The sequence below is a fragment of the Triticum urartu genome, chromosome 6A (genome assembly GCF_056163025.1).
Source record: "Triticum urartu cultivar PI428250 chromosome 6A, HENAU_Tu73, whole genome shotgun sequence".
Lineage (NCBI taxonomy): Eukaryota > Viridiplantae > Streptophyta > Magnoliopsida > Poales > Poaceae > Triticum > Triticum urartu.
Genome location: NC_141878.1, coordinates 481,412,291 through 481,484,379, shown reverse-complemented (window position 1 = coordinate 481,484,379; position 72,089 = coordinate 481,412,291). Strand labels below are relative to the sequence as shown.

The following is a 72,089-nucleotide window of genomic DNA, read 5'->3' as shown; positions in this document are numbered from 1 at the left end:
GGAATCCTACTAGGACTAGGGAGTCCTAGTAGGACTCCACACCTTGGCGCAACCTCCTATGGCCGGCTGCCTCTCCCTCTCCCCCCTTTATATACGGAGGCAGGGGGCACCCATGGACACACAAGTTGATCTTTAGCCATGTGCGGTGCCCCCCTCCATAGTTTTACACCTCAGTCATATTGTCATAGTGCTTAGGCGAAGCCTTGCGTCAGTAACTTCATCATCACCGTCACCAGCCGTCGTGCTGACGGAACTCTCCCTCGGCCTCAACTGGATCAAGAGTGCGAGGGACGTCACCAAGCTGAACGTGTGCAGATCGCGGAGGTGCCGTACGTTTGGTACTTGAATAGGTTGGATCGCGAAGACGTTCAACTACATCAACCACGTTACTCAACGCTTCCGCTTTCGGTCTATGAGGGTACGTAGACACACTCTCCCTTCTCGTTGCTATGCATATCCTAGATAGATCTTGCGTGATCGTATGATTTTTTTTTGAAATACTGTATTCCCCAACAGCACGATCTCATCGGGGTCCTGCTTGAGCGACGACCTCGACCTCCTCCGACCACCCCCTCTGCACGGGGAGAAGGCTCGCGCCGGAAGAGGAAGAGCTCGCGGCGAAAGAGGGCCCCATGGTGGAGGATGAGCCCTCGGCGGAGGAGGGCGTACGCCCGTGCCGACGGTCGTATTCCTCCATCTCGCGGACGCGGAAGCTCGGCGGCGGCGAGAGGCCCCTGCTCGTCCACTTCCTCGCCCCGCGCTTCCTTGCGCCGTCTGACCGGACACGCCGCTCGCGCTCGGGGTCGCCGCCGCCGCCGGAGTTCCACATGCGGCCCCACATGGCGGCTGGAGGCGGAAGGGGCTCACTGGGGGCGAGAAATATGAGAAGGGGAGTAGGGAATTGCGGAGAGACGCGGTGGCAGGGGATAGGGTTTCGACCTAGAAATGCACCGCGAACCCGTAGATATACTGCTGGGGGAGGGCGGTTTACGGGCCGCGGTAAAAAAAATTACGGGCCGGGCGAGTATACGAGCTCGGTTCTGGCCAGAAAATTGGGCCGAGCCCGTATACTCGCTGGAATTTTGCGGGTTTGACGATTTTGCGGGGTCTGCTACAGTTGCTCTAAGTCAAGTCACATAGCATGCAAAAGAGAAAAAAAACTGAAAAGAAAATTGCATGAATCTCAATGTAAATCTTATGGATATAGTATCGATTGAGACTTAATGAAGTCTTAGTCGACTGACACTTAGCGAGCCTGAAAACAAAATTCTATATCTTACATTTTCTTCCTAGTGTTTCTTGTGTATATATGTACCTGGCTACAAGTTTCTAAAAAAAAGGTACCTGGCTACTCCTAATTACTCTTTCCTGTGTAATGTGTGTAGAATGTAATGGAATCTTGAATCCTTGCGCGAGCGATCACGAGATGACCGTCTTGAGCCTGTAGTTCTTGACGATGCCGCTGTACACGACGAAGTTGAGCGTGCACATTGCAGCCATGGCCCAGAAGAAGTAGTCGAGGTGGCCCTTGTTGAGGTCGTCGGAGATCCACCCGGGGCTGTCTCCCGTCGCCGTGAAGGCCTCCACGATCGCATAGATGAAGGAGCTCATGTAGCTCCCCAGCGCGATGGTGAGCAGAGCGAGCGACGTGCACATGCTTTTCATGGTGTCCGGCGCCTCGCCGAAGAAGAACTCCAGCTGCGCGATGTAGCAGAACACCTCTCCGCCAGCCAGGAAGAAGTACTGCGGCAGCTGCCACGCGATGCTGATCTCCTCCCCACGCGCCGCGCTGTCGAGCCGCTTCATTTCCACGAGCGCCGCCACCGCCATGGTGAGAGCCATGAGGAGCCTCCCCGCGCCCATCCGCTGCAGCTGTGACGGCTCGCCGTCGCCGCTCGAGGAGAAGCTCCTCAACGCTGGCACGATCACCTTGTTGTAGAGGAGCACCCATGTCAGGACGCATATCACCTCGAACGAGACCAGCGACGCCGCGGGCACCGGCACCGACAGGATGGTCATTTCCATGGCACTGCCCTGCTGCACGAACGTGGTGTTCATCTGCGAGTAGGCCGATGACACGATGACGCTGGTGATCCAGACGGGCAGCAGCCGCAGAAGGATCTTGAGCTCCTCCACCTGAGTCACTGTGCAGAGCTTCCACGAGGTCGCCGCCTCCGGCCTCTCCTCCATGTCCGACTCCGTGACGATTGCCGCCTTGTCGAGGAACTTGAAGTCGCTAGTGTGCGCGATCCTTGGCTGGGGCGAATCGATCTTGTCGCTGACCTCGTAGAGGTGTCCGGCTTCGGCGGGCACCTTGATGCTGATTTTCTTGCACGCGGCGGCGACGACCTGGCAGAGGCTCTTGAGCGGCGTGCCTGCGGGCATGCGGCGCTTGTACATGGGCGTGGCGAGCACGAAGGCGGCGAAGGCGAGCGCGATGCAGGTGGTGGCTATGCCGAAGCCGAGGCCCCAGCTGATGTTCTGCTGGATCCAAACGAGGAACACACCGGAGATGATGGGGCCGAAGCTCACGCAGAGGTAGAACCAGCTGAAGAAGGACGCCTTGCCCTCCCGGTCCACCGCGCTGTCGTCGTCGAACTGCTCCGCACCGAACGGCAGCAGCGACGAGCGCACCCCGCCGCACCCGATCGCCACGAGGTACAGCCCCACGAAAGCCACGGTCTGTGAGCTCAGCGGCCACGCGCCGGCGGTGGCGCACGAGGCACCCGCAGCGCACAGCGCCGCCGTGGTCGTGGGCACGAATGCGGAGAAGGTGACGAGCATCATGCCGAGAAGGTAGACGGCGAGGGAGACGAGGATGGTGTTGTAGTTGCCCCAGAAGGAGTCGGCGATGATGGCGCCGAAGACGGGGGTGAGGTAGCTGGTGCCGAACCATGTGGCGACGTTGGAGGCGCTGGCGAGGTTGGTGCCGTGGAGGACGGTCTCCAGGTACACCACCAGGTTGGTGGAGATGCCGTTGAACGCCGTGCTCTCCAGGCATTCGAATACTGCACCAACAATGGCGAAACTTCAGTTAAACCACTAGCTCCTCTCCATTTAATCCACATTTTTGTTGGCTGGAAAAGCAATCAGAAGAAGATGGAGCTTTGCTTACATAGAATCACTGCCGGTGCCTTGCTGCCGCCCCGCTTCTTATGCTTCAGGAGTGGCACCTGCAGCTGCAGGCTGTCATCGTCTTGAACCTTTGGGCCATGACTCTGTAACAGAGATAGATTGCAGGAATTGTTAGGAACGAGAACAAAATCTGTAGAAGTTCTGGATAAGATGCAGCACGACCGTGATGTATGTGGATGTGCGCATGTGCTTGTCTGGTTAGGAAAGGAAGGGGCCTGGATATTGGCATGTATATTAATCACGTGTTAAAAACCTTCAGTGCTGACTGCTGACGTACGCAAGAATTAACCATGTTCTTTAACTTAGATTCTGTCTATATGGAGGCAAACAAATGTTCTTCTTGGTTTGACCGATGCAGAAGCATGGTTCTTGACTTGGCATTTCAACCTCCATTGTGACAATCATGCATGGGGCAGCAGAGGAGGAGGGAGATCGGAGGAGATAATTACCTCCGGCAGGAGCGGCGCGTGCTCGCCTCTCTCCATGGCGTCCATGTCGCCGACGAGCTGTCTTGACTCCGAGGAGGTGATAGATTTCTCGGAGGCGGGGGTAATCACTTTGCTAACCCTTGTCAGCTCACTTCCTTCGTGAACTCTTAGCTCGCCTCAGGCTTAGGCTGCTACTCTGTCTGCTGCTGCTGCTGTGCTGCCACGGAGCTTTATATAGCAGGGTCAGCTTGGACGGGATCCATCCATTGGCTAATATTCAAGTATCGGACTAGAAATGCTATCATGCGTGCGCTGCTTCTCGGCCGGAAGTTTCCACGTAGTAGGTGGTGGCTAGCTAAGCTAGGTGCATGCAGCCTGCAGGCTCAGTGCAGGGCGTTTTTCTTACTCATCGCCGGTCTCCGGTCTCCTCGGTGCGATGCCATGTCGGATCCTTTCGTCTAGTAGTTTATCCATAAGTAGAACAGAAACGTGGTGGTTTGCTTGGCGCTGGCCGGAAAGGAGACTGAACTCGGGGTGGTGCCAACTTGGGGTCATAGGGTCAGCCGGGTCGATGTCTCATCCTGCATTCCTGCGGTAGGTGCGGCTGAGAACGACGATGGGCTGATTCTGTCAAACGGAGAGCGGTGACAGGTCAAATTTCTCGTGGTATACGGCCAAGGCTGCGTGATCCTCTAGGTTTCCAGGTTCTATTCCGGCGAGCTTCAGAACTGTTCCTTCCTCTGATTAAGGTCATATGCAGTCAGGCTGGGCACCTACAGGCTCAGCTATTTCTTCCTTCATTAAGATTCAGACGTTCCTTCTTGCATTTTCCCTCCACTTTTGGTGAGGATATTCTCCACAAAAGATGAGAAACTCAGTCCTGCAATGGAGTTCTTACTCTTCTCTTAAAGAAACAAAGGCTGCTGCTTTTTGTCAATAAGATTTCTTATTCTCGCCTTTTATCATATCGCGCCCAGTGCAATGTTTCATCCATATAGTGATAAAAACTTTGTGATATATTTTCGTTCTGAATCTACTGGCTCTGATGGTGTGCCTGATCATCGAAGTTGGACATACATGGCAAACCTCCTTGCACTTTGCACTACGCTGTACGCTTCTACTGCAAAGGTAAACCACCTCGCTGGTCAACCTCATTAACAAACTGTTTATTCTTCTTACCTCTTCTTGGTGATATTGACTCCACCTGTGTCTCCCATTCTTTTAAACTACAAAAAACCCTGTCGTTTCAGGTTAACATGCATAGTTAGGCTTACGTGCTAAACGCAACACGTTATCCCTGAAGATATCCACTGAATTTGTAATGCATCCAACTGTTTCAACGGCCTTACATAAGGCACGTATATGTCACAGTTTGCATCAAGTTGCTTGTTATGACGATCAATAAAGTAGGTAAGAACAACATAGTCAATAGTATTAAATTCATTCTTCAGTCAATTGCTTCAAAAGTTCAAACTGATGAAGAGAGCTAGGCAATATATTTCAACACCCTCCTCCCCCCTCACATCAAGGCTTTTTTACTCCTTAGACGTGGGATCAATGCATGCCGCAGATTTAAAAAAAATACTGCATTGGCAGGTCTTAAACTCGAGACCTTGGACGCGTTTGGTTGCTCGCGTCATTTTTTGCCACTTTGCATACTTGTCTCAAGTGAGCCTGTTGAGCTAATGCAGGCAAAAAAACATCTGCATATTGATTGGTTGTCTGCATCTCTCCCTACATCGTAGCAACGACTCTACGCACTGTGTTTGGTTGCTCGCATTGTCTGTGCTCATACTAGTGTAGGTTGTTTGGTTGTATACAAGCATAGAGGTGTAGTTACCTTGTACACTGCGTGGTGAGCTTACCCGCTACACCTTACACACAATCACACCGATCACACCAACAAAACAACAGTACAATCATGATGAACTGGGCGAAGATGATGAAGTTCTTCAGCCCAAAGTGTCGATCCGCCTTGACAAGTTCAACATCGCATGCCTGCTTGAGCACGACTTTGGAGCAAGCATCCTCTGTCGCCTGCCTACTCTTAAACCTCTGTGACAGTTGTTCTTGTAACTTGACACTTGTTCATTGCATGATTCCCATGAACTGTAAACCCCTGGAACCCTACCATGGAACACAACATACCACTTGTCCTAGCATTGTAGAAGAGCAACAGTTCAAGTATCAAACAATGGAGCACACTAGAAATGAAACATAAGTAAGCACACATGATCATACGGCATAGCAAGTTCATCCCACCACTACTATGGTGTCATCCTACCACCACATCCAAAAGGGGGTGTTATTCTACCACCGCAAGTTCGCCATCGGTTTAAGGGGTTACTATACCACCTCATCAATAATATACAGGCCAAGAGTTTATCAAGCCCTACCTACCACAAAATTTACATCATCATCGTCATCTTCATTGCATCGCCATCGCCGTCGAGGATCATGTATGCTGTCACCATGACCAGAAGCAGCACTAGTAGTAGTGCTTTCCCAGCCAGGTCTTGAGCGAGAGCACCCTATGGGTGTCTCCCATGGCAACAAACCCAACACCCTGGGCTTTGTTGTCCAACAGGTGGCTCAGAGTCGCCATGAGAGCCTTTGGGCTGAAGCCACCTTTGATTCATGACGGCGTTGTGGAGGTTAGGGTGGACGTCGATCAACTTGCTCTCCCTAATGGTGTTTGCGACCTCCTTGACTACCCGAGTCATGCTGGTGAAGACAGTCAACTCATCCTCCATCAAGGCTCCCCTCTTCCTCTTCCTATCAAGCACATGAATTTGATCACCATCCTTGTCAGGACCATCAAGGACGATGGTCTCTGACTCCTTTGTGTCTGGATACTCGGATATAGGTGAACCCAGCGGCTGACTGGAGCCCAGGGCATGCTTGCCGGTTGCTAGCCCGAAGGAGAAGATCTGCTACATTTGGTGGTAGTTCTGGATGGGTGTGTTGAGAAACTCTGCATGCTTGGGGTGTGCCTAAGAAAGAAACACAACTGAGTGGTTAGTTAGAATCACATGGTACATAGGCTTAAACAGGTGGTTAGTTAGAATGGTATAGTTCGTGAGCTAACCGCGGTGTGGCCTTGGTAGTGCTCTACCTCCAAAAGGATTGAGCGGGTCTCCTGATCCCATGGAGTGCCGCTCAGGTCTTTGAGCTTGGACACTATGATCCACCTCGATCTCCACTTTCTAAGGTGGTTGTAGACCTGGGTCGAGGTGACCTCCTGTCCACAAAACTCAAATGCCTGCTTTGCAATAGCGTTCAAGTGCACCTCCTTGAAGCCCTTTTCAGTCATCGCCCCACTAGTTATGATTTCACACATCTTGTTAAGCACGAACATCAATAGAAACGAATGTCATTTCATGGAGTTCCCCTGCCCTCCTTATACTTTGCGGTTGCCTTTTGAGCAGCAGCATGAGCTGCATCATTGGGCTGAGCCAGTGCAAATGCTGAAGCCACAAATGGTGGAACTGTAGCCAACATCTTGAAAACATCTAAATTAGGAGACATCTGGTCGATGGGAGGTTGGGAGTCCTCGACATAGGATGTTGCGAACTTGGCTGTCGAACACGACAAGGCCTGACTAAACCCTTGCATGCTCATGTCCTACAAGCATAAGCATCAGCAAGAGTAGAGCACACTAGACATCGACAATAGAAACTCGCAATAAACATGGACATTATAAATGAACACTGCATATGAACAACATGATCTAGTTTCCGAAAAAGGCTTTCGCCCCGCTTTATAAATAAAGCAACCACCAAGCAAAGAGTAACGGACAACAACAGGATACACAACACACCCACACAATGCCACTGCAGACAGGGTCTAGCACTCACACACAGACACACAGAGACCAAGTTCCGCTGTGGGCACAGCATAACAAACCCAACATAACACCAACATACACAAAACACCCCTAGACGGCGGAGGCGGCGGCGAGAAGACGAAAAACTAATCTGGTTCTGGTGGTGGCGGGGGAAGCGGTGGAGTCAACTGGAGAGCCATCGCGCGAAGCTGGGTGATGATGGAGGTGATGGCGTCTCTCTCCCTGGGACGGCTAAGCGGCCGCCAGAGCTGCAAGTAACCAGACCATTTGAACAAAGCGTCAGTAGCACGACGAAGAGGGATACACTGAATCACAAGTTTATTCCTAACAGTCCACAGCGTCCAGGCAAGGACCCCAATGGTCAGCCACCTAATGTGGCATAACGCGGGGGGGGGGGGGGGGGGGGGGTCGCCTGGAGTTCGGCAAAGAGAGCGGGGAAGTTGGTATGGTCCCAGCTTCCACCCACAATCTCGCGGAAACAGCTCCATAGGAACTGCGCAGACACACATGTGAAGAAGATATGGTTCAAATCTTCTTCAGGCCCACAGAGCGGGCACTGCCCATCACCAGGGCCATTGCGCTTCAGAACCTCAACGCGAGAAGGGAGGCAGCCGTGAATCCATTGCCACAGGAAGATCCTAATTTTCAAGGGGAGGCGAATCTCCCAAATGAAGGAAAAAGCCTCATGGCCGAGCGAGGGGGCAATGGCCAGATAGAGAGATTTGGTGGAGAATTGACCGGACGGCTCGAGGCGCCACCTGGCGCGGTCATCGTCACACGTGAGATCCGGCTCATGGAGAGCAATACAGTCAAGCAACTCCTGCCAGTCCGCATTCTTAGCAGGACCAAAAGGCCTTCGGAACGCAAGCCGCCCTAAGTCAATAAGGGCGGTCGCCACGGAGATCTGAGGGGCAACCGTGATGGAGAACAGGTCCCGAAAGCGGGCCGCCAGGGGCGTGTCACCAGTCCAGCGATTGAACCAGAACAGCGTGGCGGTGCCGGAACCAATCTCGATCGAGGTCCCGATCCGGAGGACAGGGAGGATCTGAATGATGGATTGCCAGAACTGGGAGCCCCCAGATCATTGACAGAAGGCAAGAGGCTGGCCTTGGAGGTATTTCTGCTGAATAATGCGTAGCCACAGGCCACCATCTCCATTGCAAATCCTCCAGAGCCACCGAGTCAGAAGGGCAATATTCATGCATTTGGAGGACATGATCCCAAGGACGCCCTGGTCGCGAGGTTTGCAGATCTCAGACCACCTGACCATGTGGTATTTCTGCTTATCACCCTCGCCGGCCCAGAAGAAGCACCCCTGAACGGTGGCAATCTCGTGATGAAGAGTCTCCGGAAGGCTGTAGAAACTCATGATGAATAATAGGAGGCTGGAGAGGGACGAGTTAATGAGCACCATACGGGCCGCTTTCAAGAGCCACCGACCCTGCCAGGGCTCGATCCGATGTTGGAGCTTCCCCGCCGTGGGGCGTAGCTCGGCCACCGTAAGCCTGGCATCACTAATGGGTATCCCCAGATAAGTCGTGGGGAAACACCAAAGCTGGCAGTTAAGCCGATCCGCTATACTCTGTCGCTCGTCTTGGGTGTAGCCCAAGACCATAACCTCACTCTTGTCGAAGTTGATCCTAAGGCCGGACATCTGCTGGAAGCACAATAAGAGGAACTTGAGGTTCGAGATATCACTCTCAGAGCCCTCCACCATGATAATGGTGTCGTCTGCATATTGGAGGAGGGAGATCCCGTTGCCTCCAACAAGCTGTGAGACAATCCCCTTAATGTGTCCCCCTGCCTTGGCCTTATCGAGGATGGCCGCCAGCGCATCGACAACTATGTTGAACAGGAATGGGGAGAAGGTGTTGCCCTGGCAGACCCCACAAAACGTGGGGAAGAACGGGGCGATCTCTCCATTAATGTTCACTGCGGTGCGGCCTGAAGAGACCATATGCATTACTCTGGTCACCCACCTATCGTCGAAGCCCTTCCGAAGCAAACATTCCCGAAGGAAGGTCCAGCTGACCGTGTCATAAGCCTTGTGGAAGTCCAGTTTCAGGAAGACTGCCTTGAGGTGTTTGGAGTGCACTTCATGGAGAGCTTCGTGGAACACTAGAACTCCATCAAGGATATAGCGGCCCTGGATGAAGGCCGACTGATCAGGGTGAGTGATCCGGTCAGCTAAAGGGGCCACCCTAATGGCGTACCCCTTCGCGAGGATGCGGAAGATGACGTTAATCACCGTAATCGGCCGAAATTGCCGGATGTACGAGGCTCCCGTCACCTTATGGATGAGAGTGATTACCCCATAATTCAGCCAGGCGAGGTCAATGGTCCCAGCCATGAACTCGTCGAATAGGGCCATCACCTCAGTTTTGATCACCTCCCAGAAGGTCTGGAAGAACTTCACCGGGAGGCCATCCGGGCCTGGAGCCAAGGAGGGGTTCATGCCCTTAATAGCCGCCCAAACTTCCTCCTCCGAGAACGGGGCCGTGAGGGCCGCGTTATCCGCAGGCGAGACGTAGCAGTGGGCAGGCCAAATGTCTTGTGCAAGGGCAAGACCTCCCCGAGGGGAGGCAGAGAATAGGTCTCTGTAGAAGCCATCAACATGCGCCCAGATGTCCTTCGGCCGCTGAAGGAGGGTCGGACCATCCCATAGGAGGGGGATGAAATTGTGGCATCTACAGCCATTAGAGATGCGCGCGGTGACTTCTAGCTATCAATCCTTGCCTACATGGAAACAACTCCTAGCATTCTTCAAATCCATCACCACAGCACAACAGCTCAATGGTGGCGTGAGTTTTCATGGTGAGGTGAGGCTAGCTATATTGGGTGACCAATTCAGCAGGCGGTGACTTCAATTCCTCCTGCCATTTTTCAGAGATGCGCGTGAGCTCCCTCCATCTCCGTGGATGCGGGAGGTCAGCGCCACGTTCCCCACCCCTGCATTGCTCGATCCTGACTCGCTGGAAACGGCTGTTTCGTCCGTTTCTGGCGGGGCTAGTTAAGGAGTGCTTTAAGGTTCATGCAGGCCAAGAATCTAATGTAGGCCAGGCAACCAAACAGTACGGGGTTTTTTCGCGCAGGCCTGGTTGGGCTTGATGCAAGCAACCAAACGTGTTCCTCATGCCTCTAATACCGTATTGAATTCATGCTTCAAAAGTTTGAATTGATGGAGAGAGGCAGAGAATATATTTCAACAAATAGTTCATGTAAATACGTTCTACTAGTTTCGTACATCGATAAACCGATTGACAAACTCGGACGGGGGATGGAAAAGTTGCAAAGTTTAGACACCTCTTGTTTACCACTAAAATTCTTTTCTCTGACTTCAGAATCGTCTATATGAAAACAAAGAACATATGCTCAGAGAAATATGTAATTAATGAAAGTGGGTTGAACAGTGAAAATTGTTTGGTGTCAACTCATCATTACTGGTCAAATAGATTGAACGCTTGGAATCTCAATCACAAGGTGGATTCTCGCTTTGCCCTATTTTACTTCTCACTTTGATTGACAGTCTTTTTTTGTCTCCACTCGCTCCATTTCCCTCCCCGTGCAGTCATCAAGGCATCTATAGCAAATGCCCTATCATATACTTCCAAAATCGTGCTCCTTATTCTAGAAAAAAACTATAATTTGAGGATTAAAATTTTCTTCATCAAGTAGATCCCCTAAAAATTTATTTGGTTAATTCATCAATACGTTTCCTCAAACAACTGAAGAAAATTAATCACATCTCAAAATAAACATAAATAATTCAAATGCACCGCAACATAATTCAACTACGAGCATAAATAAAGTTCGTCAAATCCAACAAACAACTAAACATAACCATAATTTGTGCAAGTCACAAAATGAACAAGTTCATTAAAAAATTACCAACACATGGTGGATCAAAAACCATTATAGTTTATAAGGCCCTCAAGCCGTTATTGCCACCGCCATCACCATTGTCGTCGTCACCAACACTAGACTTAGCCAATATGTACCCACGAGTTAACTCCCAATATTGTCGTGCCCTATCGTCCATATTGGTAGGATCCATGAGCATGATAGCATGTTCCTTGACCACACTCTTATTCCTTTGTTCCTCGAGCTCCAGTGTAAAGCCTTTGCGGCGGGTGTGGAGCTGTTCATTCCGGTAGTCATTATAGTGGCGGTCCTAGGAACTTAGTGTTGGGGTGCCACAATTTACATATACAATGTATATGTAGCAAAGTTTAATATGTCATTTCAAAATTTGTGAAAATCACACTACAAATAGTCTAATTTAGTCTAAAGATGATCATAATTGTTAGACTAAAATAGCATCAACTTGTCAGCCAATTGGCGCTAAGTATACAATATAGTTATTTTCCATCTTAAAGGGGGTACCATGGCAACCCCACTAGATCCGCCACTGGGTCATTGGTGGCGTGGTTGGCCTGAAAGCGGCGTGGCACATCCCTATTTTTAGGAGGGCGGGGGGGGGGGGGATTATATGAGATCAGGTCTCACGGTTAGCAGGTGAGACCCGCCCTCATGGATGACACGTGGCATTCACAAATCCCAAAGCATCTAATCTCTCCCCCTCCTGATTTCAAGTGGGGGTGGGGTAGATGCTTTGTGATTTGTGAATATCACGTGTCATCCATCAGGATGGGTCTCACGTGAGACCTGGTCTCATAGAATTCTTTTCGGGGGGGAGGAGGAAAAAGTTATATTTGAGGAACTAAAATATTTAGAGAAAAGTTTGACAGCTCCCGGGTGCCCTGACACCCTCATGAACAGTAAATTCAAAAAAATTGAAAAAAAATCTGAAAGTTTGGGAGATCTAAGATAATCAAACTTTTGATGTTCTTGCAAATTTTGAGAAATAAATAATAGTCGAGGAGCCGTGACAAAAAAACAAAATTATTGCTCAAAACTGCACATAAACCTTGAACAGTGATTTTGCTTTTTTAGGTGAGGGCCCTTCGAATGTTTTTTGAGGCTGAAACTTTGCACGAACGTTGAAAATTTGATCATGTTTGATGTTCCAAAGTTTCAGATTTTTTTATCTTGTTTTCAGTTGTTTTGAATTTATTGTTCATAGAGGGTGTAGTGGCACCTGGGTGTTGAAAGTCATGTCTCAAATATTTAGTGGATCTGCTAGATCATGTTTAATCCTGAAAGAAATCTCCTTAAATATAGTTTTTGGGGAATCTGCTAGAGAAGCCCTTAGTATCTCAGTTGTAAGCAAATTTCTTTTGAAGTTTGTAGCTTGCTTGAAGCAATCAGAGCCAATAAAAGAATTAATTTGCAGACAGATGTGAATTAATTTGCAACTACTAGTCTCGATCAGGTGAATACTGTTAGATGTGTATAGTCTCTATTTGGCATAGCCCCATTGTATAAGGGGCTTTCTGCACTTTGTCTCACATGTATATGTAATGGATCTTGGCCCTCAATAAAGAGTGAGTTGCTCATTATCCAACATGGTATCAGATGCTAGGTTCGCCCCTTCCTCCCGCACGCAGCAACTCCGTGCGCCCCGTCCCTAGTCCGGCCGCCCCTGTCTCCGGCCATCTCTGGCCGTCTCCAGTCCGGCTTGGACCGGAGTTGCCTTCTCTCCGTCATGCTGGCCTTCCTGTGCTGCCCTGCTTCGGGCGCGTCCAGGTCTTCAGGCGTCGCCCAGGTCTTCAGGCTCGTCCCCGCTCCTCCCTGTGCTTCCCTGCTTCGGGCGCCTTCGCCCCCGGCTCCCTCGAGCGTGTGAGGCTGCATTAGCCTCTCGAGCGGGCGAGGCTGCATCAGCCTCTCGTTTGGGCCCGGCCACCCCTGGCCCCCCCTCTTCTGCTTCGGTTGACTGCGAGCACTGCTGACCCTGCTTCGGTTTGCCTCGAGCGCTGCCGGATCCTTGGGCTTCGCTGGTCCCAGCTCCAGATCGGGCCTAGTTTGCCTGCTCGATCCCCCGCTCGGTCTCTGGCTTCTCGAGCGGTTCTACCTGATCCAGATCAGGCCTACAGTAGCTGTTGACTCCAAAAAAAAGACAGCAACATTGGAGTGACTTCCTCATGTCCTCCTCGGGCTATGTTGCGGTTCCTCGGTGCTCGGTGATCTTCGATGGCACCAACTATGCTGAGTTTGTGGGGTTCATGCGTATCCACATGCGCGGTCTACTTCTGTGGGGCGTTCTCTCTGGCGAGGTACCCTGTCCGCCCTGCCCTATTGCTTCGGTGGCCCCTGTTCCGCCAGTACCGCCGGTGCTTGCCGCTGATGCTTCTCAGGCTGATCGGGATGCAACCAAGGCTCTTGATGATGCTGCAGTTGGTGCCTATGATTAGCAGGTATCCGCCTATTCTGATGCTCTTTCTGTCTATCGGGATGCTTTGTCTGCTTACACTCAGTGGTGCAATGATGATGCTCAAGCTGCTGCTGTTCTCACTGCGAGTGTCCTCCCTCAGTTTGCTTCGGAGTTCATGGGCCTCGTCACTGTTGCAGCGATGTGGTGCTATCTTTGTCAGTGCTATCAGCCCTCTGGAGATGCCTTATACCTCTCTGTGGTGCGTCAGGAGCATGCTCTTCAGTAGGGTGACTCGTCTGTTGATGAGTTCTATTCACAGTGCTCTGCCATCTAGCGTCAGCTTGACTCACTGCGGACAGTTGTTTGTGGCACTTACCATTGCTATCAGACTACGCGGTCTGACTTGGAGTTTCAGCGGGTTCATGAGTTCTTATCTCGTCTCCGCTCTGAGTTTGAGCCCAGGAGGGATCACTTGCTTACTCGTTGTCGTGTTCCTCTCTCGGAGGTGCTTGCCGAGCTTCGTGCTGAGGAGACTTGCCTTCGCTTTGCTGGGTTGCTGGTGGTTTCGTCTGTGTTGGCTGCTCGGGCTCCTGTGTCGCCTGCTCGGCTCACCGCTCCACCGCTCCTACCCACACCTTCAGGGGGTGGGTCGCCCTTCTTATGCTGAGAGGGGCAGGTCGCGCCGTGACACCTTCTGTGGCTACAGCTCTCGGCCAGGTCATCCAGAGTTTGATTGCCGTGAGAAGAAGCGAGACCAGAGGCGCTCCTCTTCCAGTGGGACTCCTGGATTTTCCTCGACTCCGTCACTCACTGATCAAGACATTGTGAGGCTCAAGCGTCTCTTGGCTTCCTCAGGCTCTTTGTCTACCGGTTCCGCTGCTGCGGTGACTGCATCCACTTCTCCACCACCGCAGGCATCTACACAGTCAGGTACATCTTCGTGGGTTCTGGATTCTAGAGCCTCTTTTCATATGTCTTCTGATTCTTTCGTGTTGTATTCTCTCCAACCTCTTGATTCACCTGTTAATGTTCTTACCGCCGATGGCACACCTCTTCCTGTTGCTAGTCGTGGTCTTCTTTCCACTCCATCTTTCTCTGTTCCTAGTGTTTCACATGTTCCTCGCCTTACCATGAATCTTTTTTCCGCTGCCCAACTTACTGATTCTGGTTGTCGTGTCATTCTTGATACCGACTCTTGCTCCATTCAGGATCGTCGCACCAAGGCTTTGGTTGGTGCTGGCCCCGGCGCTGTGAGTCAGAGGGCCTTTGGGAAGTTGACTAGCCTTGTGTTCCTTCCGCTGCCACCACTTCTGCCAGCTCCCATGCTCTTGCTGCCTCCTCATCTGCGTCCTTCCAGCAGTGTGAAAGTACATGTAGTCCCCATGTGTGGTTTTGGTAATTGATGACAATCCTAATGGACTAATGTTTGCATTGAGTTATACATTTGAAGGAAAGTTCCATTTCCAATGCATGAAGAATATTGGATGAACTAAAGGATGTTTGTTCCATGGTGATGCAAGAAGGAGATAGAATGAATTCAAAATGAATGCCATATACATATTGTTGTGCATGCATCAAGGCTTATGGGTTGAACCATGATGGATCAAGATATTGGGAGAATGATTAAAGAGAAGAATTCTACATATGCTTGAAGATAGGATCAATATGAGCTCATATGTTGAGTCATGGATTATTATGTCTTGAAGCAAGTAATTCAAGTGAATAATTCATTGTGCCTCTCAAGATACTATGTTGGAGCATGAGAACGAGAAAATGATGTCCAATATGATATTCAAGGAGAAACTTGACATGGTCATGGTGAATTGAGATATTGGTTATTATGTCTTGAAGAAATGAAGCATAGTGAAGATATCAATAGGGCCTTCAAGACATCAATATTAATCATGGAGCAAAGATAAATGTTGACCAAGATAAAGATCAAAGATTGACCTCTAAGATGGTCAACACACAAGCGCATATCATGTGCCACATGAGATCTTGTGGCATGGTAAGAATTTATCGATTGCGCTTTGTGTACTAACCCATACTATGTGTTGTTTATGTTGTGTGGGTTAGGTAATTCTCATGAGCTTGGTTCTCATAAGAAAGCTTTGTGCTCATCAAAGTATGTCACCAAGTAACTAATGCTGATGGACAAGTAAAGATGAATGCAAAGCAAAGCTTTCCACATTGTGTATGGGGGAGCTACTTGAAGACTTCTCCAATGTCTTGCCTTCAACTTGAGCCATGAAGAAACATCAATATAAAGCTCAAGTGAAAGGCTCTAGTTAAAGGTATTAGTTCCTTTGGCTTTAGATGTGAGGATCGATGACCATCGAAAAGGATATATGCTCAAGAATGAGTTTCCGGTAGCTATCTAGCATAGTTCTTTTATGATTCTTGAGTTATAGGGATCCCGCACTATTAAGAGGGGATCAAAGGGGTTAGTGATGGATTTTCTCGAGTCAACATCATCTTTTTCTATTCTTCTCACATCATATTCCAACATAGGCATATTTCAATCCTATCCAATACAAATACAATATGCCTACATATCTCAAAAGAAAATCCAAAGCCAACTAGGTTCCCCAAAGTATATGTATAACACTTGCATGCTTTGCACCCTCCATTTTGGCTTATATTGGGTGGTTCTCTATGTGAGGACCTGGATCTTTTCCATAGCTTCAAAACGAGCCCAAGATCATCAAAATCGGAGTCCGGATGTGAAAGTTATGCATGTTTTAGTTTTGGGCTTCCGGGTCGCCCCGGATGTCCAGGATCCTCCCAGAAATCCGGCCCGCAAATTCCAGAACCTGTTTTCAAATGTTGGTTGTGCCCGCCGGATGTCCGTCACTTGCCCGGAGGTCCGGCCCTTGCCCGGATGTTCGGCCCGGCGCTGTCACTTACTCACAAACGACTAGTTTTCTAGGCCCTCTATATATATCCCTCTACTAATCCGGTAGAGGGTTGACCACTTCATCCCAAATCACCCCAAGAACACAAGTGGCTCCCTCTCACTTCTCCTACACCAAATCTTAGATCCCGGAGAGATTCGTGAGAGTTCTTTAGAGATTTTCCAATCAAGTGAAAGATCCACTCCCTCTCCCTCTCTTGACCAAAGGAATTCGTGATTTGAGCAAGTCTTGAGCATTTCCCCTTTGTTCTTGTTACTCTTGGAGGTTGGAGACTCCTAGGGGGTAAGAGTGCTCCAGTGAGGAATCGACTTGTGATTTGTCCCCCGGAAAGTTTGTGAAGGTTTGGAGGCCGCCTCAAGGTCTACCACTAGTGGATGAGAATCGCCTTTGTGGTGATATCTCAAGGAGAATAGGATGAGCCTTCGTGGCGTTGGTGTGCCTTCGTGGTAACATCCACCTCTCTAACGGTGACTAGCTTCCCTCCAAGGAAGTGAACATCGGGATACATCCTCGTCTTCGTGACTTTGGTTATTCCTAACCCTAACTCCTTACTTGTGGTTTACTTTGGTCACTTGACCGTGTATTCACTATATCTTGTTGTCCTCATTATATTGTGTTGGCCATTCCCTTGAAGAGATTATTTAGGCCTACACTTTATATTCGCAATTCATACTTTCTACTATTGTTCTATCTTATGCTTATTGTGAATTGCTAGCTTGTAACATTCATTTCCATATCTTGTGACATAACTTGTGTAAGCTTGTAGTGCTTACTTGAGTTTGCTTGTATCATTCAATTCCATATATTGTGATACAATTTGTGTAAGCTTGTATTGCTTACTTGTGGTTGTGTGTATTATTCATTTCCATATCTCGTGATATACATTGAGTAAGTTTGTGTGACTTACTTGTGCTTACTCATATCCTCGTTGTTCTCAGCTTGTTTATCCTGGTGCACTTAGTGAGCCTAGTATATTTAGGATTTGTGCTTTAAAAGTATCCGCTTAGTTTATTTCCGCATTAGGATATAGCCAAATCCGTAAAAGATTTTAAAATGCCTATTCACCCCCCTCTAGGTGACATCGTGGTCCTTTCAATTGGTATCAGAGCCCGGTCTCTCCTTATTAGGCTTCACCGCCTAGAGAGTAACGATGTCGACTAGTGAACTAGTGCACGATGACACATTTTGTTTTAATGGCACAAATTACATTATGTGGAGATTACACATGCTTTGTCACTTTCGGGCCATGGGTCCAAATGCTTTGCGGATTGTTGTTGTAGGGGATTCAAATCTAAAGGATGGACAATCTCCATCACTTGAGGATATGCATCTTGATAGTCAAGTTTTGAGTGCCATTCACCAAGCTATATCCTTCAAAGTGTTTAAGGATATCTTGACTTGCAAGTCGGCTCATGAGGCTTGGACCAAACTTGAAGATATATGGTGGGTCCAATCTTGATGAAGACAATATTCTTTTCGGGGATTTAATGGAGGAGTTCTCCACATTTTTAAATCATGAAGAACTCTCTATTGCTTCCACCTCCAATTACTTGGATACTTCAATATCTTCCACTTCACCAACATGTGGCGTGCCACAAGGTAATGACATGGTCAGTGAAGAAATATTTTGTGATGATGGTGTTAAGCTCCTTTGTGATGATATGCTTGATCTCCCATGTGGCCATGATAGAAATGCTTTGGTTTCCTCTAGTTGTTCTATGACTAACCATGTAGAGGAAATCAAGAAATATGAGGCATGCTTGATCCATGAAGAACCCTCTTCTCCAAAAGAATCATCATCAACCCCCTTTGTTCACATGTGCCTCATGGCAAGAGGTAATGACGAGGTATCATCTTCTCTTAGTGATAATGATGATAGTTGTAATGAGGATGATGATGATGACTTGACTCAAAATCTCGATGAGATTGGGAAAACTCTTCATAGAGCTAAAAATAACACTTATAAAATGTTCGAAGATGTTCTTGCTTGCTTTCAAAAATGTAATGACTTATTTCTTAACGAGCAAGCGAAAAATGAACAACTTGTACATGAACTTGCTAAGGCTCATCAATGTCTTAGTGACTTGAGGTCTTTAAAAGAAGAGATTGAAGTTACTCATTGTAAGCTTAAAGAGGATTTTGAGCACCTTGACCTTGGCTACAAGAATGTCAAAGGAGAGCTCACCAAACTCTCTAAGTCTCATGAGGAACTTCAAGCTACTCATGCGGAGTCTCTAGTTTCTACATGCTCCTCTCATATTGATAATGATGCTTCTGCTACTAACTCGATCTTGTGTGAGGCACCGATGTTGAAAGAAAATGTTGAGCTAAGGACTCAACTTGATTTGCTAACTAGCAATTATGGGAAATTGGAAGAAAGTTATGAAAAGCTCTCGGGCACTCATGAGGATCTTCTAATCTCTCATGATGGGCTAAAGTTAGCTCATGAGGCTATGTTCACGAAGGTAAAATCGTGTGAGTCTCATGTGGATATTAGCACATCTTCTACTCAAAATGCCTTATTTCCATGTGCTAGTCCTTGCACTTCCTCTCTACATGATATTGATACACCTCATGATGAATTGCCTACCTTGTCTTGTTGCTCTAACCATGAAATTTCTACTTCCACTAGTCCTCTTGTTTCTAGTCTTGAAACTAACCATGTAGAGGAAATTAATGAGCTCAAGGGCCAAGTCACTAGTTTGAAGAAAGACTTGGAAAAGTGCGATGATGGACATAGTTTTCACTCCAACAAGAAGAAATCCATGAACAATAAAAGGGGGCAAGACCAAGCCAAGAACGAGTCCAACATTTCTTGCTTTAAGTGCAAAAAGGTTGGACATCATGTGAGATCTTGTCCATTGAAGAAAAGGGCTTATGAAGGGAAGCTACATGGGAAGCGGCCTCAAGCTCAATCTCAAGTTCAACCTCAAGTTGAAGAACGGCCACTATCCATGATGAACCATGTTATTACTTCCCAAGTTGAGAAAGTAAAGAAGAGGAGAATGAGGAGTACATGTTGATATATTTGCCGTAAGAAGGGACACATAGCTTCATCATGTCCCAGCGGTAACATCTCTAAGCCTCCAATTATCAATGATCATTATTCACTTAGAAAGGATATTGATGGTAATATGTTTGCCAAGTATGTTGGTGCCCAAAGTGGTTTGAAAGTGGATAAGACCATTTGGGTTGCCAAGCCTATTGTTACTAACTTCTTAGGACCCAACGTGGTTGGGGACCATCGAGATGAAACTTTATCAATAGGTGTGTGGAGGGCATTGGAGACTTGGCTAATTCATGAAGAAAAATTATTCTCGCCATTCATTATGATACAAACCAAGTCAAGTGAATTATCGTCATATTTGTCACTCCAATGCTCCTCTTGGCGGTAACTTGTATTTATATTGTCTACATTGAAAGTTACTAGACCCATGCATGTTTAGGTTTTGTACCCAGTATGTATTTGTTAATGTTGTGCCTCTTAGTATGCTTGATTTGTGTTATCTAGCATGTGTAGGTTGTTATGATTGTCATATAGTTGTGTGTGTGTGGTTTCGAGCCTTTATTGCTTCATTAGTTGAATCTTCCTTGGCTCTTTTGAGATATTAATGGATCATCACATTATGGGGGAGTGCTATGTTTACGCATATCACAAAACTTAAATGTGTATATATGTGGGATACCACCTAGTATTGTTAGTGCAATATTATCTAGTTACTATGTGGTGTGTAAAGCTCATTTGAAACTCAAATTCTCATCCATTAATTATCCTTAGTTGGGTTTCATTTGCCTCTTATGGATAATACATGGATCATCATATTATGGGGGAGTGATATGCTTTGTGCATATCACAATCCTTGTTAATATGAACAATTGAGGGATGCCACTTAGAATTTATATTTGAGATTATCTTATATCGCCGTGGCTTGCAATGCCTTATTTACGTATGGCATTCTTGTGCGGTTTTGCATTTGGTTATCTTAAAAAAACATATTTGGAAAATCGTTTGATTAAAGCTATTCCAGTTGTTGCTTTACATGATGATCTATCTAATTGGTATGTTAATAATATGCTATCCAAGCATTGTGTTTATTTCTAATCTCTCATGTTATGCTTGTGTTAGTATAGATGATCATGTACTTATGTGGTTTCTATGCTGCATAATAACTCGAAAGACCATTTTGTTCGAGTTCATCTTATTAGTTTGTATGGAGTTATTGGAGTTTGTTATCTCATTTTCTATAGTATCTTATATCTACTTGAGTGAAATATTCCTATCAGTATGTGTGCAATGCATATCATATATGCTCATTGGTTTTCCTTTGTTCACATGTTGAACTTTGTGTGCTATCATATGTTGATTTGTCACTTTGATTTATTTTGGACAACATGAATGACCTAGTGATGTTATTGGAAGTATTAATGGTTATGTGTTCATTTGTCCATTTGTGTATCTCCCAGGAATTTGGTAGGCATGTGCATATGCATAGTTACTATGTGTAAATTTGCATGCCTTGTTTGCTTTACTTGATCCCATATATAGGATTGTGCATATGCATAGTTACTTCTTGCACTTAGTGAGCCTAGTATATTTAGGATTTGTGCTTGAAAAGTATCCGCTTAGTTTATTTCCGCATTAGGATATAGCCAAATCCGTAAAAGATTTTAAAACGCCTATTCACCCCCCTCTAGGCGACATCGTGGTCCTTTCACAGTGGCATCATCGCCTTGGTCACATCTGTGGCTCTCGCTTGTCTTCTTTAGTTCGTCAGGGTCTCTTAGGGCTTGTATCTAGAGATGTTTCTTTACATTGTAATGGTTGCAGACTTGGAAAACAGACCCAGCTACCTTATCCCACCAGTGAGTCGATATCTCAGCGTCCTTTTGACTTAGTTCATTCTGATGTCTGGGGTCCTGCTCCCTTTGATTCGAAAGGTGGTCATCACTACTATATTTTGTTTATTGATGATTTCTCTCTCTACACTTGGCTCTACTTCATGAAATCTCGTAGCGAGGTTCTCTCTATATACAAACGCTTTGCTGCCATGGTTCACACCCAGTTTTCCACGCCCATTCGTACTTTTCGTGCTGACTCCGCTGGTGAGTTTATCTCTCAGCTGTTGCGTGGTTTTCTTGCGGAACAGGGTACTCTTGCCCAGTTCTCATGTCCTGGTGCTCATGCTCAGAATGGTGTTGCCGAACGTAAGCACCGTCACCTACTTGAGACGGCTCGTGCGCTGAACATTGCCTTTGTTAAGGCTCGCCTTCGCGAACAATTCCTCATGATTGATCTTGGTCCCCTTCGCTATTTTCTTGGGATTGAGATATACTCGACCTCTGATGGCTTCTACATCTCCCAAGAAAAATATATTCAGGATCTTCTTGCTCGCGCTGCTCTCGGTGATGAGCGCACAGTTGTGACTCTATGGAGCTCAACGTTCAGATTCGTGCCTCTGATGGTGACCCTCTTCCTAATCCCACTCGCTATCGTCACCTCGTTGGCAACCTTGTCTATCTTGCTGTTACGCGTCCTGACATCTCCTATCCTGTCCACATCCTGAGTCAGTTTGTCTCAGCCCCCACCTCTGTCCACTATAGTCACCTCCTCCGTGTTCTACGATATCTTCGTGGCACGATCTCTTAGCGCCTTTTCTTTCCCCGCTCCAGTTCTCTTGAGCTCCAGGCTTACTCTGATGCTACCTGGACTAGTGATCCCTCTGATCGACGCTCACTGTCTGCTTATTGTGTTTTTCTTGGTGGCTCTCTTATTGCCTGGAAGACAAAGAAACAGACTGCAGTTTCTCGCTCGAGTACAAGGCCGAGTTGCGAGCCATGGCTATGTTGACGGCTGAGGTGATCTGGTTACGGTGGTTACTTGAGGATTTTGGTGTGTCTGCTGCTACCTCGACTCCCTTACTGTTCGACAATACTGGTGCTATCAGTATTGCGCGTGATCCGGTGAAGCATGAGCTCATCAAGCACATCGGTGTGGATGCCTATTTTGTACATGTTGTTGTGCAGGATCAGACTCTCGCTCTTCACTATGTGTCCTCTGAGTTATAGCTGGCTGACTTCTTCACGAAGGCACAGACTCAAGCGCAGCATGGTTTTTTCCTCTCCAAACTCAGTGTTGTTGATCCATCATGAGTTTGGAGGGGAGGGGGGTGTTAGATGTGTATAGTCTCTGTTTGGCATAGCCCCATTGTATAAGGGGCTTTCTGCACTTTGTCTCACATGTATATGTAATGGCCCTTGGCCCTCAGTAAAGAATGAGTTGCTCATTATCCAACAAATACCATAACTTTCTCTTACTTAATTATTAGAAGGATGCAATCTGAAGATTGCACTAGTGTATTTGAAAACTGAAGATATGCGCAGTCCTTTGAGGAATACGAACTGTATGCACCAGTGTATTTGGACTGAAGATATACATTCGAGTTCACCTACAGCTCAATGAGACGGGAGATGCTACCTCCGCTTCCTTCATTCAGACGTTCCTTTTTGCTTCCACACCCCCCACCAGACGCAAATTTTCGAGAACTCCCAGGCTGCAAAAACCACGAGGGAGTCAGAAGTCTGAACTCTAAAGAAGCTCGGTCGAGCGTCAGGACTCGTGCGACCATGCAGTGAAGTTATTATCTCCCCTGTTTAATCGTATCTTGAGAAGTGCAGTGCTTTTTCCCTAATGGAAAGTTCTTCTGACTCTCTATTGAACCTGGTAGCCTACCTAATCACACGATTCAGCCATGTGCAAATTGTTTATTTACTGAATGTATTAAATCTGTTTCACTTTGCGCTACGTTGTACGCTTCTACTACACGGAAGGGACACTGATAGGAAGAATATAAACAATCTGGTCCAATCCTTTAGCAAACTGTATGTTTTTCTTACCTCTTCTTGCTGATACTGACCCATCTCTGTATCTCCCAATCTTTTACAATTTGAACTAAAGAAGCACTTCCATTTCTGGTTAGCATGCATAGTTAGGAGTACTTACTAAACCTAACGCGTTCTTTGTGAAGATGTCCACGGAATTTATAATGCACACAACAGTTTCAACGCCCTTACAAAAGGCACATATATTTCACCGTTTGCATCAAGTTTATTGTGATGACGATCACTAAAGTAGGTAAGAAACAAGAAAGTCAATAGTTCATGTAACTATGTTCTAGTGGTTTCCTGCATCATGGACCCGCAAATTCAGGTGAGATGGAAATATTTCAAAGTATCGACACCTCATGTTTACCATCAAAGTTCTTGTGTACATACTTCATGATCCTCTCCGTATGAAATCAAAAGAACACGTGCCACGAGAGATATGTAATGAATGAATGTGTTGAACGGTGAATGCATGATTAATTCCTGGTCTCCTCTTCTAGTGAACGCTTGCATATTTAGGAGAAACTTGGAATACTGATCGCACGGCCGTTCCCGTTTTGTGGTCGTTGAGAGATCCCAAAGCTGAGCTATATTAAATTTACAAGAGGAATGCAGCTATGCAATTCTGGAGTGATGTGAACTAAGCAAGGTTTATTGACAGTTTCTTGTCCCCCTTCCATCATCATTCCGCTTCTGTTCTGTGCAGTCATCAGCATCTCAATTGTGAGGAAATTTTCCTCTGAGTTTGTAGCTTGCTTGAAGCAATCAGAGCCAATAAGTGAATTAATTTGCAGACAGATATGGATTTTTTTTTAAACGAAGACAGATATGAATTTTACTTGGTCTTTTTTGATATAATTTATGCAACTAGCCTCGATTCCGTGAACGGGTAGGTACAACTAATTCCTGTATATTTTTATCTTACTCAAACCCAACCACGCCCATATTATCTGACCTGTGTTGATTTTGACCCGAGATACCATCATTGGAAAAGTTGGTCGACAAGTTGGTGAACGGGACTGCTAGCCATAAACATGCATGGAAGAGTATAAGGGACAATACAAAATCGAGTGCATCTCAGATTGTTGTCTACTTTATTATGGATAAATCGACCATATCCTGGTATTTTAGAATCAAAGGAGGATCTATTGACCTTATCTTGGTATCCAAAGTATGCCACGATGTTCACCAATAACTTCAGCTGACATAAATCATGCACCACAAACGTTCAATCAGTCACCTACTTATGCTTGAATTTCTTTCCGTGGAGTACTACACATACATATTTATAATCTGAGCTTTGAAGGAATATGACACCCGGATATCCATACTTGCATCGGACCACTGTACAAAGCCTAAAAAGTTCAGTAAATAAACAATTTGCACATGGCTAATGCTACGGTTAAGTACCGAAAGAAGCTCCCTCTTTATGCTAGCTATCATCTTCCCAGATCGGAGGTGATTGCCTCGGTGTAGACGAGTAAGAGCTCCTGATGAGAGGTACCGTTGCTGCCTCGCACGCTGCTGCTGCGCCGTGCTGGGGGGTTTGGGGTTCGCCTCTTTACAGAATTTTGTGAAATGCATGCTGTCGTTATTATTCAGGTTTTGCAGCTTGCACGGCGTGATCTTCTTCAGATAAGAAACCAGGAAAAGTACACAAAGCGCATTTACAGTCAAAGTCAAACTACTTCAAAATTTTCTCCTGATAGTTTGACGGTCTCGATCTAAACCTGTCGCTTTCGCAAAAGAAAAAAAAAACTCATTTTGCATAAAAAGAAACATGTGCTTCTAAAGGAAGCAGTATGTTGAGCAGATGCCACTTTTTATTTTCTAGTAAGCAATCTGATGTGCACTGTGGTTGTTCTTCAGACTTCAGATATTGACGCCGAGCAGTCAAATTTTGGACAACTGTCAATCCTGGACTGACAATTTCGCCTATCCCATATCATTACCAGTATGCTCGCTCTTAGTGCAGTTCAGCAAGTTCGGACTTCAGTGCATACTGGAAATACAGGGTAGACAAATAGGAACAAACCCAATGTCACTGTCGCACAGACCAAGGATGAAACTGCAAAACAGAAGATGCAAACTTAAATTGGCTCCAGTACAAGACAAACTTAAATTGGTTCCAGTACGAGACAGACAACATAAACAAAGCCAAGGCCACTCACAATTTCAGAGTTCAGACTAAGGACTATAATGGAAATCAGCCCAAGGTCACTCAGACAATTCAGAGTTGAGACTTAGGACAAAAGCACCAACCAAAACTTGAAATTGATATTTCGCAGGGGCCGCACAAACGCGTACCCCTTCTATCACAAATTATGACGTCCACTTTCTCTCAAAGAGGAGATGGTAGGCCAGCACGCCAACAAAGTGCAATGTGGGCCACTAGCCTAGGCCATGGCTTTTCTTGATCAGCCATAGACCCTGTCCAGGTAAGTATGTTTCAAGGTTGCCCTATGCCCTGCCTTTATAGGTTGCGCTGCCTCTGCTCCCTCCTTGAACAGGCGATGTGGTACTAAACGGAAACATGCCTCGCCTGGTGTTTGCTGCGACTTCCCGGGACAAGGAGGAATTCGGACAGGGCACCGTGTATGGGCCTATTGGTACCAACCGGGGCGAATTGCCATTGGAAAAGAGTTAACCGGGTCGATGTATCATCCTGTGGCATGATAGGTGGTGCCAAGAGGAGAGCAGCGGCTCTTGTCAAAAAGAAAAAAGGAGAGCAGCGGCTGAGATTTGAGATGGGATGGGAGATGTGTAGATCCTACATCTTCTTGGTGTCCATTGGAAAAGAGTTAACCAATCCGACGTGGCCACTGCGTCCGGACCGCCTTATATCCACCGGATACGAGGAGTGTCGGACACCCCGGACAAATGGGATCTATGGTTAAATAAAGAAGAAAAATAAGAAAACGAGGGTTTGAATTTGATTATTCACCTTCTTTGGATTTGTCCAAGATCTTTGGGAATGGGCTGGGTGCGGGGTCTGGTTGGGCGGCCGTTTTTGGTCCGTGCAGTGTCTGGATTGTCCGCCTCGACATATAGGAAGGAAATGGGGGGTCCGGTCAAAGATGCTTTTAGTTAATGAAAAAGAAACCTGCTGCTTTTTGTCAGAAAGATTTCTTATTCCCGCCTTTTATCATTCCGCGCGAGTTCAATGTTTCTGTTATGACCGGTTTAGCTTACGGCCGTAGAAGGCCCACCGGGCAATCTTAGCCCACAAGTTATCTTAGGTTAATTCGTATGCAAGTTATCTAGATTATAAATATATGTTGTAAGACTCTTTTTGAGATTAAGCAATAAGAATATTATTATCCCTATTGCCCAGCTCCCAGAGGAGCCGGAACCCTAGCCGCCTCTAGCCCTAGCCACCGCCGCCATCTTCCTTCTACGCGACGGCGCCCAGCCGCCGGCGCGCCCGCTCATCACCTCGCCCCGCTCCATCCTTCCCCTACAACCTATGGAGCAGGTCCGGTAGGATCCCTGGTTCTACCAATTTGGTATCCAGAGACTCAGTTGCGATCATGTCATCATCGTCATCCACGCCAACGCTGCCCGGCGGCACCACCGCCCTGATGACCACTGCCCCGATGACCACTGTCGGGTCCCCAACGTCGCCGGCCCCGATCACCTCCGCGTCGCCGGCCACCGTCACTTCCGCGCCGCTGACAACCTCCGTCTTCACGCCGGAGGAGATGACCAGCATCCTGCAGGACCTCGTGACGGCCGTCCAGGGCATCTCCATGTACCTGGCCAGCCCGTACACCACCCCGCCGGCTGCGCCCCCTGCCTATAGCCACCCGGCGACGCACTGGCCGATCCAGGCCACGTCTGGCCCGAGCGGACTGCCCCTGTTGCCGTTCCAGGCAGGCTACACCAGCGGGCCTCCGCCGCTGCTGCACCTCCAGCAGTCCCCAGCCGCAGGCCAGCTCTGGCCACCGTGGCCGCCGACATCTACACCGGTTTCCGCCGCGTTTGGCCGCTACCCACAGCAGACGCAACAGCCGCTGCAGCTCCAGGCGCCACCTCTGCCCAGCGCCAGCTGCCGTCCGCCGCTCCGACCGGCCTGCCAATACACCAGGTCCGGTTTTCGCCCTCTCCGTCGCCATTACCGGCGTGGGCGGCTGGGTCTTCGCCATCACCGGTCTACACCATGGTTCCAGAACAGCCGACACCGTTCCCACAGTTCGGCGGGCCATCCGGCTCCGCGGGTCCCTACCCGGAGTACTCCGACCAGGCGCCACCCGCCTCGCTGCTCCGCCCCTCAGAGCCCTCTCGACACGGCGCTCCGACGCAGACACCACCACGGTTCGCCAAGATCGACTTCGCCACCTATGATGGCATGGAGGACCCCCTCAACTGGCTCAACCAGTGCGACCAGTTTTTTCTCTGACAGCGCACCCTCGCATCGGAGCGTACCTGGCTCGCCTCTTACCACCTCTGCGGCGCGGCCCAGACATGGTATTACGCTCTCGAGCAGGATGAGGGCGCCATGCCCCCTTGGGAGCGCTTCCGCGAGCTCTGCCTCCTTCGCTTTGGGCCTCCGGTTAGCGGGAGCCGCCTGGCGGAGCTCGGCCGCCTTCCCTTCACCTCCACGGTCCAGGACTTCGCCGACCGTTTCCAGGCCCTGGCATGCCATGCGTCGGGCGTGACGGCGCAGCAGCGGGCCGGCCTCTTTGTCGGTGGACTTCCGGATCACATCCGCGTGGACGTGGAGCTTCGGGGACCCCAGGATCTCCAGTCGGCCATGTACTACGCCCGCGCGTTCGAGCGCTGCGCGGTGGCCATCCAGCAGGAATCACCGTCCCAGACCGCTGGGTCGCTACCCGGGCCGGATTCCGTGCAGGGTCGGTCTGCGCAGGCTTCCGCGGCACCCCTCGCCGCGACCGCGGCGCGCCCGTTCCGCCGGCTCACCTCAGCCGAGCTGCTCGAGCGTCGCCGCCAAGGGTTGTGCTTCAACTACGATGAGCCCTACACGCCCGGCCATGCCTGCCCGCGACTCTTCTACCTGGAGGTTACAGCCCACATTCCGAAGGACGCCGTCGCCGCCGACCTGGCCGCCCCAGCTGTCGAGAAGGTGTTTGACGCTGGTTGATCACCTCGAGGAGTTCAGCAAGCGCTTCCCCACCTTACAGCTCGAGGACGAGTTGTTTGTGCAGGCAGGGAGAAGTGTTATGACCGGTTTAGCTTACGGCCGTAGAAGGCCCACCGGGCAATTTTATCCCACAAGTTATCTTAGGTTAATTCGTATGCAAGTTATCTAGGTTATAAATATATGTTGTAAGACTCTTTTTGAGATTAAGCAATAAGAATATTATTATCCCTATTGCCCGGCTCCCAGAGGAGCCGGAACCCTAGCCGCCGCCACCATCTTCCTCCTACGCGCCGGCGCCCAGCCGCCGGCGCGCCCGCTCATCGCCTCGCCCCCGCTCCATCCTTTCCCTACAACCTACGGAGCAGGTCCGGTAGGATCCCTGGTTCTACCAGTTTCTTCTATATAACGGAAAAATAGATGGTAATATATTCATCTGAATCTACTGAATTTGATGCTGTACCTGCTCATCAGAGTTGGAGACGCGTGGTAACCTAATAGCACTTCGCACTAAACTGTACGGTTCTACTATACTGATGGGATACCAGTAGGAAGATAAACCACCTTTCTTGTCCATTCCATCAACAAACTGTTTACTCTTCTTACCTCTTCTTGGTCATACTGACCCCATCTCTGTATATCCCATTCTATTAAACTAAAGAAACACTGTCATTTCAGGTTAGCATGAATGGTTAGGATTATGTACTAAGCGTAACACGTTATCCCTGAAGATGTCCACCTGAATTTGTAATGCATCCAATTGTTTCAGTGCCCTTATAAAAGGCATATATGTCTCCCAATTTGCATCGGGTGATTGTCATCATGACGGTCAATAAAGTAGGTAAGAACAACAAAGTCAATAGTTCATGTAACTATGTACGTATGTTCAACTGGTTTCCTGCATCGATGAACCGACAAACTAGGAACAGTTGCAAAGTTTGGACATGTCATATTTACCATTACAGTTCTCATGTTCATACTTCATAATCTTCTCTGTATGAAAACAAAGAACACGTGTCACGAGAGATATGTACTGAATGACCGTGTTGAACGGTGAAAATCAATTAATATAGTTACGCAATTAAACGCGCGAACGTGTTCAACCAATTCATTAATTCCTACTCTCTTTTAATGAATAGGTTGAATGCTTGCATGTTTAGGAGAAACTTGGAATTCCGATCACAGGGTCGTTCCCGTTTCGTGGTTGTTGAGAGATCACAAAGCTGGGCTATATTAAATTTATAAGAGGAATACAGCTGCGCAATCAGATGTGAACTAAACCAGGTTTATTAACAGTTTCTTGTCTCTCCTTTCCCTCACAGTTCAGCTCTGTTCTGTGCAGTCATCAGTATTATCTTAGATTTAAGTAAATTTTTTTTTTAGTTTGTAGTCTGCTTGAAGCAATCCGAGCCAACAAGGGAATTAATTTGCTGACAGATATGAACTTTGCCTAGTCTTTTCTGATATAATTTATGCAACTAGTCGATTCCGTGAATGGGTAGGTACAACTAATTCCTGTATGCTTATATCTTACCAAAACCCAACCACGTCCATATTATCTGACCTATGTTTGATTTTGACCCAAACACCATCATTGGAAAAGTTGGTGAACAGGAGTACTAGCCATAAACATGCATGGAAGAATATTAGGGACCATAAAAAAATGAATGCGTCTCAGATTGTTGTCTGATTTATTTTGGATAAATTGACCTTATCCTGGTATGTGTAGATTCAAAGGAGGATAAATTGACCTTATATTGGCATCCATGAGTATGACATAGTGTTCACCAATAACTTTAGACGACAGAAACTATGGAGGGCACGCGTTCAATCAGTCACCTACTTATGCTTGAATTTCTTTGCCTGGAGTACTGCTCATACATATTTGTCAATTGAGTTTTGCTCATTCATTTGCAGTCAAGCTAGTTCTACTTTTCTCCGCATTGTTTAACGAATCATCTCAATCTAAACCTGTCTCTTTCACAGAGGGAAGAAAAAGCATTCCGCATGAAAAGGAACACGTGCTACTAAAATAAGCAGTATGTTGAACAGAAGAAATCTTTGCTGTCAACATACGGTGCCTGGTTTTTCTTTCTAGTAAGCGATGTGTTGTGAACTGTAGTTGCTTTCAGACTCCAGATATTGACGCCGTGCAGTTCAGCAAGTTCAGACTTCAGTGTTTACTCAAAATACAGAGCAACTAAGTTCAGACTTTGTGCAGAATTCGAACTGAAACTGCCAGGGGCCGCCCTCCGTCCCAAAATTCTTGTCATTTTAGTGTTAGATACGAGAAAAAGCATAATGTCAAACACAGTTTCAAAGAGAGTGCAGAATAACAACAAAACTACAAATCAAAAGGACAAAAACTTAACATTGAAATTTGGCAGGGGCCGCGCGAACACGTACCCCCTCTATCATAAATTATGACATCCGCTCTCCCTCAAAGGGGAGATGGTAAACCAGCGCACCCACAAAGTGCAATGTGGGCCACTAGCCTAGGCCATGGCTCTTCTTGATCAGCCATAGACCCCGTCCAGGTAAGTATGTTTCAAGGTTGCCCTATGCCCTGCTTATATTGGTTGCGCTGCCTCTGCTACGTCCCTCGACAGGGGATGTGGTACTAAACGAAACGAAAGTATGCCTCGCCTGGTGCTCGCTGCGGGTTTCCTGGATGAGGAGTTCGAATAGAAAGGACAGCGTCTATGGGCCTGTCGGTACCAACCGGGCTGTTTTTTATGGGTTGGACTGGAGGCCCATGCACCAGATGTATGGAGTCTGAAGCTGGCCCGTCAGACCGACATCAACGTGGAAGAAACCGTACGAGTAATCACACCTTCAAATGCTCAAAAAAAGAAAGAGTAATCACACGTTCAAAGGCATCCTTTCACAAAGATTTGACAAAAGCCCTCAGAAGCTGAAGTTTGCACAGATTCTTCGATTCTTGGTCCTACTGTTGGTAGCAAAAGAACAATACTTGTTGGTCGGTACAAACATTGAAGGTGCTAGCATGATGTTTTTACATCTTACGTTTAAGGCCCTACAAATATATGCATGTAATCACCTTAGACGTAAAAAAAGGCATAAAAAACAGTATTGTTTAAAAAAAGGAGGAATACACCCTAGCAAATTGTTGTCGATTGTTGTTATAATCAGTGCCAAACAAGAATGTAGTTTGGCTTCCAGCCCATAGTTGAACGCGGTATGGCTTCTCGAATCCACAAGTTGGCTCGAAAATGATGTGACACGGATCCATCTCAGAAATTTCTGTTAGTATGATTCCTTCAGGTTCTGTAGTAGCTCAACACGTACGCAGTCAAATTCAGTGTACCATCATATCTTATTGTAGTACTACTATTACATAGAGAAGCCGTAAGCACGAAATTGAATAAAGAGATCACTTAAGAAAACAGATTTGTGACCAGATCATAGTATTCAGCATAAGAAAATGCACGTTCCTGTTTGTGACGCGGTAGTTCTACTGACACAGCACATACTGAATTTGAGTTATTTGCAAATCAGTTTCAAACAGCTTGCATGAAGTTTTAAATTAGCACCTGATCAGTTAGATGGGCTAAAAGTTTTCAGGAGTAAGTCTGGTTTCTGTAATTCAAAGAAACTTTGGTGATGCTTGATCTACAGAATTTAAAGAAATGGCCAGATGATGTAGGAGAACTGACAAGATCATGTTAAGAAAAGAAAAGAAAACTCAACTGGTACAAAGAAAAGATTAAAAAAGACACATCCTTAATATGATGAGTGGAAATTTTTATTTAACAAAAATGCTCAAATGGTAGCAGCTTCTATAAATAAGCTTGCCACAGCAAACATAGTTCTTTAGAAATGCAAAAGAATAATGAGCTGCGTATTATTGACATGGAAAGAAGCAGAATTGCATTCTCAAAGGACAGTAGCTTTGGCACCGAGCAGAGTCATCTGATCATACAGTTAATTAGCGGTCTACTAACCTGCATTCGACACAGAATGTTAGTGAAATCACCAGAATTTGCCAGCAAAATGAGATCCAAAAAAATTGATGGCATCATATATCCGCCACTTGTGTAGTGATACAGATTGTTTATATTGTAAATCGTGTATGTTGATCACCTATCCTGAGAGGGAGGGCAGAGGATCATTAGGATGCAGCGAAACAGGAAACCAACACTTCTGTTTTCGCAAATCTACAGAAGGCTCACCAGTCCTTGGCTAAGATCATGTCCAGATGGAGCCAGTGATTCATGCCGTTTGTTAATAACTAACTAAAAGTTGACACTAACGACCAAACCACAAATCAAAATGACCAAAACTTACAATTGATATTTGGCAGGGGCCACGCAAACGCATACCCCCTCTATAACAAATTATGATGTCCACTCTCCCTCAAAGGAGAGATGATAGGCCAGCACACCCACAAAGTGCAATTTGGGCCACTAGCCTGGTTCATGACTCTTCATGATCAGCCATAGACCCCGTCCAAGTAAGTATGTTTCAAGGTTGCCCTATGCGCTGGTTTTATAGGATGCGCTGCCTCCGCTCCCTCCTTGGAGGGGCGATGTGGTATTAAACCAAAACCAAAGAAAGCATGCCTCGCCTGGTGTTTGTTGCAGGTTTCCAGGACAAGGAATTCGAACAGGATACCTTGTATGGGCCTATCGGTACCAACCGGGCCAGATTGGAATTGGCAAAGAGTCACCCGGGTCGATGTGGGCTGCTTTTTTTTGGAAAAGGAGGTTATCCTCCGGCCTCTGCATCAGATCGATACATGCGGCCATATTATTATGGGTTTTTATCATTTATGTCACTGGTTGTGTTTCACTACTCAGTTTTGCCATTAGAAATTACAACTGCTCAAAAATGCCATCGTTCCATGAGATGTTTTCTCAAAAATGCCATTAAATATCTCAAAAATGCCATTGTTCCATTAGATGTTTGCTTGGAAATGTCATTAGACATAGTTATTCTCGGGTCAAACTCGTTGACCATGTTATATGACAAAAATACCCCTATACCCACATGTCAGCTCTCTCTATCTCACAATGATAAATGTGGACCTACTTGTTAGGAGTAAGCAAGCGAATAATTTTAAAGAAAATAAGAGCGTTGTTGGGATCAAGTGAGACCCACACTTTATTGTAGTCATGTTGGTCTATAGATATTTTGGTCATTATGACATGGAAAACGAGTTTTGAGCTGACAATCATGGTGTCAAGTGGCATTTTTGAGCATGTGCCTAATGAAACGATGGCATTTTCGAGCAGTTGAAATTCCTAGTGGCAAAATTGAATAGTGAAATATAACCAGTGGCATAAATGATAAAAATCCTATTATTAAACAAGTAAAAGGTGATCTTCTTCGCTTATCACCAATAACTTTCCAGGTTTTGCCGGTGAGGTTCATGATTGTTTCTTCCTTAATTAGCAGGCTGCAATTCGGTGGACACGAGTTTCTGAACCATGAGAGAGGTCTGAACTCGGAACCCAGAAGCGTCAGGACTCTATGACCCTACATTTGGTGGCCCGGCCGCACGGCATGAACATCCATGGAAACAGAGCACGACGGCAAGTAAAAAACTGAAGTCTATCTAGCTGGTTATACAAAGCAGTCATAGTTGATACATTTGTCAATTTGTGGCAACTCCCCCATTTTACAATTCGGCGTTGTGCATCTAGACCGCTAGCTCTCCACCCCCAAACCGAACCAAGAGGAGCCGCCCCCGCGTGGGCGACCGGGAGGCCCCTGATCCCATCTCCGCCGAACCTCCCCCACTCCTCCTCCTTCTCCCTCGCCGCCGCCCAAGGGCGCGGCCAGGCGAAGCCTAGCCGTTGCCGGCGGCGGCGGGGACTCGGCCCCCCTCGCTTGGGTGGGGCTAGAGGGGCCGGCGCCGCTGGGCCGGAGCGTGGCGGCGGGCCGGTCGCCACGGCGGGTGGTGGCGGTGCCTTGGCGACGTCGATTCCTCGCGACAAGAGGCCTTGCGATCTGGTGCGTCGCGGCCGTCAAGGACGGCGGCAGCGTGTCCGGATCGGTTCGCGGCGGCGCGGCCAGATTGCTGGTCGGCCGTCGGCACGATGGTGGGTGCGACTCGTCGGCAGCTGGGCAGATCCGCGGGATTCTACCCTTGTCTGGCCCTTAACAGCGCGGGCAACTACGGGGGAAACCCTAGATCTCCTTGGGATCGAGCGATGGCGGTGCTTTTGCGTCGTAGTCCCTCTTTAGGGCATTGTTTTGGAGTTTGCTCCGGTTGAAGGGACCAGCGACATCGACGGCGCACGTCTGGTGGAGCAACTGCCGATGAAAATCGCGCCGACTACGGTCATGGCGGACGATGGCGGCGTCTTAGATGTCGTTCCCTTGTCGAGACATCGTCGTTGCAGTCAGCGTTATCAGGCTCGGGATGCTCCGGGGGAAACCCTAGATCTGGGTCTTCCGGATCGGACGATGATTATTTCCCTCCTGGGGGCATCGTTTTGGAGTAAGTGCTGGCTGGGCGGATGGTGGAGCGGTACTTCATCTCACACATCGATGGCGGCGGATATCGGCGGCATGGCGCTGTGGAGGCTCGGCGTTCGATGCACGGAGATGGACTCGCGCAGGAGGAGGTTGCTGTCTGGCGTCATGGTGACGTCGATGGCAGAGTGGCCAGACAAGGTAGAAGCCTCAATATGTTCTGAAGACGGACCTGTGGAAGATGGCGGCGACGACACACGAGTGCGTCTGACCGGATTGTGCCCCAGACCCGGTATGTGGCTCGGCTGGGGCTTCCGAATATGTTTCGGCTTTCGGCTTTTGATGTTAGGCTTAGGTGAGTGGTTTGGGTAGTGGCCCAGTTAGCACCCCTTCATCTTTTTGGATAGGAATAACGGCATATGTTGCCAAGATGGTGGATTCATGCACATTGTTGTAATACTTTGTAAGGTTCTCGAGAATATCTTTTTTCTCAACTGGTACCAAGAAAAAGATTAAGAATAACGTTCGACAAAATGATTGTCAAAAGGAACACAAAAAACACATCCTCCAAACAGAAAATTACTTACAGTTACTTCAAATTTAAATTATATGATGAGAGGAATGTTTGTTTCACGAATAAACAAAATGCTCAAATGGTAGCAGCTTCTATAAATAAGCTTGACACGCCAAACAACCGCAGAAAAAGAAAAAAAAAGTATGCAAAAGAATGATGAGCAAGTACATTCTGAAAGGACAGTAGCTTTGCCAACGAACAGAGTCATCTGATCATACAGTTAATTGGCGGTCTGTTGCATTCGACACAGAACGTTAGTGCAACCGGTAGAATTTGCAAGCGAAATGAGCTCTAAAAACTAGATATCACCATATATCCGCCACTTCCATAGCGATGCAAATTGTTTATATTAGCAATCATGTATTTACAAAGATGTATTAGATAATCAAATTTCAAAACCATCGCTCTCCCCCAATTTTACTGGCCCGACCCCCCGACCCCCGCGTCGCCAACCCTAGGCGGCATGAGGGGAGATCGCGTCGCCAGCTCTCAGCCACCTCTCTCCGATCTCTCCCTCCCGCCGCTGCCCGAGTTCATGCCGGCGAAGCCCGGGCTGTGGGCTGTGACGGCGGCGGCGGGGTCTCCTCCCTCGCGCGCGATGGCATCTTCTTCTGGCGGCGGCGACATGGTCTACGGTGATTCGGCGGCGCGGTGCCACGGGATCCCGGCGACGGACGTGGCGGTGGCGACAACGGTAGCACGACCTTTCCGCGGCAGAGGCGCCCCTGTGGCGGCGGCCTAAGTCTCGGAACTCGTCGGGCCCAGATCAGCTTTGGCGGGCCAGCAGATCTGGTACACTGTGGCAGGTTGGCGTGGTGGGCCTGACAAAGCCGGCTGCTTTGGCACCGTGGTGGTGTCGCGGCCGGTCAGGCGGATGGATCCTTGTGGTCCCCGACAGAGAAGGCGGTGATCCGTGCACAAGAAGTTGGATGGAGTTCTTCGAACAGATCTGGGTGAAAACCCGCTCTCAGCTAGATGCCAAGGCCGGCGATGGCGGCGCTCTATGGTGTCGTTCCCTTGTTGAAGGCATCGCCGTGGAGAAGTTCTAGACCACTATCTTCTACCTCCTGGTGAAACCCTAGATCGGTAGATCGCAAGACGGCAACGTTTTCGTGTCGTTTACCCCTTCGGGCGTCATTCTTGGAGGTGTACACGGGCTAGAGGGACCAGTGAACAACATCTTTGGTGGTGCGGCGCTTCATCCTACACAATGATGGTGATGGATCTCGACGGTGTGGTGCTCTGTAGATTCGGTGTCCGATGTGCGACGATGGACTCACGCAGGAGGATGACATTGTATGGCGTCGTGATGGCATCGATGGCATAGAGGCCTGGCACGGAGTTTCTGCCCTGAAGATGGATCGATGGAAGACGGTGATGACAGGCCTTGCAGTGTGCGCATGTGGTGCCCACTATGAGTGTGCTGGACCGGTGTGTGACCCGATCCGGGTATGTGCCTAGGCTGGGGCATCCGCCTTTAGATGTTAGGCTTTGGTGCTATGTCTGTTTGGTATTAGGCTAGGACATTTGGCGCCCCTTCATCAAGGTGATAGGAGTAGCAACAGGTGTTACCCAGATGGTGGCTTCAGGCGTACTGATGTATTACTTTGTAAGGTCTTTGTGAATAATTAATAAAATGGCTGCATGCATCTCCCAGATGCAGAGGCCAGGGATACATCCTCCTTTTCAAAAATAAAAATAAAAAATTACAACCTGTAGCCAGTATCCTGAGGGGGAGGACAGAGTATCATTAGGATGCAAATCAAAACTTCTGTATTTACAACCTACAGAAAGCTAACAAAATTCTATATTCCATGGGCCAAAACTAGTTCAACAGAAACACTACTACTTTATTTACACACTTCAATAGAAACACAACTTCCTTGCCTACTCCTAAACTTGGACATTGTGTCCTCTCCAATCTCATCTCTAGCAACTAGTGCATCACCATTTAATAGACCTCTGGCTATCAATATATCAATATATTCTTCTTCCCAAAACCAAAAGTTGCAACTATTCTACATAACAATAAACACAAATTTTAGTTGAATTGAAGAACTGCCGCACAAAAATGCACTCTTCTCTGTTGACTTCTCTAGTTTGGACACTTGTTTCTTCTCTGCCTCCTCAAACTTGGAGAGTGCGTCCTCTCCAATATCATCTCTAGCAACTAGTGCACCACCATTTAATAGACCTCTGGCAATTAATACGTCAATATATTCTTCTTCCCAAAACCGAAAGTTGCAACTATTCTACATAATGAACACCCCATCCATTTCCTGCATCTATCGTCCATCCACACTGAGCTTGAACCAGCCCAACTCCGGAGCGGAGCAACCCACTCCGTAAAGGCAACTCAAGAGGAAAGCGTCCTGACAAGCAGCCCCCCCCCGCGTTGCCCCCGCTCGGGCGACTCGGGCGGGATCGCAACCCTAGCCGCTGGGGGCTCCCCGTCCTTCTATCCCTCCCTCCCTCCGCTGTCGAAGGATGCCGCCGACCTATAGCCCCGGGGCTGACGGCGGTGGCGGGGGCCTTCCCTCTCTCCCGCGCCATGGGGGCGGTGCGAAGCCCCGCGGCGTGTGGTGGCACGGCCGATCTGGCCTTGGTGGCGTGGCGGGCCTGCCTTGACCGGCGGCGGCGCGGCTGCCGCCTTGGCCTAGGGCAGCGATGGTGGCGGGTGCGGCCTTGGCTGCATTTAGCGACGGCGGCTGGGTCTGCGACAACGGACCATCTAACCTCGAATCAGCGGTGGCGGCATGGAGGGCCTGGTGGTTGGGTCTGAAGGAAATATGCCCTAGAGGCAATAATAAAGTTATTATTTATTTCCTTATATCATGATAAATGTTTATTATTCATGCTAGAATTGTATTAACCGGAAACTTAGTACATGTGTGAATACATAGACAAACAGAGTGTCACTAGTATGCCTCTACTTGACTAGCTCGTTAATCAAAGATGGTTAAGTTTCCTAACCATAGACATGAGTTGTCATTTGATAAACGGGATCACATCATTGGAGAATGATGTGATTGACATGACCCATCCGTTAGCTTAGCACTATGATCGTTTAGTTTATTGTTATTGCTTTCTCCATAACTTATACATGTTCCTATGACTACGAGATTATGCAACTCCCAGATACAGGAGGAACACTTAGTGTGCTATCAAACGTCACAACGTAACTGGGTGATTATAAAGATGCCCTACAGGTGTCTCTAATAGTGTTTTTTGAGTTGGCATAGATCGAGATTAGGATTTGTCACTCCGATTGTCGGAGAGGTATCTCTGGGCCCTCTCGGTAATGCACATCACTATAAGCCATGCAAGCAATGTGACTAATGAGTTAGTTGCGGGATGTTGCATTACGGAATGAGTAAAGAGAGTTGCCAGTAACGAGATTGAACTAGGTATGATGAATACATAGTGTGAATACATAGACAAACAGAGTGTCACTAGTTTGCCTCTACATGACTAGCTCGTTGAATCAATAATGGTTATATTTCCTAACCATAGACATGAGTTATCATTTGATTAATGGGATCATATCATTAGAGAATGATGTGATTGACTTGACCCATCCGTTAGCTTAGCACGATGATCGTTTAGTTTGTTGCTATTGCTTTCTCCATAACTTATACATGTTCCTATGACTATGAGATCATGCAACTCCCGAATACCGGAGGAACACTTAGTGTGCTACCAAACATCACAACGTAACTGGGTGATTATAAAGGTGCTCTACAGGTGTCTCCGATGGTGTTTGTTGAGTTGGCATAGATCGAGATTAGGATTTGTCACTCCGATTGTCGGAGAGGTATCTCTAGGCCCTCTCGGTAATGCACATCAATATAACCTTGCAAGCAATGTAGCTAATGAGTTAGTTACGGTATGTAGCATTACATAACGAGTAAAGAGACTTGCCAGTAACGAGAATGAACTAGGTATTGAGATACCGACGATCGAATCTCGGGCAAGTAACATACCGATGACAAAGGGAACAACGTATATCGTTATGCGGTTTGACCGATAAAGATCTTCGTAGAATATGTAGGAGCCAATATGAGAATCCAGGTTCCGCTATTGGTTATTGACCGAAGACGTGTCTCAGTCATGTCTACATAGTTCTCGAACACGTAGGGTCCGCACGCTTAACGTTCGGTGACGATCGGTATTATGAGTTTATGTGTTTTGATGTACCTAAGATAGTTCGGAGTCCCGGATGTGATCACGGACATGACGAGGAGTCTCGAAATGGTCGAGACATAAAGATTGATATATTGGACGACTATATTCGGACACCAGATGAGTTCGGGGGTCACCGGATATTTATCGGAGTGCCGGGGGGTTAACGGAACTCCCGGGGGAACTAATGGGCCTACATGGACCTTGTGTGAGAGAGAGGAGGGAGCCTAGGGCTGCCCCCCTGGGAGTCCGAATTGGACAAGGAGGGGGGCGGCGTCGCCTCTTTCCTCCCTCTCTCCTCTCCTTCCTTTCCTCTTCCCCCTTCCTAGTTGGACTAGGAAGAGGGGAGTCCTACTCCTACTAGGAGGAGGACTCCCCCTCTCCTTGGCGCGCCCCTAGGCCGGCCGACCTCCCCCTTGCTCCTTTATATACGGGGGCAGGGGCACTGTGGGAGTCCTGGATTAGGGGGTCTCCGGACAGCCGGACTATCTCCGTTGGCCGGACTGTTAGACTATGAAGATACAGGATTGAAGACTTCGTCTCGTGTCCGGATGGGACTCTACTTGGCGTGGAAGGCAAGCTAGGCAATACAGATATGTGTATCTCCTCCTTTGTAACCGACCTTGTGTAACCCTAACCTCTCCGGTGTCTATATAAACCGGAGGGTTTTAGTCCATAGGACAACATACAATCATACCATAGGCTAGCTTCTAGGGTTTAGCCTCTCCGATCTCGTGGTAGATCTACTCTTGTACTACCCATATCATCAATATTAATCAAGCAGGACGTAGGGTTTTACCTCCATCAAGAGGGCCCGAACCTGGGTAAAACATTGTGTCCCCTGCCTCTTGTTACCATCCGCCTTAGGCGCACAGTTCGGGACCCCCTACCCGAGATCCGCCGGTTTTGACACCGACATTGGTGCTTTCACTGAGAGTTCCTCTGTGTCGTCACCGTTAGGCTTGATGGCTGCTACTATCATCGATAGCGATGCAGTCCAGGGTGAGACTTTTCTCCCCGGATAGATCTTCGTGTTCGGCGGCTTTGCACTGCGGGCCAATTCGCTTGGCCATCTGGAGCAGATTGAAAGTTACGCCCCTGGCCACCAGGTCAGGTTTGGAAGCTTAAACTACACGGCCGATATCCGTGGAGACTTGATCTTCGACGGATTCGAGCCTGTGCCTTGTGCATCACGCGGTCACGATGAGTACAATTTAGCTCTACCATCGGACAATGTTCAGGAGATCGCACAGGCAACTGCTCCGACCCTCAATTCGGGGCCAGTTGCGCCATCCATGGACGGGTGGATGGACCCCGCCACGGAGGCCTTACCCTCAGCGGCGATCGAGCCAAACATCGACCTTACCTTGCACGAGAGCCGTGTTGTTAAACTGCCGAATCCTTCTCCGGCCACGGACTCCGAGTCGCCTGCGCCCGTTCCTATCGAATCCGATTGGGCGCTGATCATGGAGTTTACCTCCGCGGATATTTTTCAGCACTTGCCCTTTGGCGACATACTAAACTCATTAAGGTCTCTCTCCTTGTCAGGAGGATCCTGGCCGAACTATGTCCGGCAGGACTGGGATGCGGACGACGATGAAATTCGCGGCCCACCCACCACCCACTTAGTAGCCACTGTCGATGACTTAACTGACATGCTCAACTTCGACTCCGAAGACATCGACGGTATGGACGACGATGCGGGAGACGAAGAGGAACCATTGCCCATAGGGAACTGGATAGCCACCTCATCATACGATATATAAATGGTGGATACACCCAAAGAAGGCAATGGCGACGAGATAGCGGAGGATGACCCCTCCAAGAAGCAACCCAAGCGCCGACGTCAGCTGCGCCGCTCTAAGTCCCGCCAAAGCAAAAGTGGTGATACCGGCACAGGAGATAATAACACTCCGGATAGTGCCGAAGACAACAACAATCCCCTCCAGCAAGATTTAGAGCGGGAGGATGGAGGAGCCAGCCCTCCTGAGAGAGCGGTAGATGGAGAGGCGGAGGATGATAATTATGTTGGGGAACGTAGCAGAAATTCAAAATTTTCTACGCATCACCAAGATCAATCTATGGAGTAATCTAGCAACGAAGGGAAGGAGAGTGCATGTACATACCCTTGTAGATCGCTAAGCAGAAGCGTTCAAGTGAACGGGGTTGATGGAGTCGTACTCATCGTGATCCAAATCACCGATGATCCTACTGCCGAACGGACGGCACCTCCGCGTTCAACACACGTACAGCCCGGTGACGTCTCCTACGCCTTGATCCAGCAAGGGGAGAAGGAGAGGTTGGGGAAGACTCCATCCAGCAGCAGCACGACGGCATGGTGGTGGTGGAGGAGCACGGGACTCCAGCAGGGCTTCGCTAAGCACTACGAGAGACGAGGAGGGAAAGGGGTAGGGCTGCGCCAGCAGGGGAAAAATTCATGTCTCTGGCAGCCCAAAAACTCAAGTATATATAGGGGAGGGGAGGGGCTGCGCCCCCACCTAGGTTTCCACCCCTAGGGGTGGCGGCCAGCCCTAGATCCCATCTAGGGGGGCGGCCAAGGGGGAGAGAGGGGGGCGCACCACTAGGTGGGCCTTAGGCCCATCTGAGCCTAGGGTTTGCCCCCTTCCACTCTCCCTTGCGCCTTGGGCCTTGGTGGGGGGGCGCACCAGCCCACCTGGGACTGGTCCCCTCCCACACTTGGCCCATGCAGCCCTCCGGGGCTGGTGGCCCCACTTGGTGGACCACCGGGACCCTCCCGGTGGTCCCGGTACATTACCGATAAACCTGAAACTTTTCCGGCGGCCAAAACAGGACTTCCCATATATAAATCTTTACCTCCGGACCATTCCGGAACTCCTCGTGACGTCCGGGATCTCATCCGGGACTCCGAACAACATTCGGTAACCGCGTACATACTTTCCCTATAACCCTAGCGTAATCGAACCTTAAGTGTGTAGACCCTATGGGTTTGGGAGTCATGCAGACATGGCCGAGACAACTCTCCGGTCAATAACCAATAGCAGGATCTGGATACCCATGCTGGCTCCCACATGCTCCACGATGATCTCATCGGATGAACCACGATGTCAAGGACTTAATCAATCCCGTATACAATTCCCTTTGTCTATCGGTACGATACTTGCCCGAGATTCTATCGTCGGTATCCCGATACCTTGTTCAATCTCGTTACCGGCAAGTCTCTTTACTCGTTCCGTAACACATCATCCCGTGATCAACTCCTTGATCACATTGTGCACATTATGATGATGTCCTACCGAGTGGGCCCAGAGATACCTCTCCGTTTACACGGAGTGACAAATCCCAGTCTCGATTCGTGCCAACCCAACAGACACTTTCGGAGATACCCGTAGTGTACCTTTATAGCCACCCAGTTACGTTGTGACGTTTGGCACACCCAAAGCACTCCTATGGTATCCGGGAGTTGCACAATCTCATGGTCTAAGGAAATGATACTTGACATTAGAAAAGCTTTAGCATATGAACTACATGATCTTGTGCTAGGCTTAGGATTGGGTCTTGTCCATCACATCATTCTCCTAATGATGTGATCCCGTTATCAACGACATCCAATGTCCATGGTCAGGAAACCATAACCATCTATTGATCAATGAGCTAGTCAACTAGAGGCTTACTAGGGACATGGTGTTGTCTATGTATCCACACATGTATCTGAGTTTCCTATCAATACAATTCTAGCATGGATAATAAACGATTATCATGAACAAGGAAATATAATAATAACCAATTTATTATTGCCTCTAGGGCATATTTCCAACAGTCTCCCACTTGCACTAGAGTCAATAATCCAGTTCACATCGATATGTGATTAACACTCAAGGTCACATCCCCATGTGACTAACACCCAAGAGTTCTGGGTTTGATCATGTTATGCTTGTGAGAGAGGTTTCAGTCAACGGGTCTGCAGCATTCAGATCCATATGTACTTCACAAATTTCTATGTCATCTTGTAGATGCAACTACTACGCTACATTTGGAGCCATTTCAAATAACTGCTCTACTTGGAGCTATTCTAAATTGTTGCTCCATTATACGTATCCGATATCTCTACTCAGAGCTATCCGGATAGGTGTTAAGCTTGCATCGATGTAACTCTTTACGTCGAACTCTTTATCACCTCCATAACCGAGAAACATATCCTTATTCCTCTAAGGATAATTTAGACCGCTATCTGGTGATCTACTCCGAGATCACCTTTGTACCCTCTTGCCAAATATGTGGCAAGGCACACATCAGGTGTGGTACTCAGCATGGCATACCGTATGGAGCCTATGACTAAAGCATAGGGGACGACCTTCGTCCTTCCTCTTTCTTCTGCCGTGGTCGAGCTTTAAGTCTTAACTTCATACCTTACAACTCAGGCAAAAACTCCTTCTTTGACTGATCCATCTTGAACACCTTCAAGATCATGTCAAGGTATGTGCTCATTTGAAAGTACCATCAAGCGTTCTGATCTATCCTTATAGATCTTGATGCTCAATGTTCAAGTAGCTTAATCCAGGCTTTCCATTGAAAAACACTTTCCAAATAACCCTATATGCTTTCCAGAAATTCTACGTCATTTTTGATCAACAATATGTCAACAACATATACTCATCAGAAATTCTATAGTTCTCCCACTCACTTCTTTGGAAATACAAGTTTCTCATAAACTTTGTATACACCCAAAATCTTTGATCATCTCATCAAAGCATACATTCCAACTCCGAGATGCTTACTCCAGTCCTTAGAAGGATTGCTGGAGCTTTGCATACTTGTTAGCATCTTTCAGGATTGACAAAACCTTCCGGTTGTATCACATACAACCTTTCCTCAAGAAAATCATCAAGGAAACAATGTTTTGACATCCTATCTGCAAGATTTCATAAATAATACAGTAATCGCTAATATAATTCCAACAGACTCTTAGCATCGCTACGAGTGAGAAAGTCTCATCGTAGTCAACTCCTTGAACTTGTCAGAAAACATCTTAACGACAAGTCGAGCTTTCTTAATGGTGATACTTACCATCATTGTCCGTCTTCCTTTTAAAATCCATATGTACCTAACAGCCTTACGACCATCAAGTAGTTCTTCCAAAGTCTACACTTTGTTTTCATATATGGATCCTCTCTCGGATTATATGGCCTCGAGCCATTTTGGAATCCAGGCCCACCATCGCTTCTCCATAGCTCGTAGGTTCATTGTTGTCTAGCAACATGACTTCCAAGACAGGATTACGTACCACTCTGAAGTAGTACGCATCCTTGTCATCCCATGAGGTTTGGTAGTGACTTGATCTGAAGTTTCATGATCACTATCATAAGCTTCCACTTCAATTGGTGTAGGTGCCACAGGAACAACTCCCTGTGCCCTGCCACACACTAGTTGAAGAGACGGTTCAATAACCTCATCAAGTCTCCACCATCCTCCCACTCAATTCTTTCGAGAGAAACTTTTCCTCGAGAAAGGACCCGATTCTAGAAACAATCCCTTATTGCTTTCGGATCTGAGACATGAGGTATACCCAACTGTTTTGGGTGTCCTATGAAGATGCATTTATCCGCTTTGGGTTCGAGCTTATCAGCCTGAAACTTTTTCACATAAGCGTTGCAGCCCCAAACTTTTAAGAAATGACAGCTTAGGTTTCTCTAAACCATAGTTCATACGGTGTCATCTCATTGGAATTACATGGTGCCCTATTTAAAGTGAATGTGGTTGTCTCTAATGCCTAACCCATAAACTATCGTGGTAATTCGATAAGAGACATCATGGTATGCATCATATCCAATAGGGTGCAGTTATGATGTTCGGACACACCATCATACTATGGTGTTTCAGGATGTATTAGTTGTGAAACAATTTCCACAATGTCTTAATTCTGTGTCAAACTCGTAATTCAGATATTCATCTCTATGATCATATCATAGATATTTTATCCTCTTGTCACGACGATCTTTCAACTTCACCCTGAAATTACTTGAACCTTTCAATAATTCAGACTCGTGATTCATCAAGTAAATGTACTCAACATCTACTCAAATCATCTGTGAAGTAAGAACATAACGATATCCACTACACGCCTCAGCTCTCATTGGAATGCACACATCAAAATGTATTACTTCCAACAAGTTGCTTTCTAGTTCCATTTTACTGAAAACGAGGCTTTCGGTCATCTTGCCCATGTGGTATGATTTGCATGTCTCAAGTGATTCAAAATCAAGTGAGTCCAAACGGTCCATTTGCATGGAGTTTCTTCATGCATATACACCAATAGACATGGTTCGCATGTCTCAAACTTTTCAAAAACGAGTGAGCCCAAAGATCCATCAACATGGAGCTTCTTCATGCGTTTTATACCGATATGACTTACGTGGCAGTGCCACAAGTAGGTGGTACTATCATTACTATCTTATATCTTTTGGCATGAACATGTGTATCACTACGATCGAGATTCAATAAACCATTCATTTTAGGTGTAAGACCATTGAAGGTATTATTCAAATAAATAGAGTAACCGTTATTCTCCTTAAATGAATAACCGTATTGCGATAGACATAATCCAATCATGTCTATGCTCAACGCAAACACCAATCTCGATGGTAGAGGGAGCGTGCGATGCTTGATCACATCAAGCTTGGAAAAACTTCCAACACATATCGCCAGCTCACCTTTAGCTAGTCTCCGTTTACTCCGCAGCCTTTTATTTCGAGTTTACTAACACTTAGCAACCGAACCGGTATCTAATACCATGGTGCTACTAGGAGTACTAGTAAAGTACACATTAACACAATGTATATCCAATATACTTCTATCGACCTTGCTAGCCTTCTCATCTACCAAGTATCTAGGGTAATTCTGCTCCAGTGGCTGTTCCCCTTATTACAGAAGCACTTAGTCTCGGGTTTGGGTTCAACCTTGGGTTTCTTCACTAGAGCAGCAGCTGATTTGCCGTTTCATGAAGTATCCCTTCTTGCCCTTGCCCTTCTTGAAACTAGTGGTTTCACCAACCATCAACAATTGATGCTCCTTCTTGATTTCTACTTTTGTGGTGTCAAACATCGCGAATATCTCAAGGATCATCATATATGTCCCTGATATATTATAGTTCATCACGAAGCTCTAGCAGCTTGGTGGTAATGACTTCGGAGAAACATCACTATCTCATCTGGAAGATCAACTCCCACTCGATTCAAATGATTGTTGTACTCAGACAATCTGAGCACAAGCTCAACAATTGAGCTTTTCTCCCTTAGTTTGCAGGCTAAGAAAATCGTCGGAGGTCTTATACCTCTTGACGTGGGAACGAGCCTGAAATCCCAATTTCAGCCCTTGAAACATCTCATATGTTTCGCGACGTTTCAAAACGTCTTCAGTGCCTCAACTCTAAACCGTTTAACTGAACTATCATGTAGTTATCAAAATGTGTATGTCAGATGTTCGCAACATCCACAGACGACGTTCGAGGTTCAGCAAACTGAGCGGTGCATTAAGGACACAAGCCTTCTATGAAGCAATGAGGACAATCCTCAGTTTACGGACCTAGTCCGCATAATTGCTACTATCAACCTTCAACTAAATTTTCTCCAGGAACATATCTAAACAGTAGAACTGAAGTGCGAGCCACGACATAATTTGCGAAGACCTTTTGACTATGTTCAGGATAATTAAGTTCGTCTTATGAACTCCCACTCAGATAGACATCCCTCTAGTCATCTAAGTGATCACATGATCCGAGTCAACTAGGCCGTGTCCGATCATCACGTGAGACAGACAAGTCAACATCGGTGAACATCTTCATGTCGATCGTATATTCTATACGACTCATGTTCGACCTTTCGGTCTTCTGTGTTCCGAGGCCATGTCTGTACATGCTAGGCTCGTCAAGTCAACCTAAGTGTTTGCATGTGTAAATCTGTCTTACACCCTTGTATGTGAACGTTGGAATCTATCACACCCGATCATCACGTGGTGCTTCGAAACAACGAACTGTCGCAACGGTGCATAGTTAGGGGGAACACTTTCTTGAAATTTTAATGAGGGATCATCTTATTTACTACCGTCGTTCTAAGAAAATAAGATGCAAAAACATGATAAACATCACATGCAATCAAAAAGTGACATGATATGGCCAATATCATTTTGCTCCTTTTGATCTCCATCTTCGGGGCTCCATGATCATCGTTGTCACCGGCATGACACCATGATCTCCATCATCATGATCTCCATCATCGTGTCTTCATGAAGTTGTCTCGCCAACTATTACTTCTACTACTACAGCTAACGGTTAGCAATAAAGTAAAGTAATTACATGACGTTTATATTGACACGCAGGTCATAAATAAATTAAGACAACTCCTATGACTCCTGCCGGTTGTCATACTCATCGACATGCAAGTTGTGATTCCTATTACAAGAACATGATCATCTCATACATCACATATGTCATTCATCACATCCTTTGGCCATATCACATCACAAAACACTTGCTGCAAAAACAAGTTAGACGTCCTCTAATTGTTGTTGCAAGTTTTTACATGGCTGCTATAGGTTTCTAGCAAGAACGTTTCTTACCTACGCCAAAACCACAACGTGAATTGCCAATTTCTATTTACCCTTCATAAGGACCCTGTTCATCGAATCTGATCCGACTAAAGTGGGAGAGACAGACACCCGCCAGCCACCTTATGCAACTAGTGCATGTCTGTCGGTGGAACCGGTCTCACGTAAGCGTACGTGTAAGGTTGGTCCAGGCCGCTTCATCCCACGATGTCGCCGAATCAAGATAAGACTAGTAACGGCAAGATAATTGACAATATCGACGCCCACAACTACTTTGTGTTCTACTCATGCATAGTAACTACGCATAGACCTAGCTCATGATGCCACTGTTGGGGAACGTAGCAGAAATTCAAAATTTTCTACGCATCACCAAGATCAATCTATGGAGTAATCTAGCAACAAAGGGAAGGAGAGTGCATCTACATACACTTGTAGATCACTAAGCGGAAGCGTTCAAGTGAACGGGGTTGATGGAATCGTACTCGTCGTGATCCAAATCACCGATGATCCTAGTGCCGAACGGACGGCACCTCCGTGTTCAACACACGTACAGCCCGGTGACGTCTCCTACGCCTTGATCCAGCAAGGGGAGAAGGAGAGGTTGGGGAAGACTCCATCCAGCAGCAGCACGACGGCGTGGTGGTGGTGGAGGAGCGCGGGACTCCAGCAGGGCTTCGCTAAGCACTACGAGAGACGAGGAGGGAGAGGGGTAGGGCTGCGCCAACAGGGGAAGAATTCGTGTCTCTGGCAGCCCAAAACCTCAAGTATATATAGGGGGAGGGGAGGGGCTGCGCCCCCACCTAGGTTTCCACCCCTAGGGGTGGCGGCCAGCCCTAGATCCCATCTATGGGGGTGGCCAAGGGGGGAGAGAGGGGGGCGCACCACTAGGTGGGCCTTAGGCCCATCTGAGCCTAGGGTTTGCCCCCTTCCACTCTCCCTTGCGCCTTGGGCCTTGGTGGGGGGTGCACCAGCCCACCTGGGGCTGGTCCCCTCCCAAACTTGGCCCATGCAGCCCTCCGGGGCTGGTGGCCCCACTTGGTGGACCACCGGGACCCGCCCGGTGGTCCCGATACATTACCGATAAACCCGAAACTTTTCCGGCGACCAAAACAGCACTTCCCATATATAAATCTTTACCTCCGGACCATTCCGGAACTCCTCGTGACGTCCGGGATCTCATCCGGGACTCCGAACAACATTCGGTAACCGTGTACATACTTTCCCTATAACCCTAGCATCATCGAACCTTAAGTGTGTAGACCCTACGGGTTCGGGAGTCATGCAGACATGGCCGAGACAACTCTCCGGTCAATAACCAACAGCAGGATCTGGATACCCATGCTGGCTCCCACATGCTCCATGATGATCTCATCGGATGAACCGCGATGTCAAGGACTTAATCAATCCCGTATACAATTCCCTTTGTCTATCGGTATGATACTTGCCCGAGATTCGATCGTCGGTATCCCGATACCTTGTTCAATCTCGTTACCGGCAAGTCTCTTTACTCGTTCCGTAACACATCATCCCGTGATCAACTCCTTGATCACATTGTGCACATTATGATGATGTCCTACCGAGTGGGCCCAGAGATACCTCTCCGTTTACACGGAGTGACAAATCCCAGTCTCGATTCGTGCCAACCCAACAGACACTTTCGGAGATACCTGTAGTGTACCTTTATAGCCACCTAGTTACGTTGTGACGTTTGGCACACCCAAAGCACTCCTACGGTATCCGGGAGTTGCACAATCTCATGGTCTAAGGAAATGATACTTGACATTAGAAAAGCTTTAGCATACGAACTACATGATCTTGTGCTAGGCTTAGGATTGGGTCTTGTCCATCACATCATTCTCCTAATGATGTGATCCCGTTATCAACGACATTCAATGTCCATGGTCAGGAAACCGTAACCATCTATTGATCAACGAGCTAGTCAACTAGAGGCTTACTAGGGACATGGTGTTGTCTATGTATCCACACATGTATCCGAGTTTCCTATCAATACAATTCTAGCATGGATAATAAACGATTATCATGAACAAGGAAATATAATAATAACCAATTTATTATTGCCTCTAGGGCATATTTCCAACAAATTACATGCCCCCTCCGAAGACGAGGCAAGCCTCGGCGACGACGAATTCGCCGTGCCAGAGGATCCCGTCGAACAAGAGCGCTTCAAACGCCGGCTTATAGCCACGGCAAATAGCCTTAAGAAAAAGCAGCAGCAGCTTCAAGCTGATCAAGATCTGCTAGACGACAGATGGACTGAAGTCCTCACGGCCGAGGAATATAAACTCGAGCACCCCTCCAAGAGTTACACAAAATGCAGGATGCTACCCCAATTGGAGAAAGACGCGTATGACGTGGCTGATCGGCCACCTCGTGGCCGCAATAGAGAGGCATTCCAGCCAAAAACTCAGCCTGCACCCCGACACCATTCAAATAAAAAGGCATGGGGAGATACGACAGACCTGTGAGACATATTGGAGGACAAAGCAAAGCATGCAAGATTGATCTAAGGATCACGAGGGTGCGCCACTATGCGAGACGATAAACGTCACGCCAGATACAGTAAAAGTAAATCCGGCCGGGCCGAACACAGCGGGCAAGACCCATTCGAGCTGGGTCGCGATATAGCCCAATACAGAGGCGCCGCACACCCCTTATGCTTCACAGACAAAGTAATGGATCATCAAATCCCAGAAGGTTCCAAACCTGTAAATATTGAATCATACGACGGCACAACAGATCCCGCAGTATGGATCGAGGATTTCCTCCTCCACATTCACATGGCCCGCGGTGATGACTTACACGCCATCAAATACCTCCCACTAAAGCTCAAGGGACCAGCGCGACATTGGCTTAACAGCTTGCCAGCAGAGTCCATTAGCTGTTGGGAAGATCTGGAAGCCGCATTCCTCGACAACTTTCAGGGCACTTATGTGCGGCCACCAGTTGCCGATGACTTGAGCCACATAATTCAGCAGCCAGAAGAATCAGCCAGGCAATTCTGGACTCGGTTCCTAACAAAGAAAAATCAAATCGTCGACTGTCCGGATGCAGAGGCCCTAGCGGCTTTCAAACACAACATCCGCGATGAATGGCTAGCCCGGCACCTTGGTCAGGAAAAGCCGAAATCTATGGCAGCCCTCACGACACTTATGACCCGCTTTTGTGCGGGAGAAGACAGCTGGCTGGCTCGCAGTAATAACATATCAAAGAACCATGGTACTTCGGATACCAAGGACGGCAATAGCAGGTCACGTCGCAACAAACATAAGCGCCGCATTAACAGCGATAATACCGAGGATACGGTAGTCAATGCCGGATTCAAAGGCTCTAAACCCGGTTAGCAGAAAAAGCCATTCAAACAAAGTACGCCGGGTCCGTCCAGCTTGGACCGTATACTCGATCGCTCGTGTCAAATACACGGCACCCCAAAAAAGCCAGCCAATCACACCAACAGGGATTGTTGAGTGTTCAAGCAGGCCGACAAGTTAATTGCCAAAAACAAGGACAAGGGGCCACATAGAGATGACGAGGAGGAGCCCCAGCAGCCACACACCGGAGGACAGAAGAGGTTTCCCCCACAAGTGCGGACGGTGAACATGATATACGCAACCCACATCCCCAAGAGGGAGCGGAAGCGTGTGCTCAGGGACGTATATGCGTTGGAGCCAGTCGCCCTAAAGTTCAACCCATGGTCCTCCTATCCGATCACTTTCGATCGCAGGGACCATCCCACTAGTATCCGTCATGGCGGATTCGCCGCACTGATTCTGGACCCAATCATTGACGGGTTTCACCTCACTCGAGTCCTTATGGATGGCGGCAGCAGCCTGAACCTGCTTTATCAGGACACAGTGTGCAAAATGGGTATAGACCTCTCAAGGATCAAACCCACAAAAACGACCTTTAAGGGCGTCATTCCAGGCGTATAGGCCCATTGCACAGGCTCAATTACACTGGAAGTGGTCTTTGGATCCCTGGATAACTTCCGAAGTGAAGAGTTAATCTTCGATATAGTCCCGTTCCGTAGTGGTTATCACGCACTGCTCGGGCGAACTGCATTTGCGAGATTCAATGCGGTACCGCATTATGCATACCTCAAGCTCAAGATGCCAGGACCTCGCGGGGTTATTACAGTAAATGGAAACACAGAGCGCTCTCTCCGAACGGAGGAGCACACCGCGGCCCTTGCAGCAGAAGCGCAAAGCAGCCTCTCAAGGCAATCCACCGGTTCGGCGTTTCAAGACCCGGACACCTTCAAGCACGCTCGGAGCAATCGGCAACTAGACCACCTGGCGCGATCTGAGCTCGCGTAGCAATGCGGCCCCCACCCCAGTCCCAGCCAAACGGCGAAACTCGTGCCACGCGTACACAATTACGCATTAAAAATACCATGGGCATAGGTGGGGAGGGGGGCACAACTGCGGCACGCCCCAAGACGTGGCTTAAACCGCACTAGGGGCTTCCCGTTTGGTTATTTTTCTCTTTTGCAGGACCTTAATCTCTGGAAACCCTGCCCGGCAGCACTATTGCCGAACACATGATGCAGCAACCAAGGAGGCAGAAAGCTACGTCCACGGAATTCCCAGGTGGATTACAATAACGAGCGAAATATTTTAATACTATTCCTCAGCTTGCCCTTGGAAGGGACATAGTCCTACTCTTTGCTTATCGCACCATCTATATCATTCTGCTTTAAACGCACCTTTTTGAATAAATAACGCATAACATTACGACTATTATTGCATTCTTGTTATATATATATATATGTGTGTGTGTGTGTGTGTGTGTGTTCATTAATGATGCCTTGCAACCGTACACTTTGGTACGACCAATACACCAGGGGCTTACGTACCCCACAATATGGTGTGAAAAGTCCAAACACTTTCACAAGTGCGGCACCCCGAACTTATAGCATTATATGCATCAGCTCCGAATCATGTCTTTGGTCAAATGTTGGGTTGGCCCGGCTCCTATGTTTTGGTACCTTACATTCCACTCTATCGGCTAAGGTAGAGCTAGGAGAACTACTGCGATTGTGCCCCGGTTCTGCTAGGCTAAGCACCTCAGTAGAGAAAGCTAAAACTGACTGTCATGATAAGGCGAGAGACTGGTCGCTGTTCGGCGAGGTTTTCGAGTCCCTAAAGACTTATGCAGCTTAGAGCGAGGGGCCGGCCCTGTCCATCTTAAAGGCGTGTATCGCGCCCCGAATTCGGCCTTCCGAATACCAGGGGCTTCGCCGAAATTTAAAATTATAGAATTCTATGGCTAAGTGAGAGTGATAAAGCATTATTAGTCTGGTTGCCTTGTTCGTTGTGCTGAGCACCTCCCTCGAAGGACCCAAACATGGGAACAAGAGTGCTCAGGTTTATCCCGAACACGCCAGCACTCGTGGCATGGGGGCAGAAGCCGAGGACTAGCCATCTCTCAGATTGGATAAACAGCCAAACAGAAGGTAATATTTTAAATTCACACAAGCGTTGCATAGCGCATATGAAACAAGTTTTCATCATACAGGATCACACGAGCAAGTTTACTCAAACATTACATCCTTTGAACATTCATCCGCTACAAGACGGGCACCCTTCAGGAAACCCTCATAATAAATTTCGGGGGTGCGATGCTCCTTGCCCTGCGGCGGCCCTTCCTTGATCAGCTTCACAGCATCTAGCTTGGCCCACTGCACCTTCACACGGGCGAAAGCCCGGCGTGCACCTTCGATGCAGATGGACCGCTTGACGACCTCTAGCCATGGGCAGGCATCCACAAGCCGCCTCACCAGGCCGAAGTAGCTATTCGGAAGGGCGTCGCCAGGCCACACCCGGACTATAAGGCCCTTCATGGCCTATTCGGCCGCCTTGTGCAGCTCGACCAGCTGCTTTAGCTGGTCGCTCAGAGGCATCGGGTTTTCGGTCTTAGTATACTGAGACCAGAACAGCTTCTCCGTTGAGCTTCCCTCCTCGGCCTGGTAAAACTGTGCGGCATCTGACACACTGCGGGGCAAATTTGCGAATGCTCCTGGAGAGCTTTGAATTCGGGTAAGTAATCGGTAATTTACTTTTACATGCTTGCTCTGCATATAGAATGCCTTACCCGCCGCTATCTTCTTCATTGCGTTGATCTCCTGGAGGGCCTTTTGGGCTTCGGCCTTGGCACTTTTTACGCTCTCGAGGGCCGCGGCAAGCTCAGACTCTCGCGTCTTCGAGTCAAGCTCCAAGGCCTCGTGCTTCGTCACGAGAGCCTGGAGCTCTTGCTGCACCTCGCCCACCCGAGCTTCTTGCTTTTCTCGCTCGGTATGCTCCTTGGCCGCTTTATCTTCGGCCTCGGACAACGCTTGCTTTAGGGTCGCCACTTCGGTCGTGGCCCCTGGCAAATTCACGATGATCCCATCATTTTGCAATCGCACTCTTTTCATACATATCCACAGACTAGGTACTACTTACCTTTGTTCTCCTTGAGCTGCCTCTTGGCAAGACCGAGCTCGTCCTGGGACCCTTTAAGGTCCTGCTTCAGTACGCCGACCTCCGCAGTCAGTGCGGTGGACGCCAGCAGCGAAGCCTGCGTACGCATATTGACATACTCATATTAGACTCCTGCGATATTGTTTGATCCTCTGTTCGGCTTTTCTTAGTGAACACCGAACAGAGCATCAGGGGCTACTGTCTATGCGGTAATATTTTCCTATATTTCAAACACTTACCTCAAAGCCTGTTAGAAGGCTGGCACAGGCTTCAGTCAATCCACTCTTGGCGGACTGAACCTTCTGGATCACCGCACTCATGATAGTGCGGTGCTCCTCGTCGATGGAAGCGCTGCGAAGCGCTTCCAGTAGATTGTCCGATACCTCTGGATGGACAGAGGTCACCGGTACAGGCGTCTCGCCCCTCTTAGAAGGAGGGCGCCTGCCCGAGCCCGGAACCACTGGAGGTTCCGGCGCGGTGTTCGGCTGAGGGCCAAACTCGGAGCTCTCAGGGGCCTTGTCCCCTCGGCTCCCTGAGTCTGGGAGGCCGCCTTGAGGCGCCTCCGGGACTGTCTCCCCTCGACCCGGTGCCTCGTGAGACAGCACCTCTACGTCGTCCGCAGGGCAAGGGGAGGTGGCGGTCGGAAGTGGATCACTATCCATATCCAGCGAGCCCAGGGAGCCGTCCGATGATACATCAATACTGGCTCGTGGCGGCCTGCATAATCATGTTCGGTGTTAGGGAAAGCAGTGCGACAAAGGAATGCTATGAGTTACTCTGGTATCCGAATACTTACGATCTCCCCAGGGGCTTGGACCTGGGCAACCACTCGTCTTCGCCTTCGTCGGCGGCGGTGGAACTGTCCGAAAGGAGAGTCCTTCCCTTCTTGGACCCTTCGGCCCCCCAGTTGGGGCGGCCTTCCTTTTCTTATCTCCCCCAACTGGAGGGGGAGCATCTTCTTCTTCCTAGTCTTCGGGGGAGGAGTGCACCGCAGAGTCATCGGACGGTGAGTCCAACGACGCCTGGCGTCGGGAACTCTTTCGGGTTCCCTTGGCCTTCCTGGTCTTCTCCGGCACCTTGTAAGGAGCCGGAGTCAGCATCTCCGTCAAGAGAGCGCCCGCGGTGTCTTCGGGCAAAGGGGCCGGACAGTTAATCTGCCCCGACGTCTCCACCCAGTCCTGTCAAAGGCATGGAGATTAGACCCCGCACATGATCAAGCTAGGGGAAATAAATGTCCTACGGGACGTATTGAACTCACCGAACGCGCTAGGCGCTTTGCGCTTAGTCCGCGGTCCTCGGCGAGAGAAGGAGGGACCTCGGCGCCCTTGAACAGCACCTTCCAGACGTCCTTGTGCATCATATCGAAGAGCTCGCTCAGAGTATGGTGCTGGGCCTGGTCAAACTCCCACAAGTTAAAATCCTGTTGTTGGCACGGGAGGATCCGGCGGATGAGCATAACCTGGACTATGTTGACAAGCTTGAGCTCCTTGCTTGCCATACTCCGGATACATTTCTGGAGTCCATCCAGCTCCACCGATGAACCCCACGACAAGCCCTTCTCTTTCCAGGAAGTGAGCCATGTAGGGAATCCGGATCGAAACTCGGGGGCCGCCGCCCATTTGGCGTCGCGCGGCTCGGTGATGTAGAACCACGCCGATTGCCATCCCTTTATGGTCTCCACAAAGGAGCCTTCAAGCCATATAACATTGGGCATCTTACCCACCATGGCCCCGCCGCATTCTGCTTGTTGGCCTCCCACCACCTTCGGCTTGATATTGAAGGTCTTTAACCACATGCCGAAGTGGGGCCGGATGCGGAGGAAAGCCTCACACACGACGATGAACGCCGAAATGTTGAGGACAAAGTTGGGGCCAGATCATGAAAGTCCAGCCCGTAGTAGAACATGAGACCACGGACGAATGGATGGAGGGGAAACCCCTGTCCGTGGAGGAAGTGGTGGAGGAAAACTACCCTCTCGTGAGGTTCCGGGGTAGGGACGATCTGCCCCGCAGCGGGCAGCCGATGCGCGATATTCGCGGCTAAGTATCCGGCTCCGCGCAGCTTCTTGATATGTCCCTCCGTAATATAGGAAGCCATCCATTTGCCTCCCGCACCGGACATGTTTGGAGAAGGTTGAGGGAAGGGATGTGGACTTGGGTGTTGGAGCTCGAGTGCGCGAAAATGGATGAGCAAAGGAGGAAGAAGGCGTGGATGAAAAGGTGAATCCTTATCCCTTTATATGGGCGGACAAAACTAAGCGTCCCCAGTAGCCTGGTAAAACTCGCTTATCCCCCAAGCGCCGTAATCGATGGCGCGGTTGGCTTACCCACACCCGTATTGATGAGAATCCCGTGATAAGGGGACACGATCTCTGCTTTGACAAGACGTGTCAAAAAACTGCCTCGCATTATGTGCGGAGCTAGTTAAAGGAAACGGTTCGAATAATTACCGGGCCGTGACATAATGTCGTGTTGCCAAAACAAGTCAGCAAATTGGATTTGTGGAAATATTATTCTCTCTACGGTGGTATGTGGAACTTATTTTGCAGGGTCGGACACTATCCTTATATTCAAATTCTTCCGTGGTATATTCGGAGGAGGAACCCGCCTTGCAATGCCGAAGACAATACTGCGCACCGGACTCATCGTCATTGAAAGCCTGGTTCAGGGGCTACTGTGGGAGTCCTGGATTAGTGGGTCTCCGGACAGCCGGACTATCTCCATTGGCCGGACTGTTAGACTATGAAGATACAGGATTGAAGACTTTGTCTCGTGTCCGGATGGGACTCTACTTGGCGTGGAAGGCAAGCTAGGCAATACGGATATGTGTATCTCCTCCTTTGTAACCGACCTTGTGTAACCCTAACCTCTCCGATGTCTATATAAACTGGAGGGTTTTAGTCCGTAGGACAACATACAATCATACCATAGGCTAGCTTCTAGGGTTTAGCCTCTCCGATCTCGTGGTAGATCTACTCTTGTACTACCCATATCATCAATATTGATCAAGCAGGACGTAGGGTTTTACCTCCATCAAGAGGGCCCGAACCTGGGTAAAACATTGCATCCCCTAACTCCTGTTACCATCCGCCTTAGACGCACAGTTCAGGACCCCCTACCCGAGATCCGCCGGTTTTGACACCGACAGGCACCCTAGAACACACAAGTTGATCATTGATCTCTTAGCCGTTTGCGGTGCCCCCCTCCACCTCGATCATATCGTAGAGGTGCTTAGGCGAAGCCCTGTTCCGGTAGCATCATCATCACCGTCATCACGCCGTCGTGCTAACGAAGCTCTCCCTCGACACTCTACTGGATCGTGAGTTCGTGGGACGTCACCGAGCCAAACGTGTGTAGGTCGCGGAGGTGTCGTACCTTCGGTGCTAGGATCGGTCGATCGTGAAGACGTACGACTACATCAACCGCGTTTTCATAACGCTTCCGCTTACGGTCTACGAGGGTACGTGGACAACATTCTTCCCTCTCATTGCTATGCATCACCATGATCTTGCGTGTGCGTAGGAATTTTTTTGAAATTACTGCGTTCCCCAACAGGGTCGGCCCTATGCGTGGTTAGCCCCCTGGACAGATCTGATCTGGCCGGTGCATCCTGCTCGATGTGCGGCGGCTCAGATCGGCGGCGACCCATGCACACGATGCTTGATGGAGGTTCTTCGAGCGGATCCGAGTGAAAACCTCGTTCTCAGCTTGATGCCAAGACCGGCGTTGGCGGCACTCTTTTTGTGTCATTACCTTCTTGAAAGGCATCGCCGTGGAGAAGCTTCAGACCTCTATCCGCTACCTCCGGGGGAAACCCTAGATCAGTAGATCGGATGACGGCGGCGCGTTGGTGTCGTTTCCTCCTTGGGGGCGTCATTCTTGGAGGCGTACACGGGATCGAGGGACCAGTGGGCGGCTTTTTTGGTGGAGCGATGCTTCATCCTACACATTGATGATGGTGGATCTCGGCGGCGTGGCGCAGTGGAGACTCGGCGCCCGATGCGCGGTGATGGACTCGCGCAGAAGGAGGTAGTTGTCTGGCGTCATGGTGGCGTCGATGGCAGAGTGGCCTAACAAGGTAGAAGCCTCAATATTTGCTCTAAAGACGGACCTGTGGAAGATGGCGGCGACGACACATGTGAGTGCGTCAGACCAGTTTATGCCCCAGACCCGGTATGTGCCTCGGCTGGGGCTTCTGGCTTTTGATGATAGGCTTAGGTGAGTGGTCTGAGTATTTGGACTAGCTAGCACCCCTTCATCATATGGATAGGATTAGTGGCATATGTTGCCAAGATGGCGGATTCAGGCATATTGTTGTAATACTTTGTAAGGTCGTCGAGAATAATCAATAAAGTGGCCGCATGCATCTCCCACATGCAGAGGCCGGGGGTCATCCTCCTTTTCTAAAAAAAATTATTCTACATAACAATCACTGTTCAAGATATCTTCCGATATTCCGATAAATCAGCCGATTTATCGCTTACCAGTGTCTGACCGATAAGATATATCGGCTGATAAATCAACCGATATGATGATAAACCAGCTGATATGCCGATAAACTGGCCGATTTACCCCTTATCATGGGTCGACCGATAAGTTCCCGATAAGCGATATCCCCAACATTAATAACAATAAGCACAAATTTTAGTTGAACCGAAGAACTACCGCACAAAAATGCACTCACTTTGTCCATTTCACACTTGAAGAAAACCCATCATGTTCTGTCGTCTTCGATACCTGGCGCAGCACCAGCCGCCAGCAGTCATCACACTTGATGATCGGTAGACGGACACTGACGAGTTGCTAGGGGAGGGCTGAACCCGACCAACCGGCGGACGAGGATCCGCCCGCGGTCGGACAACAATTCGAACGGCGAGCTAAGGAAGACATACCGCAAGGCGGCGCGGTGAGCTCTGGTTGGCTGTGTGGCTCGGTTTTGCGGGGCATACGTTCATCGAATCCGTCCACGGTGGCGACGGGCATAGATGTGTTGAATCCGGTGGCGCGAGGACGAGCATCGACCGAATTGAAGTGGGTGGAGGAGTGGCGGGTGCTATGGGGCAACTGCGGTGGTGCATGGTAACCGGCGGGGGCAAGGACGGCCGCGCCGGAGTGGATGTGGTCGAGCGTTGGAGAGGGGCGGTCGCCGGAGGAGGGGAATTTTTTTCCTAAGAAGTGGAATCGGTCGAATAAATATAAGAGACCACCGACGCGAGAAGTAATGACAGTTACAAGGCGCTAAAGCCGATAAGGGGTTTACCATGCCATCGCCCCATCGTCGAGACCTGCCCCCTTGGCGACGATTTGGCAATGGATCCGAGGCCGCATCCCTTGCGGCACGGAGGTGCTCAAGCGACATGACCCGGGCGATGGGATCCGTCCTCTATGTGGGACAGCGGAAGACTCCAACCACATCTTCTCTTGTGTGTCCGCCCGGTTCCTGTGGAGTTGCTTCCGCGAGGTGGTTGGTGGTCGTTGGTGCAACACCAACTTCCTGGACCTCTTCGTTGAGCTTCAGACCTTACCTCCAACGGGCCACCACATTAGGTGGCTGGCTATTGGGGTCCTTGCCTGTACGCTATGGACGGTTCGAAATAAGCTTGTGATCCAGCGTATCCCTTTGCGACGTGCGACTGACGTGGTGTTCAAAATGTGTGGCTATTTGCAGCTCTGGCGGTCGCTTAGCCGTCCTCAGGACCAGGATGCCATCAACATCATCATCGCCGACCTTCGCTCGATGGCTCTCCGCTTGGCGCCGCCGCTTCCTCCACCACCACCGGAGCCGGATTAACATCTTTGTTTGCGGTGTGTCCGCCTTTTATTATTTTAGGGCTTGTTGAGTTGTGCCCTCAGCAGTACCCTTTCGTGCCTCGTACTTCGTGTTGTGCTACCTTGTGTGTAGGTGTGTGAGTGTTGAACCTTTTGGATGTGGTGGTTTGCTTTATATATAAAGCGGGGCGAAAGCCTTTCTCCGTAAAGCCAATAAGGGGTCAGCTAGGTCCGGTTTAGCATCTTAAAACCAAAATTTTACTCTAAAACTTTTTAAAGGATTGGCTAGAGATGACCTTGTCTTGGTATCCATGATCATGACACAGTGTTCACCAATAACTTGAGGCGACAGAAATCATACACCACTCACACTCAAATCAGTCATCTATTTATGCTTGAATATCTTTACGTGGAGTATTGCACCATACATATTTGTCAATTGAGTTTTGAAGGAAGAGATGGAACATGACACCTGGTTATACATACTACTATTGCAACAATGTATAAGCATAAAAAATTCAGTAAATAAACAATTTGGACATGGCTAGTTACATGCATGGTTAAGTACTGAAGAATGAAGAAGCTCTGCTCACCAGTCATCACTTGCCCAGATCGGAGCTGATTGCTTCAGTGTTGTACTGAGGAGGCCATGCGGGCGCCGCGCTGAGAGATGGAAACAGAACTTTCTGAAATGCATGTTCCCGAGCGAATATGGAATCGTTAATATTCAGTTCTTGCAGCTTGCACAGCATAATCTTCTTCGGATAAGAAACCAGGAAGAGAACAGAAGGCGCATTTGAAGTCAAGCTAGTTCTAATTTTCTCCGGATTGCTTGACGAATCTTCTCAATCTAAACATGTCTCTTTCACAAAGGTGAAAAAAACGCATTCTGCATGAAAAGAAACACGTGCTGCTAAAAGAAGCTGTATGTTGAACAGAAGAAATATTTGCTGTCAACATACGGTGCCTGGATTTTAATTTTAGTAAGCAATGTGTTGTGAAGTGTGGCTGCTCTTCGGACTCCAGATATTGACGCCGTGCAGTCAAATCTGGGACCGGCTGTTTTATCAACAATGTCGCCTCTCTCGTGTCATTATCAGTACGCTCTTAGTGCAGTTCAGACTTAGGCGAGTACTCGAAACACAGAGCAAACAACAGAAACAAAACCAAGGTTAACTTTCTAGAGGAAAAGGTCACTCTCTTGCACAGACTAGGATCCAAGTAGGTGCAAAATTCGAACTGAAACTTGGCCCGGTAGAGAACAGACAATAGAGAAAAAGCATAATGTCACTTGAAAAACTTCAAGAGAATTCAGAGCTGAGACTAAGGACCAAATCATCACAAATCAAAAGGGACAAAACTTAAAATTGATACTCCCAGTTCAAGGTCATTCACACTCACAGTTTCATAGAAAATTATGACGCCACTCACAGTTTTATAGTAGTAACCACAGAAAATAGAAAGAAGCCCTAGGTCACTCACAGTTTCAGACTTCGGAAAACAGCCATGGTCATTCAGAGAATTCAGAATAACAACAAAGCCGCAAATCAAAATGACCAAAACTTAGCATTAAAATTTGGCAGGGGCCGCGCGAACACGTACCCCCTCTATCACAAATTACGACATCCACTCTCCCTCAAAGGGGAGATGGTAGGCCAGCGCACCCACAAAGTGCAATGTGGGCCACTAGCCTAGGCCATGGCTCTTCTTGATCAGCCATAGACCCCGTCCAGGTAAGTATGTTTCAAGGTTGCCCAATGCCCTCCTAATATAGGTTGCGCTGCCTTTGCTCCCTCCTTGGACGGGCGATGTGGTACTAAACCAAAGAAAGTATTCCTCGTCTGGTGTCTGTTGCGGGTTTCAGGGACGAGGAATTCGAACAGGACACCGTGCATATGGGCCTATCGGTACCAACCGGGCCAGATTGGCATTGGAAAAGAGTCACCCGGGTCGATGTGGGCTGTGGCACGGTGGGTTATGTGTGTATGTAGCTGCAAACGGAGAACTATGGCAGGTCAAACTTGTCACGGGATACCGCCACGGCTGCGTGATCCTCTATCGCTTATCACCAATAACTTTCCAGGTTTTGCCGCTGAGTTTCTGAACCATGAGAGATGTCTGAACTCGGAACCCTAAAGAAGCTCAGTCAAGCGTCAGGACTCATGGCATGAACATCCATGGAAACAGAGCACGACGGCAAGGAAAAAATGGAAGTCTATCTAGCTGGTTATATAAAGCCGTGATACTCATATAAGCTCAACTTTCCTGAGCGGATGCCAAGATGCCCATTTTTTTACTGAGAAATAATCAGATGAATTTCTTGGATTCTTGTTGCTGCTGTTGGTAGCAAAAGAACAATGGCATTCAAATTAGGCAGCGACAACACTTGTTGGTCGGTACAAACAATGAGGGTGCTATGATGTTTTGACATCAACTGCATATCTTACATTTATGGCCTGAAAGATATACATGTAATCACCTTATATAGACATGAAAAATAAGACATAAAAATAGTTTTGCTGACCTAGCAAATTGTTGTTGATAGTTGCTATAATCTATACCACCATACACACACATCAGCTTCACATCATGCTCATGTCTACATATAAAAAACGACAGAGGCACTTACCTCTAGAATAACAATCTGCAAACCAGAATGCAGTATGGATTCTCAAAAAAAAAAAGTATGGCTTCTCGAGTCCACAAGTTGGCACGAAAGATGTCACACAGATCCATCTCAGAATTTTGTGTTAGTATGATTGATGCAGATTTTGTAGTAACTGAACACATAAACAGTCAAATTCAGTGAACCATCGTATCTTATAGTAGTACTATTAGATAGAGAAGCCATAACCATGAATTTGAATAAAGAGATCACTTAAAAAACAGATATGTGACCAGATCACGATTTCAGCGTAAGAAATGTACGTTCCTGTTTATGACGCGGTATAGTTCTAGTGACACATCACATACTGAATTTGAGTTATTTATAGCAAATCAGTTTCAAACAACTTGCATGAAGTTTTAAATTAGCACTTGATCAGTTAGATGGCTAAAAGTTTCAGGAGTAAGGCCCGTTGATGTAAATCAAAGAAACCTGGTAGTGCTAGATCTACATAATTTAAATAAGTGGCCAGATGATGTAGGAGAAGTGACCAGATCATGCTAATAAGAATATCTTCTTTCTCAACTGGTACCAAGAAAAAGATTAAGAATAACGTTCGACAAAATGATTTTCAAAAGGAACACAAAAAACACATCCTCCAAAGAGAAAATTACTTACAGTTACTTCAAATTTAAATAATATGATGAGAGGAATGTTTGTTTCATGAATAAACAAAATGCTCAAATGGTAGCAGCTTCTATAAATAAGCTTGACACGCCAAACCGCAAAAAATGAAAAAAAAAATATGCAAAAGAATGATGAGCAAGTACATTCTGAAAGGACAGTAGCTTTGCCAACGAGTAGAGTCATCTGATCATACAGTTAATTGGCGGTCTGTTGCATTCGACACAGAACGTTAGTGCAACCGCTAGAATTTGCAAGCGAAATGAGCTCTAAAAATAGATATCACCATATATCCGCCACTTCCATAGAGATGCAGATTGTTTATATTAGCAATCATGTATTTACAAAGATGTATTAGATAATGAAATTTCAAAACCATCGCTCTCCCCCAATTTAATTGGCCCGACCACCCGACCCCCGCGTCGCCAACACTAGGCGACACGAGGGGAGATCGGGTCGCCAACTCTCAGCCACCTCTCTCCGATCTCTCCCTCCCGCCGCCACCCGAGTTCATGTCGACGAAGCCCGGGCTGTGGGCTGTGACGGCGGCGGCGAGGTCTCCTCCCTCGCGCGAGATGGCGTCCTCTTCTGGCGGCGGCGACATGGTCTACGGTGATTCGGCGGCGCGGTGCCACGGGATCCCGGTGGCGGACGTGGCGGTGGCGACCGCGGCAGCACGACCTTCCCGCGGCAGAGGCGCCCCTGTGGTAGAGGCCTAAGTCTCGGATCTCATCGGGCTCAGATGGGCTTTGGCGGGCCGACGGATCTGGTACGCTGCGGCAGGTTCGCGTGGTGAGCCTGACAAAGCCGGCTGCTTTGGCACCGTGCTGGTGCTGCGGCCGGTCAGGCGGCTGGATCCTTGTGGTCCAGTCCCCGACAGAGAAGGCGGTGATCCGTGCACAAGAAGTTGGATGGAGTTCTTCGAACAGATCTGGGTGAAAACCCGCTCTCAGCTAGATGCCAAGGCCGGCGATGGCGGCGCTTTGTGGTGTCCTTCCCTTGTTGAAGGCATCACCATGGAGAAGTTCTAGACCACTAGCTTCTACCTCCGGGTGAAACCATAGATCGGTAGATCGCAAGACGGCAGCGTTTTCGTGTTGTTTACCCTTGGGGCATCATTCTTGGAGGTGTACGCGGGCTCGAGGGACCAGTGAATGACATCTTTGGTGGAGCGGTGCTTCATCCTACACAATGATGGTGATGGATCTCGACGGTGTGGTGCTCTGGAGATTGGGTGTCCGATGTGCGACGATGGACTCGCGCAGGAGGATGACATTGTATAGTGTCGTGATGGCGTCGATGTTATAGAGGCCTAGCATGGTTGATGCGTCAGTTTCTGCCCTGAAGATGGACCGATGAAAGACGGTGGTGACGGGCCTTGCAGTGTGCGCATGTGGTGCCCACTATGAGTGTGCTGGACCGATGTGTGACCCGGTCCGGGTATGTGCCTAGGCTGGGGCATCCAACTTTAGATGTTAGGCTTTGGTGCGATGTCTATTTGGTATTAGGCTCGGACATTTGGCGCCCCTTCATCAAGGGGATAGGAGTAGCAACAAGTGTTGCCAAGATGGTGACTTCAGGCGTACTGATGTATTACTTTCTAAGGTATTTGTGAATAATTAATAAAATAGCTGCATGCATCTCCGAGATGCAGAGGTCGGGGGTACATCCTCCTTTTCCAAAAATAAAATTACAACCTGTAGCCAGTATCCTGAGGGGGAGGACAGAGTATCATTAGGATGCAAATCAAAACTTCTGTATTTACAACCTACAAAAAGGCTAGCAGAATTCTGTATTCCATGGGCCAAAACTAGTTCAACAGAAACACTACTACTTTATTTACACACTTCAATAGAAACACAACTTCCTTGCCTTCTCCTACAGCACACTTGTTTCTTCTCTGCCTCCTCAAACTTGGACATTGCGTCCTCTCCAATCTCATCTCTAGAAACTAGTGCATCACCATTTAATATACCTCTAGCTATCAATATATCAATATATTCTTCTTCCCAAAACCAAAAGTTGCCACTATTCTACATAGCAATAAACACAAATTTTAGTTGAACTGAAGAACAACCGCACAAAAATGCACTCTTCTTTGTTGACTTCTCTAGCTTGCACACTTGTTTCTTCTCTGCCTCCTCAAACTTGGAGAGTGTGTCCTCTCCAATCTCATCTCTAGCAACTAGTGCACCACCATTTAATAGACCTCTGGCGATCAATACATCAATATATTCTTCTTCCCAAAACCGAAAGTTGCAACTATTCTACATAATGAACACCCCATCCATTTCCTGCATATATCGTCCATCCACACTGAGCTTGATCCAGCCCAACTCTGGAGCGGAGCAACCCACTCCGTAAAGGCAACTCAAGAGGAAAGCGTCCTGACAAGCAGCCCCCCCGCACCCCCTGCGTAGCCCCCGCTCGGGCGACTCAGGCGGGATCGCAACCCTAGCCGCTGGGGGTTCCCCGTCCTTCTATCCCTCACTCCACCGACGCCGAAGGATGCCGCCGGCCTATAGCCCCGGGGCTGACGGCGGTGGCGGGGCCTTCCCTCTCTCCTGCGCCATGGGGGCGGTGCGGAAGCTCGCGGCGTGTGGTGGCACAGCCGATCTGGCCTTGGTGGCGTGGCGGGCCTGCCTTGACCAGCAGCGGCATGGCGGCTACCTCGGCCTAGGGTGGCGATGGTGGCGGGTGCGGCGGCCGGCCCTGCTTCGAGCAGCGGCCTTGGCTGCGTTCGGGGGTGGCGGCTGGGTCTGCGGCGAAGGACCATCTGACCTCGAATCGGCAGTGGCGGCATGGAGGGCCTGGTGGTTGGGTCGGCGCCATGCATGGTTTGAAGGAAATATGCCCTAGAGGCAATAATAAGTTGTTATTCATATTTTCTTATATCATGATGAATGCTTATTATTCATGCTAGAATTGTATTAACCGGAAACTTAGTACATGTGTGAATACATAGACAAACAGAGTGTCACTAGTATGCCTCTACTTGACTAGCTCGTTAATCAAAGATGGTTAAGTTTCCTAACCATAGACATGAGTTGTCATTTGATAAACGGGATCACATCATTGGAGAATGATGTGATTGACATGACCCATCCGTTAGCTTAGCACTATGATCGTTTAGTTTATTGTTATTGCTTTCTCCATAACTTATACATGTTCCTATGACTACGAGATTATGCAACTCCCAGATACAGGAGGAACACTTAGTGTGCTATCAAACGTCACAACGTAACTGGGTGATTATAAAGATGCCCTACAGGTGTCTCTAATAGTGTTTTTTGAGTTGGCATAGATCGAGATTAGGATTTGTCACTCCGATTGTCGGAGAGGTATCTCTGGGCCCTCTCGGTAATGCACATCACTATAAGCCATGCAAGCAATGTGACTAATGAGTTAGTTGCGGGATGTTGCATTACGGAATGAGTAAAGAGAGTTGCCAGTAACGAGATTGAACTAGGTATGATGATACCCATGATCGAATCTCGGGCAAGTAACATATCGATGACAAAGGGAACAACGTATGTTGTTATGCAATTTGACCAATAAAGATCTTCGTAGAATATGTAGGAACCAATATGAGCATCCAGGTTCCACTATTGGTTATTGACCAGACATGAGTTTTGGTCGTGTCTACATAGATCTCGAACCCGTAGGGTTCGCACGCTTAACGTTCGATGACGATCGGTATTATGAGTTTATGTGTTTTGATGTACCGAAGGTAGTTCAGAGTCCCGGATGAGATCATGGACATGAAGAGGAGTCTCGAAATGGTCGAGACACAAAGATTGATATATTGGATGACTATATTCGAACACCGGAATGGTTCTGAGGTGTATCGGGTATTTACCGGAGTACCGGGGTGTTACCGTAACCCCCCGGGGAGTTAATGGGCCTTGATGGGCCATAGTGGAAGAGAGGAAGAGGCGGCCAGGTGTGGCGCGCGCCACCCTAGGCCCAATCCTAATTATGGTAGGGTTGGGGGGGGGCCTTTCGTTCTCTCCCTCTTCCCTTCCTTCCCCCTCCTAGTTGGACTAGGAAAGGGGGGAAACCTACTCCTAGTAGGAGTAGGAATCCCCCCTTGGGGCGCGCCCTAGGAGGCCGGCCCTCCCCTCCTCCGCTCCTTTATATACGGGGGAGGGGGTACCCCATAGACACAAAAGTTGATCTTAGCCATGTGCGGTGGCCCCTTCCACAGATTTCCACCTCGATCATATTGTCGTAGTGCTTAGGTGAAGCACTGCGTCAGTAACTTCATCATCACCATCAACACGCCGTCGTGCTGGCAAAACTCTCCCTCGGCCTCAGCTGGATCTAGAGTTCGAGGGATGTCATCGAGCTGAACGTGTGCAGATCGTAGGGGTGCCGTGCGTTCGGTACTTGATCGGTTGGATCGCGAAGACGTTCGACTACATCAACCGCGTTACTTAACGCCTCCGCTTTTGGTCTACAAGGGTACATGGACACACTCTCCCCGCTCATTGCTATGCTTCTCCTAGATAGATCTTGCGTGATCGTAGGATTTTTTTGGAAATACTACGTTCCCCAACAGTGGCATCAGAGCCAGGTCTATGCGTAGATGTTATATGCACGAGTAGAACACAAAGGAGTTGTGGGCGTGGGTATATACATATTGCTTGTCGTCACTAGTTGTTTCTTGATTTGGCGGTATTGTTGGATGAAGCGGCCTGGACCGACATTACATGACCGCGTTCATGAGACTGGTTCTACCGACATGCTTTGCACATAGGTGGCTGGTAGGAGTCAGTTTCTCCAACTTTAGTTGAATCGGATTCAATGAACATGGTTCTTTCTGAAGATCAAAAAGCAATCACTATACCGCGTTGTGGTTTTTGATACATAGGTAAGAACGGTTCTTGCTAAGCCCATAGCAGCCATGTAAAACTTGCAACAACAAAGTAGAGGACGTCTAACTTGTTTTTGCAGGGCATGTTGTGACGTGATATGGTCAAGACGTGATTATATAAATTATTGTATGAGATGATCATGTTTTGTAACACGGTTATCGGCAACTGGTAGGAGCCATATGGTTGTCGCTTTATTGTATGAAATGCAATCACCATGTAATTGCTTTACTTTATCACTAAGCAGTAGCGATAGTCGTGGAAGCAATAGTTGGCGAGACGACAACGATGCTATGATGGAGATCGAGGTGTCAAGCCGGTGACGATGGTGATCATGACGGTACTTTGAAGATGGAGATCAAAGGCATAAGATGATGATGACCATATCATATCACTTATATTGATTGCATGTGATGTTTATCCTTTATGCATCTTATTTTGCTTAGTACGACGGTAGCATTATAAGATGATCTCTCACTAAATTTCAAGGTATAAGTGTTCTCCCCGAGTATGCACCGTTGCTACAATTCGTCGTGACGAGACACCACGTGATGATCGGGTGTGATAAGCTCTACGTTCACATACAACGGGTGCAAGACAGTTTTGCACACGCAGAATACTCGGGTTAAACTTGATGAGCCTAGCATATGGAGATATGGCCTCGGAACCCTGAGACCGAAAGTTTGAGCGTGAATCATATAGTAGATATGATCAACATAGTGATGTTCACCATTGAAAACTACTCCATCTCACTTAGATGATTAGAGGGATGTCTATCTAAGTGGGAGTTCTTAAGTAATATGATTAATTGAACTTTAATTTATCATGAACTTAGTACCTGATAGTATTTTGCATGTCCATGTCATTGTAGATAAATGGCCCGTGTTGTTGTTCCGTTGAATTTTAATGCATTCCTAGAGAAAGCTAAGTTGAAAGATGATGGTAGCAACTGCATGGACTGGGTCCGTAACTTGAGGATTATCCTCATTGCTGCATAGAAGAATTACTTCCTGGAAGCACCGCTAGGTGCCAAACCCGCTGCAAGAGCAACTCCAGATGTTATGAACACCTGACAGAGCAAAGCTGATGACTACTCGATAGTTCAGTGTGCCATGCTTTACGGCTTAGAACCAGGACTTCAATGACGTTTTGAATGTCATGGAGCATATGAGATGTTCCAGGAGTTGAAGTTAATATTTCAAGCAAATGCCTGGATTGAGAGATATGAAGTCTCCAATAAGTTCTACAGCTGCAAAATGGAGGAGAATAGTTGTGTCAGTGAGCATATACTCAGAATATCTGGGTACCACAATCACTTGAATCAGCTGGGAGTTAATTTTCCGATTGATAGTGTCATTGACAGAGTTCTTCAATCACTGCCACCAAGCCACAAAAGCTTCGTGATGAACTATACTATGCAAGGGATGGATAAGACAATTCTCGAGCTCTTCGCGATGCTAAAGGCTGCGGAGGTAGAAATCAAGAAGGAGCATCAAGTGTTGATGGTCAACAAGACCACCAGTTTCAAGAAGAAGGGCAAAGGGAAGAAGGGGAACTTCAAGAAGAACGGCAAGCAAGTTGCTACTCAAGTGAAGAAGCCCAAGTCTAGAACTAAGCCTGAGACTGAGTGCTTCTACTACAAAGGGACTGGTCACTGGAAGCGAAACTGCCCCAATTATTTGGCGGATAAGAAGGATGGCAAAGTGAAAGGTATATTTGATATACATGTTATTGATGTGTACCTTACTAATGCTCGCAGTAGTGCCTGGGTATTTGATACTGGTTCTGTTGCTAATATTTGCAACTCGAAACAGGGGCTACAGATTAAGCGAAGATTGGCTAAGGATGAGGTGACGATGCGCGTGGGAAATGGTTCCAAAGTAGATGTGATCGCCGTCGGCACGCTACCTCTACATCTACCTTCGGGATTAGTTTTAGACCTGAATAATTGTTATTTGGTGCTAGCGTTAAGCATGAACATTATATCTGGATCTTGTTTGATGCGAGACGGTTAATCATTTAAATCAGAGAATAATGGTTGTTCTATTTATATGAGTAATATCTTTTATGGTCATGCACCCTTGATGAGTGGTCTATTTTTACTAAATCTTGATAGTAGTGATACACATATTCATAGTATTGAAGCCAAAAGATATAAGTTTAATAATGATAGTGCAACTTATTTGTGGCACGGTGATTGATACGTCTCCAACGTATCTACTTTTCCAAACACTTTTGCCCTTGTTTTGGACTCTAACTTGCATGATTTGAATGGAAATAACCCGGACTGACGCTGTTTTCAGCAGAATTACCATGGTGTTATTTATGTGCAGGAGCAAACATTCTTGGAATGACCTGAAACTTCACGGAGCCACTTTTCAAAAAATAAGAAAAATACCTGCAAAAGATGAAGGCCAGGGGGCCCACCACCTCTCCACGAGGGTGGGGGGCGCGCCCCCTACCTCATGGGCCCCCTGTTGCCTCTCCGACTCCAACTCCAACTCCAACTCCATATATTGTGTTTTGGGGAGAAAAAAAATCAGAGAGATGAAATCATCCTGTTTTACGATACGGAGCCACCACCAAGCCCTAAAACCTCTCGGGAGGGCTGATCTGGAGTCCGTTCGGGGCTCTGGAGAGGCGAATCCATCGCCATCGTCATCATCAACCATCCTCCATCACCAATTTCATGATGCTCACCGCCGTGCGTGAGTAATTCCATCGTAGGCTTGCTGTAGGTGATGGGTTGGATGGGATCTATCATGTAATCAAGTTAGTTTTGTTAGGGTTTGATCCCTAGTGTCCACTATGTTCTGAGATTGATGTTGCTATGACTTTGCTATGCTTAATGATTGTCACTAGGGCCCGAGTGCCATGATTTCAGATCTGAACCTGTTATGTTTTCATCAATATATGAGTGTTCTTGATCCTATCTTGCAAGTCTATAGTCACCTATTATGTGTTATGATCCGTTAACCCCGAAGTGACAATAATCGGGATACTTACCGGTGATGACCGTAGTTTGAGGAGTTCATGTATTCACTATGTGTTAATGCTTTGTTTCGGTTCTCTATTAAAAGGAGGCCTTAATATCCTTTAGTTTCCGTCAGGACCCCGCTGCCACGGGAGGGTAGGACAAAAAATGTCATGCAAGTTCTTTTCCATAAGCACGTATGACTATGTTCTGAATACATGCCTACATTATATCAATGAACTGGAGCTAGTTCTGTGTCACCCTAGGTTATGAATGTTACATGATGAACCGCATCCGGCATAATTCTCCATCACTGATCCATTGCCTACGAGCTTTCCATATATTGTTCTTC

General features: G+C 48.0%; 2 protein-coding genes and 4 non-coding genes across 6 annotated transcripts; 1 reads left to right on the top strand and 5 right to left on the bottom strand.

Moving 5' to 3' along the window:
* Nucleotides 1-1,177: 1,177 nt before the first annotated feature.
* On the bottom strand, nucleotides 1,178-3,758 carry LOC125514217 (protein NRT1/ PTR FAMILY 8.3-like). Its single transcript, XM_048679506.2, has 3 exons — nucleotides 3,585-3,758; nucleotides 3,116-3,218; nucleotides 1,178-3,008 (listed from the first exon to the last, which is right to left on the bottom strand). The coding sequence occupies exons 1-3, from the start codon at nucleotides 3,627-3,629 to the stop codon at nucleotides 1,420-1,422; spliced, it is 1,737 nt and encodes a 578-aa protein (XP_048535463.1). The 5' UTR covers nucleotides 3,630-3,758; the 3' UTR covers nucleotides 1,178-1,419.
* Nucleotides 3,759-25,762: 22,004 nt separating this feature from the next.
* On the bottom strand, nucleotides 25,763-25,924 carry LOC125517773 (U1 spliceosomal RNA). The gene has a single exon (XR_007287790.2). It is a non-coding gene; the product is annotated as a U1 spliceosomal RNA (small nuclear RNA).
* A 1,935-nt stretch (nucleotides 25,925-27,859) lies between these two features.
* LOC147965793 (uncharacterized) lies at nucleotides 27,860-28,579 on the top strand. The gene has a single exon (XM_087526930.1). It carries the CDS (start codon nucleotides 27,977-27,979, stop codon nucleotides 28,577-28,579), a length of 603 nt encoding a protein of 200 aa, XP_087383056.1. The 5' UTR covers nucleotides 27,860-27,976.
* A 2,381-nt stretch (nucleotides 28,580-30,960) lies between these two features.
* Nucleotides 30,961-31,121, bottom strand: LOC125517761 (U1 spliceosomal RNA). The gene has a single exon (XR_007287789.2). It is a non-coding gene; the product is annotated as a U1 spliceosomal RNA (small nuclear RNA).
* Nucleotides 31,122-32,897: 1,776 nt separating this feature from the next.
* Nucleotides 32,898-33,058, bottom strand: LOC125517806 (U1 spliceosomal RNA). Its single transcript, XR_007287811.2, has one exon. It is a non-coding gene; the product is annotated as a U1 spliceosomal RNA (small nuclear RNA).
* Nucleotides 33,059-62,180: 29,122 nt separating this feature from the next.
* LOC125517694 (U1 spliceosomal RNA) lies at nucleotides 62,181-62,341 on the bottom strand. The gene has a single exon (XR_007287741.2). It is a non-coding gene; the product is annotated as a U1 spliceosomal RNA (small nuclear RNA).
* Between the last annotated feature and the right edge of the window lie 9,748 nt (nucleotides 62,342-72,089).

Coding starts and splice junctions, on each gene's coding strand:
- LOC125514217 (XM_048679506.2), bottom strand. CDS start 3,629: ATGGACGCCATGGAGAGAGGCGAGCACGCGCCGCTCCTGCCGGAG. Junction 3,219..3,584: donor ACGCGCCGCTCCTGCCGGAG/GTAATTATCTCC, acceptor TCTCTGTTACAG/AGTCATGGCCCAAAGGTTCA. Junction 3,009..3,115: donor GGCACCGGCAGTGATTCTAT/GTAAGCAAAGCT, acceptor TTGTTGGTGCAG/TATTCGAATGCCTGGAGAGC.
- LOC147965793 (XM_087526930.1), top strand. CDS start 27,977: ATGCCCCCTTGGGAGCGCTTCCGCGAGCTCTGCCTCCTTCGCTTTGGG.